Consider the following 72,089-nt stretch of genomic DNA (forward strand, 5'->3'; position numbering starts at 1 on the left):
TTGGATAGGTTTCACGAAGTGCTAGCAATTTGTTATCATACGCACTGCTGCCAATTAAGGGGCTTTCACAATCGGTCATGTGATCGCTTGCGATTGCTTGCGATCCTGTACAAAGTATACTATCAAGAAATAATGGCAATAGCGATCGCACAACCAATTATGAAAGCCCCTTTCCCCAGACAAAAGGGGTAGCCATCGAAAAATTACATGTGCCACTTATTTCCTTTCATTGTCTTTCAAAATGTGAACAATATTTTGTTGGTGATATCATAACCATGTGATATTTATTCCAACTGTAAGAACGTATACATGAATTCTTTATCGTGTCTGCTTGGCTATCTTGCTCCTTAATTCAGTTTCCAGACTCCATACAATAATCACATTTATATCACTAGGGTTTGCAGATTTGACATCGAATGGATCCTCATAAATGGAATCTAACAAAATTGTAGATGAATTACCCGAACTTGTGTCAATTATATTTTCTTGTCAAGACATATACTGTCATACAGGCCTATTTGTGACTCTGCACCTCAAGACAAACAAAAAGTCGCCAGACATGAATTTTTAGTTAAGACCATATTCTGAAAGAGCAGACTTTAAGCTTTAAAATGATGTATAACTCAAATCAGATGGACTCTCCTAACCTATCTAAATATTGGAAAGAAAGCACAAACTCAGGAAAAGTGTGAACTGAGAAAAGAGGCTCTGAATTGCAGTGTCTATTCAAGCGCTTAATCTTTACCAAACCGTGCTGGCTGTGCGATGAATGGGACAAAAAACAGGAAGTAAACCACCAGAGTAACAACAATGAAGGGATTATCAGATTAAACTGAAATTAAGCATGCCTCATTAACACATTCTGTCCTTAATTAATGCCAACTTTCAATGCAGTAGCACTATTCTTTCAAATGTTATTAGAGTTGAAAGTGAAGAGTGTGGACAAGGTTTTTCAGAAATGAAAAAGGGATTATAAAGACACACCTAATCACGCTATTCTACCAAAAATGTTCGAGATAAACTGCTAAAAAGACACACTTTCCTACCCGTTTTATGATACGAAATTTTAGCATAATGTAAAAGAAGACCCGCTCTTTCAGAAAATATGAAAAAGTCAAGTTTGGCTAAGTTGACCCATTTCACTTATTTTCAGTCCTCACGCAAAATCAGTGTGTGCGACTTTATGTTCGTTTTGAGGTGCACGGTCACATTTGTAAATGAAATAGATATATAATTTCTATTCAAGCAGCCTGACAAGTTGAATTCAAGCCATTTACATTTATCTAATTCCCGGAACTCTGGCATATGCTTGTGAAACGGTTGTGCTTCTGTCAATAATAATTTCTTAACATCGTATATCCACTCTTAATCTCTCATTCAGGCTATTCGCAAGTTATATGTTGGTTAACATTTCTTAATCTTAATTGAGTACCTTTTGGGGTCAATTCTGGTAGAGGTGACTCATCTCCACCATCCTTGTCATTGGCTGTTCCCACTGATTTCTCAATTGAGTCTTCAGAAAGTTGCATGGGCTCAGTGGCCTGGTTAATGTCATCCATTCCTTTAAAAAAAATGTTACAGAAAACTCTAGCATTTAGTTCATGTTTCCTCTTAAGTATATTATAATACAAGCAATTGGATAGGTTTGACCAAGTGCTAGTCATTTGTTATCTATTATAATTATGTCACAGGAAGACTTTAGAATACGCAGTAGAATACTATAATGAACCTGTCCCTAAAAGTATTTTAAATAATGCAGATAAATTCTCACGCTCATTTAAATTTATGTGTGTGCTAATTTATATTTATATAAACACACTTTGTTCAGTCAATTCTGCCAAGGGCAGCTCGTCAGCATTACGGTAGTTGGTTATGTTCATTTTTATCATATTTCATTGACCAGAATGACTCAAATCCAGACCTGCACTTTGTTGTGATCAACATCCATGGAAGAATTAAGCTAGGCAATTACAAATTGGTATAGTGCAATGTGTTTTAATTTTTATTTTAAATTTTCCTTTCCATACCTGGCTTAATCAATTCTGCTAGGGGCAAGTCGTCGTCGTCGTCACCACTGTCGTCTTTGTCACTACCATGTTGTCTGGGCTGGGTTATGTGGTTCTTTCCTGAAAGAGTATGCAACAAATCACTCGAAAACAATGGCAATTTTTAGAATGTTTTCTTCCAGCAAATCATAATACAAGCAGTTCGATAGGTTTGACCAAGCTCTAGTCCTTTATCATAATTATGCTCTGGAAGAACTTCAGAATATGCAGTCAAAATAGTATAATGAACTTGTCCCTGATAATGTAGAGTTGTAAAAATGGAATTGAATATCTGTCAAAGATTTTTTTTTTTTTTTTTAAAGAGGGAAATTACAAGCACGTTACTCTCTACCACTTTACCGTAGCTGGGTTTTTTTCTGTATATACCTGGCTTAATCAATACTGCTAGGGGCAAGTCATCGTTGTCGTCACTGCTGTCGTCTTTGTCACCACGATGAAGCACTGATTCATTCTTGGCATCGGTAGTAGAAAGTTCCTTAAGTGGGCCTTCGAAAAGTTGTCTGGGCTGGGCTGTGTGGTTCATTTCTGAAAGAGTATATCAGAAGAGAAGTGTGTAAATAAATATTGGCAGAGTAGCACAACGTTAACCAAGGTACACAGACCATACGTGTTCTAATTGTTCAGGAAATTATTGCACTCGGTCCTTACACATGTTATTGTTCGAACTATACAATTCTGGTTTTAACAATCAACTTTTTTGGATTCTTATTAAATTTCTTGTTCTACCATTTCAAATCTTATCTTTACTTAACACTGGCTGATGACTTTTGTTTTGAACATATTAATTGTAATACTCACTTTACTCTCCTTATCAAGCTGTGACAACATCTCAGTCTCAGCTAGTTGTATTTCAAATTATGACAATCACATCAACACACCGAAGGTGACTGAGATTAGTTCCATTAATATTGAATCCTTTGTTTTCGTTATCCTATCATTTTAAAGAAATACATTGGTTGATATGGGATGCCCCAATACAATCTCGCACAAATCATTACAAACCTTGTTGGGTTGAATTAGCACGAGGAGACTCCTCTTCTTTTTCGATGTAGGAGCTGGTACTTGGGGCTTCATCATCACTGCAGTCATCATCATAAATTTCCTCAGTGTCTATAATTGTCGCCTTCCAGATGTCCTTCCTCCTTTTACCACATTTCATTTCTATTGTATTCCCTGGTAGAGGAAGTCCGATACATTTCACCTCAGTCAGTTTGACGACATTGCGGGATTTATCTCTTTTCCATTCCACATACATCAAGAGGTCAGTTTCAGGTCCAGGGTGAACACCACTGTCACCACTGACGTCTTTGTCACTACCATGTTGTCTGGGCTGGGTTATGTGGTTCTTTCCTGAAAGAGTATGCAACAAATCACTAAAAACACACTGGCAATTTTTAGAATGTTTTGTTTCAGCAAATTATAATACAAGCAGTTCGACAGGTTTGACCAAGCTCTAGTCCTTTATTTTAATCATGCTCAGGAAGACTTTAGAATATGCAGTAATAATGGTATAATGAACTTGTCCCTGATAATGTAGATTAAATGAACTTTCAATTTCACGCTCACTTATCTCTACATAAGTGCTAATTTATGTATATTACACACCCTGTTTAGTAAATTCTACCAAAGGGCAACTCATCAGCATTACGGAAGTTGGCTATGTTTATTTATACATTAAATTTTAATTGACCAGATCGACTCCAATCCTGCAATTCGTTGTAATCAGCATACCTTGAAGAATTAAGCTAGGTAATTTAAAAATGGAATTGCATATCTGTCAATGATTTTTTTTTTTTTTTTTTTAAGAGGGAATTTACAAACACGTTACTCTCTACCACTTTACCGTAGCTGGGGTTTTTTCTGTACATACCTGGCTTAATCAATACTGCTAGGGGCAAGTCATCGTCGTCGTCACTGCTGTCGTCTTTGTCACCACGATGAAGCACTGATTCATTCTTGGCATCGGTAGTACAAGGTTCCTTAAGTGGGCCTTCGAAAAGTTGGCTGGGCTGGGCTGTGTGGTTCATTTCTGAAAGAATATGCAATAAATCACTAAAAACACTGACAATGTTTAGAATGTTTTCTCTCAGCAAGTTATAATACAAGCAGTTTGGTAGGTTTCACCAAGCTCTAGTCCTTTATTATAATTATGCTCAGGAAGACTTGAGAATGTGCGAGTAAAAATAGCGGGATTTATTACTTTTCCATTCAACATACATCAACAAGTCAGTTTCAGGTCCAGGGTGAACTGGATGAGTGAAACATACAAGTATTTGAGTACTTTTAGAGTACGGTAATTGGGTTAATAGTTTCTGCCAAACTTCATTTCAGTTATTTGCTCTAAAATTAATAGATATTAATCTGCATTCATGCCAAGGAATAAACACGTAGATATTCCGTTTAACTTTGAATTACATTTAGCCACTTAGCTGCATACTAAAGTACATCACAAATGTTATAAATATTACAAAATTATTACAAATTAAAAGACGGAGCGAATAGCATTCTTATATATCATGACATGGAAATGTCATATAACATTCCCCTCCCCTAACATTTGAAATTGAATATATCCGGCAACAAACGATGGATCAATTTTAAATGGCATTTTCACCCTTACCATCAGACTTGTTCTCCAGAGGCCCTTCCATGCTGACGTCTATATGATTGTACTGTGAGGCTTCCAGTAACAGTTAAATGGTGTCCTAAAATGATTTAAGAGGATACAGATACAGAAGATTTACATATATTTGATATTTTATATGGAATTCACGAGCCCACTGTAAATCTGAAAATGGTATAAGGGTTGTCCAAAAGGTCAAGTAAAGAGGGTAGTTTTCAGGGCAGCTGGACATGTCATGTACGCAACGTGAATACTGAAAACGGTATGAAATTCAGTCATAATGGCTGTCCAAATAATTGTATATTTTTGTGCTGTTTCGTACTTACAGCTACAGGATTTATACGGCAGTGGGACTGGTGAGCACAGTATTATAGATCTACTCGTGTTTACGACCCCACCAAACGGCGTTTGCGCGCTGTTACCACATTGGTGGGGCTGATATCCACCGTGCATCTTTTATATAACCCTAAACCTAACCTATCTAGGGTCCTATATGTCGCGATTTCCTTAACCCTCGGCCTTGAATCAGTCTCCTACATGTATATCAGGATTTCCCCAACCCTACCTAGGCCGTGAGTCTGCCTCCTTATCGCGATCTTCCTAACCCTAGGCCGTGAATCTGTCTCTTATATCGCGATGATCGATTCAAGTAATGGGGCCGAAAACACGATTTTGCCTCTCTAACGTTAGAAATCTAGAAATATTACCTAGATCTAGATTTTACACAAAATAATGAATGGGGCTGTGCGAGTGACGTGACAAATGTAGGACTTCGAAGCCGATATCGACCCTACCCGAAATCCGATCTCGCTCAAATTTGGAAGACTGACTTAAAGATGTTTGAGAACATTTCCTGCGAGTGTAACTTATTTAGATCTAGATCTAACCACTAGTGTTAGGTCTAGAGTCGAGCCTCTAAATGTTAGGTCTAAACGTTAGAAATTTCGTGAAATTCTACTCGGGAGAACATATTTTATGAGCATGGATACGAAACTAAATTAGCGCCCAAACTAGTACTAACAGTGTTAGATGTAGATACATCTAGATCTAGGGTCTATACATATCTATACATATCTATATTCTATAATATTAAAATTATAGACCAGATCTAACTTTAGTCTCAGACTAGATTATAGTCTAGGTCTATCTAACTACTTACTAGATCTAACTTAGATCTAGATCGAGGTCCAGCAAATCTAAATTGTAAGTAATCCTATGAGAATCATGCTGCTAATTCTACAAAAAAAAACACACATCTAGATCCAACAGCAATTAAAATAGTGTTAACATAAAGTCGTCTAACTTAATTAGATCGGCATTATCGTGAAATAAGTCCCCAGTCCATTCACTGCCGTCTATTTCGTCAGTGCTGTTGCCCGTTATCCTCTCCCATCGACTTTGTATACGGAGCGAGCGCACGAGCGAGGTGAGTGGTGGCTGATTTCACGATTTGGCCCTTAGATCGATCTAGATCTACTAAGGTTTATCCTTACCATTTTTCCGATTCGTCTGAACTCTGACGTTCGTCGTCGATCACGAGTAGATCTACGGAGTATGAGATAGTTGACGTCCTTCAATTCAGCAGTCCAATGCAATTAATGATATCATATTGAAGTCAATTTTAATACCGGTAGACTCTGCGTACTAACCGTACCCATTTGCATACATGTACATGGCATATTGAGCATGCAGCCGATGCGCTATGCGCTAGCTCATCTCAGGCGGCGCGCGCGCGCGCGTCAGTACAGTTAGAACGACGATAACGCCTTTTCACTTGTCAGGACGCGTTGCAAGCGAAATTACGAGAAAGCGTTATGTGGTTGTGCATGAACGATAACCCCTTTATGCTTCTCGTACCATGCTTTAGGCAAGAGAAGCGAAAGAGCGCGTTCACGTTAACCCCTTTTTGCTACCACAAAGACGTGCATACGGCACGTTGTCGCCTTTTTCTTTTGGGATTTTTTACAAAATTAGATCGAATTTGACATATCTGTTGATATGAAAATGTAGCTCATGCCATCTGCTTTCGAATGACAAATTTTTATTTTCTTGGAAAATTTGAGCCCGAAGGTGCGCTAACCCCTTTTTCCATTGAGCCGACGAGTTATAGCCATTTTTTTTAAAGCCGAAACGGCGGCCACCTTGGATTTTTTTACTATTTCGGCTGGGGCACCCCGGATTTCGTTTTTTTTTTTTCCTTTTTTTTTTTCAAAAATGGTGTAAGTAGGCAAATGTCATCAAACCAAGGTGTGATGAGCATTTTCTGAAAATGTCATCCTCTCTAGCCCACCTCTACTAGTATCAATTATAATCGCTTCATTTATCTTGATATCATTCACGTACATTACCGTTTACAAAAATACAGATACTTCTAGTCTGAATACTCATGAATTTCGCGAAGAGGATTACAGCAGCTCGACGAGGGTCAAGCGAATCCTGAATGAGCTCGCCATCCCATTCACTATCTCCGAGCAGCGAATCACCGTCGACATCACCAGCATGTTCGATCAGGGCTCGGCCGAGGGCAATCTGCTGATCGATTTCTTCACCCACGTCGGTCACTTTCGAGAGACAGCAACGAAAGAAATGGAGGATGCCGTGTTGACCAGGTACAGGGAGCTAGCGAGGGAGTACCGTGTAGCCAGGGGAGCGGACCTCAAGCCCGGATCGGATGGTGCTGGTCGTTGCGACCCGGATGATGACAACGAACGCATTCTCATGGAGAGAATTTGGGAAAATGTCATCATCACGAAAGCTTGATGTCCGCACAATGTCTTTTCTTATATAGATTATTCATTATATCAGTGTTGTACCGAATACTAATCGCTCATTCCATGCTCAAAAGTATCATGTAACAAAAATCATCCAAATGTAATCTACTTTTTGTTTTTGTTTTGTTTCTGTTTTTAATGAGATGTAACGAGTTTTACTAGTGTAGCAAGTTTGAAGCTTTGATACTCATACTATGGAGAGATATTTTATTTACGACGTCAACGTTGGCTAACTATAACCTTAAAGACATGCACATTTCGTTCACGGGACTGACGTCCACTATATGGGGCGCGGACAAGCCTAGGAAGGGTTGCGGATGCAAAGTCTGTCATTTTGGCATCCTGTCGGCGTCAGACGCGGGAAAAGCGTGCGAATCGGCTTGTCCTTGGTCTACTGTAAGTTCCAAGAATCTCTGCGGACTGACTGCAGATATTCCTAGGAGTGTGCTAGGAATCAGGAAGAGCGCGAAATACCTCAGAATATGCTAATTGTAGCTGGACAGCGCGGACACAGCTAGGATTACACCAGGAGTGATAAAATCATGAATGAGGACAATGAGGATAACTTGCCGATAACATGAGTTAGATATGCGGACAGTATAAGGAAATAGGGCGAGGGACAACCGTCATGGAGGTCACACCTGCCGAAATTCACTTTGCCTTATTCTGTTATTGCTTCAAATTCAAGCCGTGAGAGACTGCTCAGATAGCACTGGTCCTGGTCGCTTTTGAATGGGTTAGGGTGGTCCAATTCTAACAAGTTAAATCATTTTTACAAACTTATAACTTAGTACTTGGACATAAGTATGAAAATAAAAATAAAGGAGTTTGACTTACTTCCACTTTTGTGGGTTTTGAGCTTGGCGGTCACAGTTGAAACGAACAAAACGATGTACTATGTAATGGCAACTATTAAAGATCCCTCAAATGAAAATTATTTCTGAAAAAAAAAAACCGAAACAAAAAGAAGTTTACTCGGAGCGGAGGGGGCTGCTTTCTCTTCTTCCTCGTTACAGTACTGTTGACAAAGTATCCACTGCCTTCAGCTGTGCCTTCTTCGTTGGGCGCCGGGATATGCTGACATTTACCTGTTCCTCATCAGAAGGAGAGACGTTTGGCTGCGGGGCTAGGATGGGGACCTCACCCTCCCCTTCTTTGTTTTTTATGTTTCATAGGCATAATGCTGAATTTACTTCTCACCTTCAAAATCCTTTTGCTAGTAGGAATCTGCTGGCTCTTATTCTTGACCATAATGTCCACAGCGGCCTTGCATTTTTCGATCCGCATCGGCACTGCGCTGTCCTAAAACATTCCGGGTGTCTTCCGCTTTCATCGCGAAGCTGCCAGCACCGCAGGATTCTTTTAGGCGCGTTTTCGGAAGGGGCGGAAGGGTTACGGACAAGCGGGATGTCCTGACGATGTCCTCACGACAAGTTGCCTAAAGTGTTAGGAAGTTCATTTCTTCGCCCAAATTTTGGTCTCAATCAAAATTTGGTTGCAGAAATTTTTCGTGTTCAGTACAGTGAACAGACTCTTTCAAGAACGTGCGGGGAGGTTGCCGAATGAATGCGGAATTACTAAAAAAAAAAATTTACTTTTCGAGACTTGTCCGCGACCTAGTGGATGCCTGCATGGTCTTTCAAAAACATTGTTATCTATGGTTACGGGTTGTTTCCAATCAATAATGTTTGAACTATTTCGTTATTTTCTTTGTTTTCTCTGCAACTTTTCCCTTTTGTAGGATTTTAAAGAATATGTGGTCAAAAAATGCAGCTAAGGAGACACTGGCCTCTCTTCAAGGCTGCTACAGTATGCACAAATAAGATGAGATCATGGATTTTGAAATATTCATGTGTGCCTATCTCTGTTTTATACAAATTGTTCTTTTGAATAAAGAAAACTCAAAGTGGTATATAATATACAGACCATTGTGCCAACTCCTTGATTCCACTTCAGCTATATACAGCCATTCCCAGAAAATATTGTCCTCAATACATTGATTTGATGCAAATAAGGTAAGCCAATTCTTCATACTTGAATAGCACTTGATTGCGTTGAGAAGCTTTTCAACGGTGTCAATGTTGACGACATGATAACACTGTAGGCCTATTAGTCGCACACACATACACACATACACACATACGCACATACACACACAAAGCATCATGTGTGCACAAACCAACAAACAACGGCGAGAAATGAAAGAGAGACAGCAGAGAGAGAAGAGAACAAATTTGACTTCAACTCAAATACATTCATCATCTTCTTTGGAAACATTTTGCCTTTGATCATTATTGGAACATTATAGCGTTATTTGCATTATTACGTGGAGTGTTTTTCGTATGGTTGTGTGGACTGGCCGTAGTTCAGCAATGGTTCACACGATAGTCACACATAAGTATAGGGACCATAGTTGTGAAAACTGTGAGCAAACTCAGTGAATTGCACAAGAATGGTTTACGGCTCAATTGTCAGGACACTGGAGAAAAATGCTTGGAATGTTGGACCTAACGTTTTTATCAATGCCATTGTTTTGTTTTGTTTTGTTTTTTCACATGAAATATTTTTTTCTCTCTCTCTCAGTGAAAAGCCCTTATTTTTAAAAGTGCCTGTACATTATAACTGCTGAGAGTATTTCTGGTCAGAGAACAGAAGACGACTCCTGTACGCGTAGTATCCTTTCCTGTACTGCCCGAATAAAGTGCTTACTAGACGGACGGCATGACGAACATGTTTATAGCTAATCTAGCTCATTACAGCAAAATGTACAAGATGGTTAAAGGCTGACAATGTACCAGGTACCGGAATTGGGTCGATGAAAACTTTCTGGCGACTGTTCACAAGTTGGGACAAATCCGCCTCTCGGATCACACCCTTTCGTGTGTGTAGGGGTGCGGGTCAGGTGAGCATCTCAAACTCACGATGATTACCATGCACGCATTTGTTTGTACCCCTTCTCTGAGGAGGCATTGAATATTTCTTCACTGCTAGGAGTTCTTCTTCTTCTTCTAATCTGCTTTGACGGTTGTGGAAATTGTTCTGAATGCATGATTATTATGTTGATTACAGCAATGGCGTGATGATATTACTGGAGATTTGTATATGAAACGCAGCACTCTTTAACAATCTGGTGTCTACGCTCAATAACTTTCCACAGCCTTGAGCTATGACCACCGATTGTCCACCACGCAGGTACATTAAACCTAAATGTTCAAATGGGGTGAAGTTCGACAAGCTCAAAGGCCAAAATGTCAAGTATCAAGTACTGCACTCCCAGTGTTGTAGTATACTCCATAACTCTCAACAGGTTTGAGTTGTTATCACCACTCAAACCAACAAGAACATAAAATTATTAGAATGCTGATCAAATTTGAATATAGGTGAAATCTGACGAGGTCAAGGTAAAAAGGTCAAGTAGCATTCTCTGACAGGCACTGTACTCACAGTATTGTGGTGTACTCAATAATATTCCACATTGAGTCATGACCAGGAAAATCATACCACAGGTACATCAACTAAAGATATCGGTCAAGTTCGAATATTGGTGAAGTCCGACAAGGTCAAAGGTCAAATGGTCAATGAACTTACATCGATACACTTACAAATAAAGATTTGCAGGCAATGCTTTCTTGCTATTAAGGACGCTTTAAATACATTCTCTAATTATGGATAGAAGAATGCTACGATTTTTTTTTTTCATTGGAAGGAAGTAGGCGAGTAGGAGAAATATTGGGGAAACTGAACGTAGACGGATATTCAGCGTCCATTTAGACTAATAGTTTTACAAAGTATGCTAATCATAATACTGTTAACAAATTTGTAAGTAAAACAGATCATAAAGTTTACTATACAATACATGTATATATATAGAGGGATGAATCAATTATTGTATAAACATTGAATGCTTGCAGTGGTATACAAAAAGTAAACAAATCGATGGAAAACGGTGATCTACTAAAAAGCGGAGCTTGAATAAAAGCGTAGAAACTAATGCCAAAATCCTGCTACATCCCAAGTTTCTCTATTGCGAAGAACATTAAATTTTACCACAAATATAATACTATGAAGAGCTTGCTTCCAAAAGGCGCTAAATCCATTGAAAACATGGATTTAGCGTCTTTTTTAAGCAAGCTCTTCATAATATGTTGCAGGTGTTTAAAAATATACATAGATATAGGCCTATCATCCAAAATACTCATTTAAAATTTACATCTATATATATATATAATTGTGTATATATATATGTATGTATATATATATATATATATATATATATATATATATATATATATATATATATATATATATGTATATATGATGGTTGCCGATTTTTACTCTCTTAAATTCGCGTCCCACAGTTCTCGGTTGCAATTACATCGTATACCATAGTTAGCGGACCTTGCTTGACCGTGTCAACTTGCGGGTTGGTTGATCGACTTGAACAATAAGTTGCCTTCGGTCTTTTGAATTTACGTCTCTTTGTTACTATGACGACGTGATGAATCGTGGATTTCCAATTATAAAAAATATGACCAGTCACCCGTAGTGAACATCCCCGATGGTCCACTGCATAGCAATAGAGTGTTTGCATGGTTCAACAATGTTGTTATAATTTAGTGTAAATATAGTAGGAGCCTGCATGCCTTCCCGTATTGAGTGCCTCGTGAAATGCTCACTATAGTCTGACTGCATGATGAACGTGTTAACAACTGATCTGGCTCATTACAGCAAGACGTACGATGTGTTTGTGGAGAAGAGTGGCAAGTACGCCAGCGACCGGAAATGGGCCGAAGAAAACTTTTCGGCAGCTGTCGTTCACAAGCTGGGAGAGAACCGCCCCTCGGACCACACCCTTCGGTCTCTAGGGGTTGGGAGCGGGTCAGGTGAGCTTCTCAAACTGTTGATGATCATCACGCACCCGTTCGTGTCACTTATACAGCATAACTTCAATGAGAAGAGTTCCAATTTTCCTTGGCATGGCGCTTGTAGTAGTAGTAGTAGTACAGTGTAGTACATTATAGTATCAACAGTATAGGCCTAGTATCCAGTCCACGTGCATATACAGTAGCATGCAGCAGTGGTACATCTAGTAGTAGCAGTAGTAGAGTAGTAGTAATAGCAGCAGCAGCAACAGAAGTAGCAGTAGTAGCATGATGTAGTAGTAGTAGTAGTAGTAGTAGTAGTAGTAGTAGTAGTAGTAGTAAGTGTTATTTATTTTCCGTATAAAGTAAGAGAATAAATAGATTGTCATTATTTGGTTTTGTCAGCATGATATATATATTTAATGCTATTCTTCCATGGGGTTCAAACAGTAAATTAAAAAAACAAACAAACATTCAAGCAATTAAAAAAACGGCTTTATTCTGAAAGCGTTATTACATTTAAAACAGTTGAACAGAAATTAAACAAGCCTGTAGGTTGAATGTACAGTATGCCAATCAAGGCCATGACGTCATGATAGCAACAATTTCTACATGCATTGGGACATCATGAGTGGATTTGTTTACTTAAAACGTCATTATCTATATTCCTGGATAAGGTTCATCTGATTGGTGGTTTCATGGAAATAAGTTCTTCTTTCACAATAACCTAAAATTATTTTGTACCTTTATAGTGAGACCGTGAGTACTTCCGCCTTCTACTGTTAGCTTCTTCTTCATTAGTTTTGTGTCCGGCATGTGAAATATTCTATTTTGTCTGTATTCATCAAATAATAGTGATTAAAAAATATTTAGGATCATGAATATCTGCAAATATATTCAATACCATCATCTTATCAATATCTACATTATGTACATTACGTAATGTGTCTCTTCAAACACTTTTCTTGCGTGTATTAGGTAACTTTATGATTGTGATTATTGTTTATAATGCAATTATGAACATTATATTTATGTATATTATATCATATGTATATATATATATATATATATATATATATATAATATCACACTAGAGGAATGCATTAAATGCCAATTGCCTTGATTTTAATTCAAAATCCAAATTTTCGGGGGCCTCCCCCTTCGTCAGGGATGATAGTGCGAATCATCCCTGATTTTAATCACTATCATTCCTGACGAAGGGGGAGGCCCCCGAAAATTCGGATTTTGAATTAAAATCGAGGCAATTGGCATTTTATGCATTCCTCTTTTGTGACATTATTATTGCTATTTCTAGTACTGCCAATACGCGGAGCAACTACAATATATATATATATATATATATATATATATATATATATGTGTGTGTGTGTGTGTGTGTGTGTGTGTGTGTGTGTGTGTGTAACACTGTGTTAGGTTATGTTTAACTTGGCCGAATGGAAGATGATCCTTGTTCTGCAAATGGATTACCCTGTTTCATAAACACACTTACAATGCGCCTTCCAATGAAAAAGGAGTAATTACTTGCATTTCCTTTCGTTTTCAGTCACTTCGGTTTGAAGTTACACCAGTTAACCGTAGAATTAGTAGAAGAACAACAAAGAGGAAATGTTTGTTGTCCACTCCCTCAAAATTTCTTGTCATTTTTTGTTTTATTTTGCTGTCACAGACATTTTTACCTTTGGTTTAGGAAATGAATGATGCGTGGTCAAGTTTTCAAAAGAGATAGAGAAATTACTGTTGCTGCAATTATAACCGTGGTGTAGTAATGTTGATGTGAACCAATTTCTTAGAATCAACTCCAGCTAATACAGAAACTTTGTAAGATCGATTTCATCAAAATCAGTAGTTATCCAGTAAAAACAATGAACATCTATCCCCGCTTTTGGTTCTCGTCAGCTTATATGCGATGAAAAGCAGAACTGATGACCGATAGGTCATCGATGGGTCATCTTTTGACATGTCCCCTGGTGGAGAGATCATATGTTTTACCATTCTACTTTTGAATGTTTGTTGAAATGCTACTGTTTTGTTGTGTCAATGCAAAAAAGGGTGTGAGTTTTGTTTGCCTCCAGGATCAATCCCTTTGAGCTTAAGAACTCCTTAAGCAGAGCTGCCGTCCTGCTCTCATAAAAATGATGTGTTTCCTATACATTCAAGTGAATTCAAAGGATTTGTGAGATTATTCCTTTGCTGATTGATATTTTAATTGAATAATCACACTACCATCTAGGTACACTGAACCTGTAGGCCTACATAAATATAAGAGTGCGGGGGTTACAATATATAGACTGATTTTTTTTTTTTTTTTATAGAAAATGGTAGGCCTCTACCCCAATTTGACAAAACCCCAACATAGTTCCAAAAATCATAAAATTGACACAGGCAAATCACAGAACGGCGTGATTTTCTTTGATCTTCTCTGGCAGGTAATTACGACATTCTTATACTGCGCATGCTCTCTCAGCGCTTTCCCCGCTTCAACCACGTGGTCGTGGAACCTACACGGGACTTCCTTGAGCAGTTCCAGTCGGCCGCCGCCAAGGAATCGTCGAGTGGCGCTTGGTCAGCTCTTGGAGCTGCAGACTTCGAGTGGCATAACGAGACGCTACAAGAGTACATGGCTAAGAAGTCCGGTCAGAGCGCCAAAGGGTCGCCGCAACAGTTCGACTTTATCTCTGCCGTGCACAGTCTGTACTACGTGGAGGACCTTCGTTTAGCCTTACAGTTTCTGTACGATAGTCTGGCACCAGGAGGGATTTTTCTAGTAACGTTCAAGGGAGGCATGTTGATTTTCATGTATATTTTGATTAACTTGTCACGTGTGCATAATGGACACAAACGTATAACCAGCTCGTATGCCGTAACGTCATATGAATTTTCGCTATATCTGCCATACTAGTTTACTCAACTCCTGTCATGATAGTGCCAAATAGAAATTTCGAATGAGGAATAAGGGGGCTTGTCCGCAGCTTTACCCCACCTCTGAAGAAGATTGGACGTGCGTATGTCATCAGCACACCGAGAAAACCTTTACAGAATGATAAATACTACAAACCAGAGCATATTGACAGTAGGTTCCTTTGTCTTATGTCTTTATGGACATTCTAGACGATTGGCCCGAATTCACGAAGGTGGTACAATCTCTGTCTATGGTTTAAACCATGGACAAAGACCGTTGATATGTATGGGGCGCCAAGTTTCGCATGGCCTATTTCGTTACGAAATCGGTCATTACGTCGACGAAATGTCCATTTCGTTATACGAAATATCGTGATTTTCGTCGACGTATTAAATGACTGATTTCGTAACGAAATAGGCCATGCGACACTTGGCGCCCTATACAAAACTACGGTCTTTATCCATGGTTTAAACCATGGACAAAAAATTGCACCACCTTCGTGAATTTGGGCCAATGAATTATTCTCCTCTCTGGTCAAACAGAGCTGAAAGTGAGTATAAACAGCACTAAAATAGTGTTCTGGCGGAACTGGGGTATAGGGATGTCATCAGCACACCGCGAAAACTTTTACAGCCATGCTGAGAATTGTACTACAAACCAGGGCATATTGTTAGTAGATTCCTGGACATTCATTCTGAACTTATTTGAATTCTCATCTCTGGTCAAACAAGGCCGGAAGAGGACGCCAAAGGAAGTAAAGTTAGTGTTGGCGGAACTGGGGGAACGAGTGGGAATGTTCGTTCGAGATGAGTTCGGCCTCCTCTTTTCATTTTCCTACTCAAATATTTATTTTTATAAAGACATTCTTTTCAATTCATGTCTTGATGCAGATGCGTTAATCAAAGGTTTGCAAAGAAAAAAGAAAAGAAGAAATTAATGATTACTTTGCACCTTAATTTTTGTGTGAAAGTTTTAGGCCTTTTTAATCGTTTATACATTGTACTGCTGTCTTTTTACCAGATACATCAAAATGTAGTATACACGGATTTCGGAAAGAAGACCACTACAACGCTGCAGACGCAAAGCAAATTCTGAGTGAGCTCGACATCCCGTACACCATCTCCGAGCAGCGAATCATCCTCGACATCACCAGCATCTTCGACCAGGGCTCGGCGGAGGGCAATCTGCTGCTCGATTTTCTCACTCACTTCTGCCATTTTCGAGAGACCGCTTCCAAAGAAATGCAGGATGCCGTGTTGACCAAGTACAGAGAGCGGGTGAGGGAGTACCAGGAAGCGATGACGGACGTAGAACCAAGTTCGTCCAGTGGTGGTTGTTGCAACAAGGAGAATGACGACGAACACGCCCTCATCGAGAGACTTTGGGAAAACCTCATCATCACCAAAGCTTAGAAGATCCCAAAACCCAAAGAGCAATGTGGATTGCGTGGAAGCAGCAACATTAATAGAACACATCAGTGAACGTTTAAGGAAAATTGGCCAATCGATGCAACGGTTATGAATTTTTGAAGTTTTGGTGTTGTAATGACTGAATAAGGAGACTACTAGAGTTTATGACGTCATGTGTAGACAATAATATAAATGAAATATAAGAGAATTTCATTAAAAAACTTACTTTTCATGAAAACTACACATTCCATCAACTTGATACTGACATTTGTTAAGGGTGATAATTATTCCCTCTGCCTTTTAAAAGCGGTTAGTCAAGTGCTCTTTCATTACGCTAGAAAAGTGAAAGCATGTTGAATTTTCTTTATATTTTCTTAATGTTGTTGTGTACACATGATGCCATATAAATTCAAGTAGTCTTCTTATCCAGTGGTTCCAACACCAGAACTTAAAACATTCATAACTTTTACATCGATTGCCCTATTTTCCTCAAACTTTCACTGATGTGTTCAACTAATGTTGCTGCCTTCACTCAATTCACATTTCTCTTTTGGTTCGTGTTCCCATTCCCTTTATTTTCAGGCCAACTCGTACAATATTTGTTTCATTTGTAGTTCAAAAGATACCGCACTAGCAAGTGCGCAGAATTGATACTATCAGGAAAATGCGATTTTTTTTTTCTTGTGCGATGGTATACATCGATGAAAAAGAGTCTTAATGACCATTTTCTTTTCGTTGACGAACCGCATTAATGAATAATGTGTCTGGACAACGATCAGAACGAACTAAAGCTTGAAGATTACATCTTTAATCTGTATTATACGGGTTACCCTTACATATGTATTTTCGTTAGGCATGTTGGTTGCATACAATAAAGTTTGGTTTTTGCCGCTCGAAAGCCATAATACGCCGGGGATATACGCTTAATTTTGTTCGCTTGCCCCTATTGTGATTTCATAACTGAATCTGTTTCCCCTTGATGTGGAACTTTACTATGCATTTCCACAAATACGTCAAACGAAATCCATGAACAAAAATTTGTATAGATATTTGAATACATACAGACACAGAACAATACGCATGCTTCATTGCTTGAACAGCGATAATGAATTTGAGATAATCTCTTAAGCATTATCCAATAGTAAGTAATTTCTAAAACCATTGCATATTTTGAATTTACTGTATTATCATACAATACAATATGATACAATACAATACAATACGAGTACTAATATATCGCTCTCATAACAAACAAACATTGATGTATCACAGCGCTTCACAGAATTATCAAACTTACATTAAAGAGGTAGGGAAAAATACAGCAGACGAGAAAAATTGCATAATATAGAGTGTACATAATTAATCAGTTGTTGACAAGGATAATCGTATGTAATCAAGAAGATTCAACGTTTATTTGAGTTATTGATGCGTTTTTTAGATTTTAATATTGGAGTGAGGCAAGGTGAGAATCTTTCACCATTTCCATTTGCATTGTACATAAATGATTTTCAAGATTATGTAAGTTCCGCATATAATGGTGTTGATTTTTTTGCCTAATGATTTGTTGACCGTATTACATGATAAAGGAATAGATGTATTGTATTTCTAAGACACTTCTCATTGATGTATGCCGATGATACTTTAATCCTACCAACTAGTGAGAACGAATTGCAATCTGCACTCAATGCTGTAAGTGATTACTGCAAATTGTGGGTACTTAGGTTAATGTCAGTAAACAAAAGTGATGATTTTCTTATGAGGAAAAGTTAGAAAATTTAAGCCTTTAGTTGAATGAGAATATTTTAGAGGTTGTAGATGAGTATACTTACCTTGGGGTTGTGTTTAATTATAAAAAAATGATCAAGCGATCAAGTCTAACGGTTAAGTCTTGAAAGTTGTGGCTTCCAATAGATATCCAATTAGATCTGTTTGGTAGGTTTGTTGTATATACCCATCATTCTTATTTATTGAAGTGAAGTTTGGGGATATGAAAATTTGGTACTGATATAGAGAGTCTGCATGCATACTCAATACTGTAAACATTTACTGAGATTAACAAAAATGCTATGAATAGCATGGCTCTGATAGAATTTGGTAGGTTTGAAATAGCCTGTACACTGTTAAGGAAAGAATTCTTAATTATTGGTTGATGTCTATCACTGGGAAAGAGAGCATTGTATATAAAATTATATAAAATTTGCATAAATTAAAAGATATATTCGTCGCCATGGTTGTTGAAAGTTTATGATACACTTAATGAGTTAGGAATGTTTTTTGTTAGGAATAACTTGTATAACGGAAATTCTTCGTGGTTTAAGTCTTCGTAATTGTATCAATTACAGTATCTTCAAAACGAATCTGTGTTTAGATTCATACTTGTTAAAAATTCCTTGCGTGTTCAGGCGAACTGTTGCAAAATTTCGTTGTGCCAACTATAGATTGCCCATTGTGACTGGTAGATATGTGGAAATTGAACCTTATGGTCGAGTTTGGAATTTATGTAATTCTAATAGACTCGATGATGAATTTGAATATTTATTTGAGTGCTACTAGTATACAATGAATAATGCCAGAACTAAATTCATTAAGTCCTATCATAGAATAAGACCGAACACGTTAAAGATGTCCCAATATTATTCAACTCCAGAAATCTTAATGAGTGAATTAATTTAGCCAAATTTTGTGTTGAACTAATGAAGCTCCACGAAAATGGTTATTGCCTAAAGTTATTATTTGTTTGATTTTTTAAAATGTTAATCTGCATAACAATATTTTGCTTTATATTACTGAAATTGTTTTTATCTGCGTTATTGTTGCCCTTCTATTTTAACTCTGTTTTGTTTGTCCTGCTTCTCTCTCTCTCTCTCTCTCTCTCACTCACACTCTCTCTTTCTTGGATCCTGCACCATTCTGTATGTATTTTAAATGACATGCAATTTTCTGTATATATATATATATATATATATATATATATATATATATATATAACATATATCATTCATTATGTAATAACTCATTTTATCTGTTTAGTATGACATTTGTTCAAATTTTCTTCAATACCCATACTTTGGGTGACATAATAGAATTTAGAAAAAAACCCACATTGTCATTGTCATTGTCATTCACCCTACCTGCCAAAATATCGAAAATCCTTCGTAAAATCCATAAAGGTTAAGAGATCACTACCAAAATCTAATTATCTGTTTTAGGTGTTATTCTCAACCTTTCTTGTAAGTTTAATTCAAATCCATCCACAACTCTTTGAGTTATTTTTGCACACGGCCAAACAAACAAACAAACCAATAAACCAACCAACAAACCAACGCGGATGAAAACATAACCCCCTTCCTTGGCGAAGGTAATAAGTGAAGGCGACTCTGACTTTCTTTTGAGTCGAGTTGTGACAAGCCACTTGAGTCCTGGCTAGCAACTCGAGTCATCTTTTGTGATCCTACAGTGAAGACACGAATCATTGTTACGTAATACTTCAGACCATTGTACCCCTGTGCAGCAAAGCAAACCTTTCGATGTCCAGAAGTCAGTGGTCCGTACGAAATAATTTATCGGCTTCAGTCCCTTCTACAGTCCCTTCAACCAACCGAGACTGGCTTGATCCTTACTTTTACTTTAGTTTGTATGAAAGGAAGTTTCGCTTTTGTGCGTGTGTGCGAGTGTGTGTGGGTGCGTGTACTCGCATGGGTCTCTACATGTGCTGAATCCGGCAGATGCGCGCGCGCGCGCGTGTGTGTATGTGTGTACGTTTGTGTGTATGCGTGCAAGTGTCTTCTCATGGGCTAGACTGTGGGCATGCGAGTGCAAGTGTTGATGCGTGATTATATGCCTGCGTAATTTTAAACTTCAAAGAAATTATGATTTTTTTTTTAGTATATATATATATATATATATATATATATATATATATGTATATATATTGAAATGTTTTTGGTAACGAATTATTCCACCTCCCTGATTGAAATATACTCATATAACCTTATACACTTGTGATATATGAATAGATTCTATGTATGTACATACACACAGACACACACATTATATATATATGTATAATACATAATACAGTATATATATATATATATATATATATATATATATATATATATATATATATATGTATATATATATATATATATATATATATATATATATATATTGTTCTGTTTTTCTGTGCAGTAATATGTTGCAATTTTTTGTGCAATATAATTCATGTCTATTGTGATTTCTAATGTGGATGTAATGTACGACAGTTCAATGTATCTAGTTGTTATTGCAATGTATTTTAACCTTCGGACTACGATTTTGCAATTTTTTTACCTAATAAAATATACTACTACTACTACTACTACTAATAATAATAATAATAATAATAACTACTTGTTTGCTGATTAGATTTCTGTGGACGGGGACGCTATATAACATTTAGGTCTTTCTCTCTCTCTCTCTGTCTCTCTCTCTTCCCTTCGGTCCCCAGAGGAATTTATGTCACGATATTTTCATCTTAGTTTAGTATTGTACTATAGTTCTGACATCTATAGTTCTGACATCTCGCTCCGTTCTGTTTCTAAACGAACATACCATATATTTCCACCGAGAACCGTCGTAAAAATCAACAGGTCGTAGGCCCTAGAGACGTTCGGTTTCGCACATGCACAGATCCAAGTTTACGCTCTGCAACCGGTGCTCTTTGTCTCCCACCCGGCAATCGACAGCTCGATCCCTGTGATCGCCGTGCATTCAATGCTGTGTGCTTGGTCAGACTTGCTTGTATAGGCCCAGTAGAGTAAACTATAGTTGCACCGTTTGCAAAATGAATATCATAATATTCAGCTAATCTCTCTCATTACAGCCAAGCATTCAACGTGTTTGTGAAGCGACACCAGCGACCGGAAATGGGCCGAGGAAAACTTTTCCGCTGCTGTCGTTCAAAACAAGTTGGGAGAGATCCGTCCTTCGGACCACACCCTTCTGTCTCTGGGGGTTGGGAGCGGCTCAAGTGAGATTATTTTCTAACATATTTGCACGAGAGACAATTCGTATGCCTTTATCTAAGCTACGACATTTCGGCTTTCCTGTAGATGCCTCGTCTCGGCATTCCAAAATTATGGTCAAAATGACTTTATAACCAATACAGGCAGAGTATAAAGTACTATAAGAAACATGTAAGAGGTAGGTTTCATCAAAGTCGTACATAAATGATTCAATATCAAAAGGCAGCTTATAGAACTGCAGTGATCGATGGGCCTGAATCGCCGCAAACGGGAGAGTGGCTTGTATAAAGGCAATCAAAAGCAAGCTACTCCATAAAGTCCATGAAACTTTATTTGACGAAGTGAAGAAGTCTCTCGACTTTGAAACAGGCGCCCAGGACGACAGAATCTCCAAGTTGGAAAAGGAGGTGAATGAGATAAAAGCCACCATCAACGACTCCGAACAATATTCGAGAAGGTCATTCCTCATTTTCGCTGTAGTGGAAGAAAAGGAGGGTGAATTATCAAAATACCGACGCCGTATCATCAGATCCGTGTGCAAGAAGAAACTCGACATTCAACTGGACATCAACGGCATCGACCGCAGTCACCGACTGGCCGAGCTCCCACAGGACGGGAACCAGGCGATCAGCGCCGGATACCCCCTGAAATTAAAATGCCCCGCACTATCATCGTGAAATTCACAATCGGATTCACGAAAAGATGTACGGTTCTAGGATGAAACTTCGAAATCAAATAAAATCAACAGCCCTTGGCCGGAATCGGCCGACAAGTCTCTGGGCCGACGAATATCAGCAGGACTGAACAGAATGTCCCTGTAAAAAGATGTTGTGAATAGAATTATGTGAATAAATCAATCATTGACCAAAGACATTTTAATGAAAATTCTTTAATCACGAAACATTTCTTGAGTAAATGAAATCTCCTCAGGCAATATGCATATTTAAATTTTGCGTTTGCAGCTAGTATCCAAATTCGATGAAACATGTGAAACGTTAATAATGTGTAGCTTTTTTCATTTCACGTTGTTTGTTGACGACATATCTGTCATTCTGTTCTTCAGAATGAAAATCAATTTCCTGGACCCGTCGGCAGAACAGCAGTGTCGTGTATAGGCACAGCTTATCAGGGAAATTCGTGGCAGTCGTATTCCAGTTGATACTACAGTTTGACTATTGACCGATTCGGGTTCGTTGAGGGCAGCAGACATTTTATGACACTGGGCGCAGCCATGAGCTCAAATTGCGGTGTCTCAGCCGACCCCCCCTGCTCTCCCCCACCCCACGGGCAACATGTTTATCGCGCACTTGTAACAAAGGTTCGCGCACTAAGCAAGCATTCGCGCACTCAGTACGAGATGCCCATTGGCTAAAACAACCATGCATCAGTTTTTCATTAAGCGCGCGTGAGAGGGGTGGGGAGAGAGAAGGGGGGGGGGTCGGCTGAGACACCGCAGTAATGGCGCTGCCCATGCCAAAAATACACATAGCGCGTCACAGAATCGGTCAATAGCTTGCGTATAGACGGATTCTGTGACGCGCTATGTGTATTTTTGGCATGGGCAGCGCCATTACTGCGGTGTCTCAGCCGACCCCCCCCCCCCCTCCTCTCTCCCGACAGCGTTTTTTTTAAAGACGGCACAGATTGGGGCATGGCGCGTGTTAAACCTATGGGAAAAACGTTGGGTTAGGGTTTTTGGTTAGGGTTAGGGTTAGGGTTAGGGTTGGGGTTAGGGTTAGGGTTAGGGTTAGGGTTAGGGTTTGATGGTTAGGGTTAGGATCAGGATTAGGGTTAGGTTTAGGGATAGGGTCCCCGATAGATTTTTAGTTTCCCCAATCTGTGCCGTCTAAAAAAAAACACGCCTCCCGGCCCCACCCCTCTCACGCGCACGGAATGAAAAACTGATGCATGGTTGTTTTAGCCAATGGGCGTCTCGTAAAGAGTGCGCGAATGCTTGCTTAGTGCGCGAACCTTTGTTACAAGTGCGCGATAAACATGTTGCCCGTGAGGTGGGGGAGAGGAGGGGGGTCGGCTTAGACACCTCAAAATGAGCTTATGGCCGCGCCCAGTGCCACAAATTGTCTGCTGCCCTCAACGAACCCGAATCGGTCTATTCTTGTTATGTTGACTTTGAGGAAATAGATACAATTCAATGCAATCAAAGTAAACGTTGTGTGAAATTGTACCTGAGCATGGCTTTTGGTTCCCGTTTTGCATTATATGGGCTGCTGATAAAACTATATAATATCATATCAGTATGCTGTTCTTGAACAAGTTACACAGAAGGTGTAACTTGTTCAAGAACATGCAGATGATGACATCCCAGTAAGAGTTGTACTTGATGCTGCTCGGTACATAGCTCATCCTTTAGCATATATCATAAATTTATCAATATCATCTGGCGTATTTCCTGATGCGCTTAAGATTGCTAAGGTACTACCTGTTTATAAAAAGGGAGCTAAAGATGCGCCTTCAAACTATCGGCCTATCTCGGTCCTTCCAATAATTAGTAAGATAATCGAAAAACTGGTAAACAGTCATCTGATGAAATTTTTTGAGGAAAATAAAATATTATACAAACACCAGTACGGTTTTAGACAAGGACACAGTACAAAACTATCGCTGATCAATCTAAGTGATGAATTAACCAAAGAAACGGACGAGGGCAAGGTTACCGTTGGATTATTTTTAGACTTTGCAAAAGCTTTCGATACGATAAATCATGACATTTTGCTATATAAATTACAACACTATGGTATACGTGGGTTACCGTTAGAGTGGATGCACAGCTATTTATCAAATCGATTTCAGTTTGTATGTTATGGTAATGAAAAGTCTGCACAACTACCGATTACATGTGGTGTACCACAAGGATCTGTATTGGGACCCACTCTGTTCTTAATTTATATCAACGATTTGCCACAATCCACAGATTACTTCAGCCAACTACAAGCTCTAACCTCGAAGTTTCCTAACTTCGAGGTTAAGGGCTCCCGTCTGAACGTAACTAATGTGAACGCAAATTAGCGCGCTAATTCTATCGCTCTGATCAAGAAAATTTCTCGACTCCAACTCGGGAAATTTCTGAAATAGCGGGATAGTAGCGCGCTATTTGATAATGTGAAAACGACTCGAGAAATTGGCGCGATGAATCCCATCATGCCTAGCGTGTGTGACCCGATCGATCGAGGCAAACTGCACACAAATCATGAGGAATTTTTGAGAGGGCACACACATTACTGATGCTGTTTGCACATATTCAGCTGTCGAATTAGCTATTTTAAAATTTTTAACTATTCGGGCTACCCCCTCTTCGGGCTGATGTGAATAAGAAATGAAATAGCGCTCTTATTCGCAATCGCGGAAAATATTTCGAGCTTGGATTTTTAACGGGCTGATGTGAAAACGCCTACTCAGTATTATATCACGTAGTCCCGTGATGGGGGCGTCGCGTTCTTGTACGGAGTGGGGTTTTTTCAGCAAGTAAATCTGATTTGCATGAACATGAATGTGTTGTTGGGAGGTGGTAATCGTCTAGGAGGCACGCCATGCATTTGGATGCATGGTTGATCATGTTTTGTGCTGTTTCCTGAGTGGCGTCGTGTTCGGTCTTGTATTTATAGCTGCGTTTATTTGTTTTGTTTTGTTTTTCTTTCGCAATTGAAGTTATGACTACCAAACTCACACCAGAGGTAGGCTTACATAACCTAACAATGCCAATCAAGTTCTTACAAAGATATAAAAAATGTCACTTGTACAAAAGTCAAACGTCAAATGGTCAATAGACAGACATTCAGCGTCCAGTTAGACTATTGGTTTTGTGTAAAGGAGAAGAAGAAGAAGAAGAAAAAGAAGAAGAAGAGCCGTCAGCCCACTTCCCCTATTGAATTTCGTACCGTACCCCCATCTAAGTTATTTTGTAGCACTCATAAAGGCTAATCACTAAAAGGCATATAATTTTTTTGATCTTCTAAACTTTCAGGAGATTATGACATCCTTTTACTGCGCATGCTCTCTCAGCGCTTTTCACGCTTCAACCACATGGTCGTGGAACCCGGAACGGTCTTCCTAGAGCAGTTCCAGTCGGTCGTTGCCAAGGAATCGTCGAGTGGTGATTGGTCTGTGCCGGGAGCAGCGAACTTCGAGTGGCACAACGAGACGTCGGAAGAATACATGGCGAAAAAGAGTGGCCAGAGCACCGAAGGGTCGCCGCAGCAGTTCGATTTCATATCTGCCGTGCACAGCCTGTACTACGTGGATGATCTTCGTGTAGCCTTGCAATTTCTGTACGATAGCCTGGCACCAGGATCGCACTCACGAAAGGCATGTTGATTTCATTTATAGTTGGTCCAAGATCTCGCAACAAATTAATAACCAGCTCGTATACCGTATATTCCATGTGACTATCATTTATAATAGAAACGATGGCTTTTGGCATCGATCATTTTGTGTCTATCACATAATATATTATGGAAACTTCGTTTGTTTGTGGGCCCAACATATTTTACAAACAGTGTCTGTAGGATACGTTCCCTTGTGACTTGTGACTTATCTGAAAGCTTCTCTCGGCTGAAACTGAACAAAAACAACAACAACAACAACAACAACAACAACAACAACAACAACAACAGAAGCGGATCTAGAGGGGGGGTTGGGGGGTTGCAACCCCCCCCCCAAAAAAAAAAAAAAAAAAAAAAAAAATCCGGGGACCATTTTTTTTTATCTTATTTTTTTTTAAAAACTTGTAATTTTATTTTTTTCTATTTATGGCAATGACCTCTATACCAAAAATAGTGGTGTTTTAGATGCAAGAAAACGCAATTTTCACACACAGATTTTCAAAAATTCTCCCTACTGTGGGAGGGGGACACCCCTCCTCCCACACCCTCCCCCCCCCCCCCCCTCGTTCGCTCCGCTCGGTCGCTACGCTCCCTCGCATACCGCCCCAACCCCCTCCTTTATAAAAAGCTAGATCCGCCCCTGAACAACAACAACAACAACAGGATCATGAAGATCGAGTCTTGAAACAATGAAATTGATAGTATCAAGCGATATTTCTGTTTGAAATCCTAATGATAGCTATCCAATAGGAGAAGTAACCAACAATACAGTAATCAAGGTTTTTGCATTATCATGAATTTGTTGCACACCTCGAACTCCGGTGTGAAAGCTTTGGTTAGTATAAATGTACAATTTGCTTCATTCATGTGTGCCATGTAGACGGCGCTTTGTTAACGTGTTCCCTCCGTTTTTGTGCGTCCATTCCAGTTACATCACGACAGAATATGTACGGACATCGCGACGAAGATTACTACAACTCGTCGGACGCAAAACAAATTCTGAATGAGCTCGACATCCCGTATACGACCTCCGAGCAGCGAATCGTATTCAATGTCACCAGCATCTTCGACCAGGGCTCGGCGGAGGGTAATTTGCTACTCGATTTTCTGACCCACTTCGGTCACTTTCGGGAAACCGCTTCGAAAGAAACACAGGATGCCGTGTTGACCAAGTACAGAGAGCGGGCGAGGGAGTACAAGGATGCGAAGGCGGACGTCGTGCCAAGTTTTCTCAGTTGTGGTCGTTGTGACAATAGAGAGCTTTAGATTTTAGACGCGCGGACGTTCAAAGGGGAAAAAAACATAGTCTGAGCGTGCCCAGTAGCGCACGTCAAGTTACTGCGCACGCTCAGACCATGTTTTTTTCCCTTTGAACGTCCGCGCGTCTAAAATCTAAAGCTCCCTAGTAGTGATAATGACGACGAACGCGCTCTCATCGAGAAAATTTACGAAAACCTCATCATCACAAAAGCTTGATGTGATAATATGATACTCTTTCATTTCATGTCAGTGTTATGCTGGCAGGTTTTTCACTGATAAGTTCACCTTGTTATAAAAATTAAAATATACGATGAAGCTCAGATGTCAAATGATTATGCACTGGGGCATTATCTAACAAAAAAAAATCGATAAAATCAATTCTTGAAAAGGATAATCTTATATAATCATTGTCCTGTTTTGCATACAAATCATAATTTTCAAAGACGTTTTCACATTTATCCAGTTCTGCAAGGCATACGATTCATCCATGCCTTTGGAATTCCCTTTTAAGTTAAGAAAGCTTAAATCCACTAAGAGATTATCTGAATTATTTGGAACACGACAAATACACTCATTGTCTACGGAATTTGTTTGACACAAACCTCAAGGTGTCCGTTTGTTTGATAACGCCTTTGAGAAGTTTTGGCGCCGCCTAAATCCAAGTCATCCCCATTAATATTGCGGGCTTTGGGTACAATGTATTGAATATCATAGTTCCATCTGCGGACTTTTCATTTTCACGGAGCATTCCACACCAGCAAGCCACTTCACAGTTAGCAATGGTCCACAACGACCTGTGAACCACAGACTTTTGAAAACGTAGATTGGTCCTTTACTAATTAGATTAGAGGAGCAGTTGAATACTGCAAAGCAGAAAGTATAGTAATTTACAAAAGCACTGCTTGCATTGTTTTTCTATTACACAAGTCATGTGCATTTCGATATGCATCTAGTTCAACCATGCATAATTACAACTATAGATTTTCACGAAGACCTATCCAGTTTTCCAAATTCCTCAGTTACGAGTCCGTTTCAAGAGAAGGTCTGCAATGACCTTTATCTGCGCATGCTCAGATTGTAATTGTGAAATGGCTTGTTTTTGTGGGATCATAGTGATAGATCTTGCAAGTGTATCATTACGATTGCCCAGAAACGCTAGGGGGGTAATAACGTATATCATTTCGTTCAGTGTTTATTTTCTGTTAGTACGTTATATCTATACCTACTTAACCACAGATTTTATTTTTTGATTTCAAAATTAGTTGTATTGTTGGGACACACACACACACACACACACAAACCTCACACATCCACATGAATATACATACACATACACACTCGCACTCATATCTTGGCAGATACCGGTTATCTGAAAGATTATAAAGACTTCTCGTTTAAGGTACATCTTTTCAACACAAGTATATTGAGAATTTCATATCTTTAACTTTATCAATTTCTTTGATGCATAATTATGTAATTGACTTGGAATATTGACTTTCAGAAAGTTAGATGTTTGAGTTCGTGTTTGTGTGTGTGTGTGTGTGTGTGTGTGTGTGTGTGCTGTTGGATGATACAGGCATTAGGAATGTTAGGTATACAATTTCGTGAAATCTAGCAATTTTCCTTCTAAAGTTATCCTCTCCTCCCAACACACACAAATACACATACATACACACCACACGTATGCATTTTTTGAGAGATTGTCAGTATTCTACTATTAGCCACGACGCATGCACTCACACACACACACACACACACACACACACACACACACACACACACACACATACACACACACAAATTTGATCCAAAGTCAAAAGTTGTTTAACTTCAGAAAAACAACTCTTCTCACAATTATCGTATTTTTCCCTTGAGCAATATACCATTGGTCATGCGTGACATCTAATTTTGTCAACATAATGGGGTGCCAACCTGGAAAGATGAAAAGTTTTTCTTTCCTCACAAACAACACTGTGCTCTCCATTATGAAATGGTAGCCTTCCAAAGTTGGATAACTTTTTTTTTTTCTCACTGTATACCCAGTGAACATATTGTTTGGCAGATGTATGGACAGTATTTGTCTCTTTCTTCCATTATCTCCCTCTCTTCTCTCTCTCTCTCTCTCTCTCTCTCTCTCTCTCTCTCTTCTCTCTCTCCCTCTCTCTCTGTGTATACGGTAACTATGATCCATCTATAAATCGTTGTTAAAACACTATGCTTGACTGGGCATTTTGGTGTACGTGTGTACACAGTTCTGTTGTGTCTACACATTGAGAATGTGTCTGGACATACTTACGACGTTATTGCTCTCATATTATGTACACAAACGCTACATGGTACTGATATCAACATGTCCCTTTGTATAACGTATAAATATAATAATTATTTATACATATGCCATCAGGCACAGGGCATTGATTACGCATTTATAATGTACATTCACACCCTCTTCTTAAGTGTATGCATATATCAGGATGTACAGACACGCAGACACAGCCAGCCAGCCAGACAGACAGACACACAGACACACACACATACACACACACAAACTTATATAAGGAAAGATGGGACCCACCTTTTATTAGGACCACATTGTTTTGATTTGTTTCTGGCTATATCTTAGCCATTTCAAACCGATTGTCATCAAATAAACTTTTAATACTTTTCATTTGATATTTCATACAAGTAGTTTCTAATTATCTCGAGAAAAGATAAAATCTGAATCCCCATCTCAGCCAAAACTAAACAATTTCTTTAAACATCTTATTTCACACCAATCGCTACCTACCACCATGGAGCTACAACAGAGATCGTCTCAGTAGTATATATCTCCATGCTACCACCGAGAACGGTTTCCGTCCTGACCATGACGAAGAGATGTTTGTTTTCCCGCATGAGCGGATCTTACGTTCCGCCTGCCGCCCCCTTTGCTTAGGGCTACCGCACTGACATTGAAAGATTGCTCTTATTACCAACGGTGTGCATTTGAGAGATCGAAGCAGCAGCTGTTATTGTGTGCTAGTGACATGCTTGGTTGTAGACATAGTGAACTACTAGTTGAACCGTTTACAAGATGAACATTATATCAGCTGACCTAGCTCATTACAGCAAAGCGTTCAAAGTGTTCACCGAAAAGAGTGACAAGTACACCAGTGACCGGAAATGGGCCGAGGAAAACTTTCCGGCTGCTGTTGTTCACAAGTTGGGAGAGAACCGTCCCTCGGACCACATCCTTCGGTCTCTAGGGGTTGGGAGCGGTTCAGGTAAGCATAATATCATCCAACATCGTAAGCACTTCAGATGAATCGCCTGACTTTGTCTAAGCATGGACGTACAAGACCTACGGATTATGAAAGACATGAAAGAGGTCTTTCTTTGATCCCATAATCACCGCCGACAATTGATTAAGTGTATCTTAAAGAATACATTGTACATTCAGACGATTGGACAATAACGATTGTGTAAACATGCGTCGTCACTTACAAAAGATCCGTTTCCCTCATCTACGTCTTATTTGGCTGAGGGGCCCCTTCAGAACCAACTGCCCTTTAATAAACACATATGGTATGGATCACCAAATCTCGTACAATGACAAATAATGTGTCACAAAATTGGTAATTACGAAGTGGATACTTCTGGACACCCATATACCGTTGCTTGATGGTAAGTAAATGTGTTTTCTACGTTACTCTCCATGTTCACTCTGAAATAATTCGGAAAAATACGGGGAAAATTGGATTACTAATCACAACTAACCTGCCAAAATGTTTTTCTTTTCTTCTTTTTTTTTCCAAAAAGAAAGATAATATCTCCAATTTTTGTTGCCTTGTAAAAACTAAGAACTTTATTATGACTATTACAGGGAGCTTGGGAGAATTATATCTACTTTATCGACCAAAGACATTTCAATTAGAATTGTATGAACAAAACATTTGGATGGTTGTGAGTTGGTAACATCACGTTGAACATTGTTTCATACCAATTTATTGCATGATGCAGGTTGATATTAGAGGTGAGTCATGATTCTGTAAGACTTATTTTGGAGAAGATTGTAGTAGGATGAAAGTATCTGCCATTCATCTAAATGTTTGGTAAAGTTTCTCAATTTAAATAATTTAACAACAACAAAATATGCACGTACAAAAAATACGAGTTGATAAAGATCCCCTGACATCCGATTACATGTCCATCTCGACTGGAGTGAATGGGTTTGAAAATAACAAATTTTGAACTGTTTTATCAAAACGTCGACCGCAGGATTCCTATTCATGTATTTTTTTTATCCTTTCTGCCCCCACGTAGGGTCTGTCCCTAAAACTACCAAATTGTCTTTCTTATTTGTGTTTTATCAAGAGTGAAGACAGCTGAAGCATCATACTGCCAAATGCTATGCATCGTACCATGACTAATGCACAAACTCACAATAGCAGGACAGGTCACACATCGGAACTTCACCTATAAAATGTGTGGCAAAATGTACACATTACTAGTTATGCATGGTTGTTTTAATGTGTATGTACACAGGTTGACCAGATTAATGGAGAACATTCTATCTGGTATAGATATAGTACATACAGGCTGACCAGATTAGTGGAGAATTTTCTAGGTGGTATACAATGTAGCTACAGTACATTCATGTGACAGGAAATACATTAGCTCACTCAATCTAGAATGATTTCACCCATTCCAGAATGTTCTAGACTGTGCTAACATATTTGGCTGAGTGAGGCACTGTCCCTGTAGCCCAATGTGATTGGTAGTTATTTTTGGTAGGCTGTTATGCACATAGTTAGGCAGTGAGTCAGCTAGGATTTCTGGAACAGTCTTGGACTTGCTAGTATGTTCAAGTGTGTGGCCCCAGGTTGGAGAAAATTACAGAATGTACTAGAAATAGTAGAGCAGTTAAGCCCTCAAAATCATGAGAATTGTGCAAACTTTGACTAAAGCATGAAACTTTCACCAGTGTTAGTACATACAGTAAGATTTATTTTAAGATCAGGAGGTAGGTCTGATTTGACCTCCGATGACCTTCAGAGGTTAACGAATTTTAGATATCAGAATATTGATGTTTTGAGGCATTTGTGAATGATAGGCCTAGATCTTGGTTACGCTGCACTAAATATGCATTTGTACTACAAATCTTCCGTTTCCACAGGGCATTGACAGGTTTCTACCTTTGACCTCTGATGACCTTTAGAGGTCAATGACCTCAAAATACCATAATATTGATCTGTGATGTTATTAGTTTATGATAAATATGGTTAAGATGTGCAAAACAAACATATCTGTTGTACAAGAAACTGTCTTCATATTCCAAAGGGCAAAGACAGGTTTCTACCTCTGACCTCTGGTGATCTTTAGAGGTCAATGATCTCAAAATATCATAATATTGATCCGTGGTGTCATTAGTTAATGATAAACATGGCTAAGATGTACAAAACAAGTACATCTTGTAATCTGGTCTGGTGCATACTGAAAACGGAAAACGTATCTCCAGGCCTAATTAAAAAATCGACCATTGACCCTTGCCAAAAACACTGCCAAGGACCTTGCCCCCCCCCCCCCCCACGCTTTAATAGAAAACACACACACACACAAATTCCGCCACCCCTGTTTAGGTGTTCTCTTTAGGAAAATTGAACATGGAATTGTGAAGTGCATGTCACCATGTCCCCTGGGAAGAAATATTAATAAATCTCTATAATGCACTCGCAGATCTGTCAAACCTGTACCACCCCACCCTGGTATAATTCAATTCAATTCAATTCAAATTTATTTCATATTTCCATTTCCATTTCCATTTTCTCAATGATGAGATTACAAAATTATTGACAATAAAACAAGAATACAAAATATATACAATCATGTCTTTTGATTGAAGAAGAAGAAGAAGAAAAAAAAATATACTTGACACAAATGAACATGGTCATATCGTATGAAGATGTCACAAGTAAGTATAAGAAATATGATGGGGCCTACATAAAAGCTTTAAAGCTTGTAAAACTGTAGGTTCCAGGTTTAATAGGCATATAATTACACGGAGAACGGATATGTTTGTCTTGACCAACTAAAATTATTCCATTACAAAGATCGATAAGTCATAACCTAATGAACCACAAAGATATCGCATAAACCAGACTGTATACGGATCTCGCAGTGTTTGAAAAAAAAAATGCTATATATTAAAAGATATATCGGTACCATTAAATAACTTGAATAACTTGGTGCTGCGGACAAGGACAAAAGACTGGGAGTATTAAAAAAAAAAAGTTGCTAAAAACTTGGTAGTGTGTATCCACTAAGTAATAACTGTTTTAATTTGCGTTTGAAGGTGAATAAAGATAAGGAAGAAGTGATATCTTGAGGGAGGTCATTCCAATATCTGCATGGGTCCAGTAAATAATTGTTTTCTTTTCAAAAATAGTGCGAGTACGGGGAAGGTGATAGGCGTCACTCTGGCGAGTGGGATGACAGTGGATAGAGCGATTCCTTTTGAACATGTGGATAAAAACAGATGGTAATTCATTAGTTGTTAGTGTATACATGAAAATTCGGAGATTGTAATAAAATAGGTCTGGAATTTTCAGAATTCTGTTTTGATGATAAAGACAGTTGGTATGAGCAAAATATCCGGCGTGGTTTATGATTCTTATTGCACGCTTTTGGATACGGAGAAGGGAATCTAGTAATGAGTGAATTGCATTTCCCCACGCCAGAATTCCATAGTTAAAGTGTGGAGATATTAAAGAAGAATATATACTCTGCAAAATATAAACAGGAAAGAAATGTTTAACCTTATTCAAAATTCCAATATTTCTAGACAAAATTGTACTTACAAAATTAATATGAGTTTTCCATGATAATTCTCGGTCCATCCAAAGCCCTAAAAACTTTGTGTTATCAACCTGGTTTAAACATAAATCATTTATTTTGATATCATATGGGACAACATTCAAAGAATTACTGAATACCATATAATGAGTTTTTTTTTCTATGTTCAAGGATAATTTGTTCGCATAAATCCATGGTATAAGGTAGCAAGTGACAAATGCGATATATTTCTTATAAATTAGAAAATATTGCGCTGGCGACTCCAATGACATATCTCAGTAGAATTGATTTCTATGCCATATTTTCCCAGGAAAACATCAATAAATCGGATTTGAGTAATTTGTCGAACCCTTCCCCCCCCCCCCGCTAAAGTAGGACAGTACGTATACGTATATATATATATATATATATATATATATATATGACACTAATCATTTAAGAGGTATGACTTTAATTTACGTTTGAAGACATTTCAAGAGATGTAGTCTGATTTATTAAGGGGCAAATCATTCTACTGTTTGCAGTCTTGTAAACGTACTTGTATCTTCAGCGAAAACTGTTCGAGTACGTGGACGGCGATAAGTAGGCCCCTATAAATCACTCTGTCGAGTAAATTACGTATGAACCAAATGGTTTCTTTTGAACAAGTATCGTGTTGAAAAGTTCTTGGTAATTCTTTTCCAGGCAAAAAGTGTACATGAAAATTCCGATGTTAAAAGGATGTGATGGGAAATGTAAACAGTATGTGCGAGTGATGCTTCTATGTTTCTTGCTAAACTTTTTTGTTAGTGGGGAAAAGAAAAGAAAAGAGAAGTCTCGCTCTACCACGTCTACACCACAACGCCTACGGATAAGTTGGAGGTGGGTTGGAATGTCTTGTATAGAGCACCAAAGTTGTAGTATAGATTAATTGGCACGCTATCTTTTGAAGAGAAACAATGCTTTGCTTCACATTGTTAGTGGGGAAAAGAATAGAAAAGAAAAGTCTCGCTTCATGAGAGATGTTCAGATCCCGCTCTACACCATAACGCCTTCAGATGTCTAGGCTGGAGATGGGTTGGAATGTATATAGAGCAGTATGACAGTAAGTGCAAATTAATTGACACGCTATCTTTTGAAGAGAAACCATACTTTGTTTCACACAAGATGATTGCAGAAAGACAACTGATAATCATCCGCTCGTGTGAAATCAAGCAAAACATTTCAAGAGGCATCTTGGTGAGTAACAGTCTGTTAGACCCCGTTTACAGTGCGGGGCTGGGCCGAGCCGCGGCCGAGCCCAGCCTCAATTGCGAGGCCGAGCCCCGCAATTTTGTCCACCTTAAACTATACTAGTTTTCGACGTTGAGGGGGTTAATATCCTGAATAGCGAAAGCCAGACTGAAATTGGCCGTGCATTTAGCCCAGTTTGCGTTTACACTGAGAAAAAGCGGGGCTCGGCCGCGGCCGAGAGACCACCTCCAGAGCGAGGCCAAATGCGCGGCCAATTTTGGCCTCGCATTTGGCCTTTTGCGCGTTTACACTGAAATGAAGGAGGGCTCGGCCGCGGCCGAGCCTCGCACTGTAAACGGGGTCTTAAACATATCAATATAACGTGAAAAACAAATTGAAGGCCACCTGCAATAGGCCACCTGCAATACAGCCTCGCATTTTCAGACATCACAACAACTTCTCGTGAAATGATCAACACGTTCCATATACTCGTGACGGAGAGGGAAAATAAATAAACAACAACATTGCAAGATTGATGAAGACAACAGACGGGAACTGATTCCACGTTAAATACATAAACATGTATTTTGATTTAACTCCATGCATTTTCCCATATCATTACACACAATCATTGCACACGTATATTTGATATGGTGTTCAGCTCGCTGTGTGCAGACTGAGTACGACCCGATAATTCAGAACCTCTGCCTGAGAAAGGATTGTAGCCTATCCCGCGAGTCACAATGAAGCTTTCTGAATATCATCTCGTGCATCCTGTACTCTATGGCCCGAATTCACGAAGGTGGTACAAATGAAACCATGGTTTAAACCATGGACAAAAACCGCGAAGGACCGCGAAGTATCGCACGGAATATTTCGTTACAAAATTTTTCATTTCGTCGACAAAATGACCGTTTCGTTAACGAAATTTTCATTTTGTGGACGAAATGTTCATGTAGTTGAAAAATATTGTCATTTCGTAACAAAATAATCATTTCATCGACGAAATGACTGATTTCGTAACGACATATTCTACGCGACACTTGGCGCTCCATGATTTTTGTCCATGGTTTAAACCATGGTTTCATTTGTACCACCTTCGTGAATTCGGGCCTATATGTGCAATGCACCCATGAGACAAGTTTGCCTTCACCCAAACTGTTTAGATATTGCCATTGGAAGACTCTGGTGATCAAGTGCAGGGCTGCCAACTCTCACTCATTGAGAGTGAGACTCACTCATTTTGGTCCTTTCTCACTCTAAAACTTTATTTCATTTGCATGCACTTCTATTGATCTCACTCATTTTGACTCCTAAATTATAGCATTGGCCTATGGGAGTCTCACTCTCAGCTAGTTTCCATTGTTGGCAGCCCTGCGAAGTGCACCTTTCAGAAGGCTGGTCTGACCTCAGGATGTCTATCAAATTTAGTCGTGGTGGAGATCTGTGTACCGATCCGTGCAATGTAAGCTCAATCGCGTGCTACACTGAAGAGGCAGATGTTGCCCTGTCTTGAAAGAGATTGAGGGTATAGATCTAGACCAATTTCAGCAGGAGGTTACACTGAATCATCACTTGCTGGCAGATTTTTAACCGGATCATTCAGGTGATATTACCCGCTGCCAGCGTACCCTGATTCACACATTGGATGCAAACCGGATGGCGGCCATATTGGAAACAAGCACTATTTGGGAATGGGGGCACAACTCTTGGTCAGGCCCAAGTATAGAGTATAAAGAAGACAATTAGCGCAAATAGTAGTTCCACTCCAATTTGGAAGTGAGGTACCAGAAGAGGTCATAAAAAAAACTAGACTTGGAATTTGTCAAGACTGACAAATTAGGTGATCCGATTTTTTTTTTTAATCAATGATTCGAGTCCTGATCGCAATAGGCATGACCATATAGGTTTCATCTGTGTTTAGAGACATTGGACGTGTGATATTTGGATTCTCATTTAGAAAAGAGAGTCAGGTCTGCTATCTTTGTTACAAAATTCGGTATACACTATAACGAAGATACAGAATGAAGTATAATTGACCATTGACCCAACTTTGCACAGCCAAGATGGCATCTGAGCAAAAAGTGGTTATTTTGTGAAATGATTCTTGTAACATGGCCTTTGCGTGTGCAAAATATGGGAAAGATAGGACATGTATTCACCAAGATACAGGTTAAAACATTTATGACCTTTGACCCTAATTTACATACCCAAGATGGTGTCTGATCAAGTAGTTGTTATTTTATGAAATAATGTACGTAACATAAACTAAACATGTGCAAAATATGGGGATGATAGGGGCTGTTTTTCTTGAGTTATTGCAAAGAAAGTTGTAGAGAGAAAGAAATATCTCAATACATCGAAGATAAGTTTGATGTCAACCAAGTTTTTTGACGTGATGTCGGCGTCGTATGAAAAAATGAAGAATCACTGATGATAGCCCAAAGTCTCAGCTACAACATATTAAAATCTGGGAGAAATTCACAGAAGAGTAAGTGAGGTAGTGCTCGATAAAGACCGTCATGTCAATTTTCATTTCCAGAAAAATTCCCTCCCATAGAGATAACACGTAAACTGGTTAAATTTGACAAGGTTACATTATATCCATTTTCACGTGGTGAAGACATCATCCGATTAAAACTTTGATTAACAAAACTTAAAGAGTATTACATTGGCTACAACATACTAAAATCTGGAAGAAATTCACCGAAGGGTAATTGAGCTAGTCGTCGATAAAGACAATCATGTCAATTTTCACATCTAGAAAAATTCCCTCCCATAGAGATAACACGTCATAATGAAGATAAAGAAAGAAGTACATATGACCTTTGACCCTACTTTGCACAGGCAAGATGGTGTCTGAGCAAAAAGAGGTTATTTTGTGAAATGATTCTTGTAACATGGTCTTTACGTATGCAAAATATGGGAAAGATAAGACATGTATTCACCAAGATACAGGATGAAACATTTTTGACCTTTGACCCTAATTTACATACCCAAGAAGGTGCCCGATCAAGTAGTTGTTATTTTATGAAATAATGTACGTGACATAAACTAAACATGTGCAAAATATTGGGCTGATAGAGCTTGTTTTTCTTGAGTTATTGCAAAGAAAGTTGCAGAAAGAAAGGAATATGAAAATACATGGAAGATAAGCTTTAATTTCAACCAAGTTTTTGGGCATGATGCCGACTCCGTATGAAAAAACGAAGGGCACATTTACGATAGCTCAAAGTCTCAGCTACAACATACTAAAATATGGGAGAAATTCACCGAAGCATAAGTGAGCTAGTGCTCGATAAAGATAGTCATGTCAGTTTTCATTTCCAGAAAAACTGCACTCCCATAGAGATAACACGTAAACTGGTCAAATTTAACAATGTTACTTTTAATCCCTTTTTACGAGGTGATGCCGTCATCCAATCAAATTGTTGTTATTATATATCTGAAAGACCATTTAATAAGCTACAACATATTGAAATTTGGACGAAAATCAACTAAAGAATAAGTGAGATATGCTTGAATGAACTTGAAATTTGATGACGTCATTTTGAAAATTTACTTTTTTAACTTTATTAAGAAATTTGATATATTTTCATCATTTTTCCAGCATTACCAACCCATGAAATGACATGTACATTTCATCAGCTTTCAGAATATGTAAAGAAAATGGGGGGTCACCGTCCATCCTGACGAGTAAAATCGGATTTAAAATTGGCAGTTTTTTGGCATTGTTGCACTGTATATCGCCATTGACGCGCGCGCGGAATTTCAACTTTGACGGACCCGTATGACGTCATTTTGAGTGGGATTGACTTGAAACTTGGTAGAAATATTCCTTGACATTTCAGACATCCGATCAAAGTGAAAAAACGGGAAATTCTCATTGCATATGAGCTGTGCGTGCGTATATGTGCGCGCGCGTACGCGTCCGTCCGATTTTTTCAATTTTTCAAAAAATGCTCCAAATGGTCTGAAACGTGTGCAAAAAAAATTTGAGCTCGATTTGAGCATACAAATATTTCAACGCGCGCGTACGCGCACGTTTTAATTGAATATATGAATTCTGAAAATATGAGTAGAATGCGCATAATTTGAAATATATGTGACGTAAATTTCATTGAAAAATTCCATTCCATTAATGACATATGAATGAGAATGTGTTTTCATATAATGACGTCATAGTGACGTCACGGTCGACTGATCACAATGATTTTACTTGATGGATCGTCTTTGGGACTCGATACATATATGGTATAATTTTGACATTGATAGGAAGAGGACTTTCTGAGCTAACCGATACACAAATTTTGTCCAGAAATAAAGAAGAAGAATAAAGAATCCGTACAGATACAGAAGGTGATCCGAGAGGATTCTCGGATCACCTAAAAAGTTGCCCCAAGTTGCCTGACTTAATGACCTAAACTTAACTGAATGACAATAGCAAGTTGCAAGGCACAGGATTGTTTCATGTGGAATGCATGTTAGGCCTAGCTCACAGTATGTCGTTTTCCAGATGGTCCATGACGTCACTGTATGCTCCCGGACCATGAGTAATTCATCGGAACCATACAGCCCACGAGCTTGACACTGGCCAGCACAGGCCCACCAGCTCGAAACTAGGTAACATTGCCCATGAGCTTGACACTTAGACAAACCAGGCCCATAAGAGTCCGATACATCCATGGGGGTGGGGGGTTGAGGTCCACAAGACCTACACTAAATAGATTAAGCTCTCTGATGTAATCTCGTGGGCTTTGTTTTCGAGTGTCGAGCTCGAGGACCGCACAGCTTGTGGGCCTATTATTTTGATGTGGAGCTCATGGACCGTGTTCATCTAGACCCCGTTTACACTGCGGGGCCAGGCTCGGCCGCTGCTCGGCCGCGGCCGAGCCCGGCCTCAATTGCGCGGCCGAGCCTAGTAATTTTGTCCGTTTACACTGCTGGGCTCGGCCGCGCTTTTAATTCAAACCTTTCAATATTTTGTCGTAGTGGCGCTCTGCTTGTAAACAAACGCAATTTGGTATAGTCTGGTTTTCAGACCCTTTGCCAACTGGATTCCGGGATTCCGTGGCGACGAAGTCGCCGTTCGGGCAAAGGCCTTTGCCGAAGGAAAAATCTTTTGCAGGACAAAACCACTTTAAACTATACTAGCTTTCGACGTTGAGGGGGGTAATATCCTGAATAGCGAAATAGTACCGGCAGAGGGTCTGGAAGCCAGACTAAAATTGGCCGCGCATTTGGCCCAATTCGCGTTTACACCAGGGAGGTGCTAGAGAAGGAGAGGCAACTAAACTCTCCTTTGAAGTCATGCGCGGCACCGCCGAGAAGTTATGCGTTCAACTACAGGTGTTACCCATGTGCTTTGACAAAAGGGAGCATCAATAATCGGGACTAGCGCTCTCACATCTAGAAATATTTGCTCCTACTGCAATTCGCTCTCTCTTTCAATGTGATGGCAACAATGAATCATTTGTGTACCTTGAATTGGAGCAGCGAATCAAAATGCAGTGTAAAACTCACAATTTTAACAGCGAATAGTTTAAAAACACGCTAGAACACGCTTTAATGGAGTACTTTATTTGAAAGATCAAAATATCCCTTATTAAAAGATAGAAAAATCAACATGCGGAAATGTGCGCATTATAGAAAAAATTAGGTTTTTAAGAGGGCATAATTTTCATTTCCTTTCCATTTGCGAATTACGAAGAAACTAGAAATACATGTTAATAATATTGAATTCTTTCCTAAACTATTCTAAATCAATTCGAGTATTTCATATAAAATTTTGCGGTGAAATAAAGCTTGTAATTCAACGAAAGGTGAAATGCGTTTTTCGTCTCCGAACTTCGTCTTGCAACTAGAGCGGTGCCGAGCATGACTTCAAAGCGTAATGGAATGCTAGACATCCCATTGTAACGCCTTGAACCCAAACATGTGTTTGCATGAATCACGAAGAGTTGCCACTCCATCTCTGTAACACCTTCCTGTTTACACCAAGTAGAGGCCGGGCTCGGCGGCCAAGACCACCTCCAGAGCGAGGCCAAATGCGAGGCCAATTTTGGCCCCGCATTTGGCCTTTTGCGCGTTTACACTGAAGCGGGACTGTAAACGGGGTCCTAGTGTTTAGGTCACGGGATGTAGGACTCATGGGCTGCGTGACTTATGGGCTGTACGACTCTTGGGTTGTTTGACTTGTGACGTACACCTGATGAGGTGGGCTTGTGGTTTTCTGGTTAGCATCTTTCACCCTTTCATCCCGTTCAAGGGACTTTGCCATATGCCTGTTCACAAACTCAACCCAAAATATGGTACTCCTCTCCCCACCTTCCACGTTAAGCGTACAAACTTTGTCCAGTGCAAATTGGATAATGCTGCACATAATTTCATGCAAGCTAGGCTGCATAACTAACCCAAACATGAATATTATATTTGAGGTCACTGCCAGTACTGAAGACACGTAAGCTTCATTTCTGAAATAATGATCGCTCACATTCCTGAGACCTGTAACGATGAACCAGTGCTCTGTGGAATATGCACACATACTTTGATTGTAATGTCAAGGCGTGATTTGTAGATTATTAAACTTTTAGGATTAAACCAATGAAGCCAAACATCAATATTTGTAATCCTACACAAGTTTTGATATTCTAAAAGTCTGACCTCACATTGTCCTTCGAGGTCAAAGTACACAAGGGTAATGAACAATGTTCTGTGGAATGAGAAGACACTTCTATTGTAGCATAAATGCTAATAGCAAAATGCATGATTGCACACCAGGTATACAGTTAAAGGGGATGGCTAGAAACTGATCAGCGGGAATCAGTGGGAATGCTGGAGGATGATTGTTCCAATCCTTGCGGGATTCATTTAAAAGTAAATTATACATCTATTGTTGTGTGAAAATTATTTGCTTCAGAATGGTCTCATATTCAAGTAATGTGAGTTTAATGTTTCCAGGTTAGCATTCCTGTACAGTGACGGGGCCTTAAACTGCACATTACTTGAACAATCATCCCCCAGCATTCCCGCTTATTCCCACTGATCAGTTACTAGTCATCCCCTTTAACCACTGAATATACGTCAAATATCAATATTCTGATATTTTGAGGTAATTGACCTGTCACAGTCCTCAGAGGTCAAAGGCAGACACATGTAGGACTAAGTAATTTCCCTTGATCTGAGGAAAAGGAAAACGATTCAGTTGTAACACAAATGAATTTTTTAGGACATCATCATCAGGTTTTCATCAACAAATTGCACCAAATGATAATTTGAGGTCATTGACCTCTGAAGGTCATCAGAGGTCAAAGGTAGAAACCTGTCAAGGATCGGTGGAACATTGAGGCAATTCCACTGTTAAAAAAAAGATGGTTTCAGTACATCATTGCCGTGTTTATCATTAATCAATGACAAAATATCAATATTCTGATATCTTTTCAGGTCATTGACCTTTGGAGGTCATCAGAGGTGAAAGGTAGAAACCTGCCAGGGTTCTATGGAACATGAAGAAAATTCCACTGTAACGAACATGAATTCTTAGTACATCATTACCATATTTAACATTCTGACGCAAAATATCAATTGTTATCAAATTTTGAGGTCATTGACCTTTGAAGGACATCAGAGGTCAATTCAGACTTACCTCCCGATCTTAAAATGAATCTTATAACATGTACTACCACTGGTGAAAGTTTCATGCTTTAGTCAAATTTTGCACAATTTTTCGGCCTATCTGCTCTACTAAAAGGGGTGAATGGATATAAAAGCCGGAGAAATTCTGCAGTAGGCAGAGTACCCAACACCTCTGCTCTGAGAGTTACGTCACTTCTGGCTCTGAAGCGACTTCTTATATAGTCAGTCCTGTGTTACCTGCTGACCTGTTATGTTTGTGGAGATAAGACCTGGGAGACATTGATTTTTGCCTGCAGAGAATTAATTTGCCTTCATTGGAGATAAACTCCATATTTTAATGTCAACGGACATTGCTACGGCAAAGCTGTGACGGGCTGGATTCCTAGCTAGATATTATTGGCTGAATCATCATTCAACGCATCCACTGGACGTGGTCGTCATAACGTTGGATTCTGCACATTCCGCTGTGAACATTATACCATGGATCTATAACGTGGATGTATACCCTGGATCTATACCGTGGAGTAATTGTTGTAACCTGCGCCTCTGGATTTACGTCGGAGGTATCATTCATCGGTGCATTGCGGATCATTTTTGTACATCGAGCATCGTATTTGGACATTTCCAGGGATATTGCATGTAATGCGTGTAAGGGATTATATTACTGATTTATAATTGTTTTTATTGATCATTATTGTACTGATGTAAAAACCGATTACGAGTCTGTACCCACAATATCACTGTTGATAAACCGCCTGAACATTAGTTGATTGTTTCTTTTGTGCGATCATTCTCAGAGTGATTTTGATCGTAAAAAAATTGGGGGCTTGTGTCCGAGAAGTGAATTTAAAGCCAAAACTTAGAATTTGGAACGTTCCGGAATCCAGAATATTGGTACAGACAAAATACCAGTGAGTTGATTGTTCAATTGTATATTGTGTGTAATACATTGTGACAATGTCAATCAGTACAATTGATGTTCAGGCATTTGTTCAGAGGACAGATTTGTCCCTCAAAGATTTGCAAAGGTTACGCAAATGTGATTTGACTGCCATTGCACAGCATCTAAATGTAGATGTTTCACAAGGTGTAAGAAAGGCAGAGATTCTTGACTTACTAGCTGGTCACATGGAGCTCAAAGAAGAAATCTACACTTCAGATCAAGCTCAAATTTCAGATCAAACACGGCTTGAGCTTGCTAAAATGGAAATGGAGAAAGAGAAGATGAGATTAGAAATGGAAAGAGAGCAAAGGGCTAGAGAAATGGAATTGAGAGAAAAGGAACTGGAAATTAAGAAATTCGAAGTGGAGCAACAAGTGAAATTGCGTGAGATGGAATTGACTCATGCACAGACTGTTGAAAATCGTGAAAGGGCTCCTCCTGAATTTGATTTGGCCAAGAAAATTCGATTGGTGCCAAAGTTTGAAGAAAACAGAGTTGATGCATTCTTTGTGTCATTTGAGAAGGTGGCTAACAGTTTGAAATGGCCACAAGAATTTGGCCCATGCTCCTTCAAAGTGTGTTTGTCGGCAAAGCAGCTGATGTCTACTCATCTCTCTCTGAAGAGTAATCACGTGACTATGATACAGTCAAGAAGGCAGTGTTGAATGCCTATGAGTTGGTGCCAGAGGCATACAGACACAAGTTCAGAAATTCGTACCGCAAACCAGGCCAGACACATGTTGAGTTTGCTCGTGAAAAAGAAATGATGTTTGATAGGTGGTACAGATCCCTGAAAGTGGATCAGGATTTTGATAACCTACGTGAGGTTGTTCTCTTGGAAGAATTCAAAAAGAGTGTTGCTTTCAGTGTGAGGTCGCATTTGGATGATCACAAAGTGACAAGTTTGCATAAAGCAGCCTTGATGGCTGATGAGTATGAGCTGACCCACAGAAATGACAACAGACCACCTTTCAGGAATTTCTCTGGAAACAAAAGAGACCAAAATCAATCGAGCAATCCAAAGAACGCTGGTTCTGAAAAAGGCACGAGTTCTGAAACTTCATCGGCACCAAAGCCTCAATCTGACAAAGGGTCCAGTACAAGTGCAAATGTCATCAAATGTTTTCACTGTAACAAGACAGGGCATGTAAAGTCACAATGTTGGAAGTTGCAAAACAAAACAAAGAAGGACATGGGATTTGTCATGTCAAAAATTGTTCTACCCGAAAACAGTGTCCCGTTCAGTGAAACACAGGCCATTGAAAGTCGATCTCCCAAATTCAAAGATAGGACTAAGCAGGTGGATGAGAGCTATCGTAGCTTTTTGTTTGATGGTGAGGTGACCCCATGTTCTTCTGGTGAGGCAGGTAAACCAGTAGTCATCCTGCGGGATACGGGGGCCTCTCAGTCGTTGATGGTGGATGGTGGTATGACTTTTCCACCAGATAGTGCAGTGAATGCAAAAGTCTTGATTCAGACTGTTGATGGCAGTTATATGTCAGTTCCACTGTACAGAGTGGATTTGAAGTGTGACCTAGTTTCTGGTCCTGTCACTGTTGGAGTTGTTCCTGAGTTGCCCATGGCAGGGATTGATTTCCTGTTGGGGAATGACTTGGCTGGGGACAAGGTGGTTACGTCTCCAGTTGTTTCGGATAAACCAGTGGTGGTTGCTGAAACTGAGCAGTTGCAGGAGGAGTTTCCTGGGATTTTCCCAGATTGTGTTGTGACTAGGTCTCAGGCTCGTAGAGCTGTTCAAGATGATGCAGATTCTGTTGATGTGGAGGAGAGTTCCGGTGTTTGGTTGGCAGAAACCTTTTTCAAGGATTTGAATGATGGGGTTGCTGTATTAGACTCCGAGGCTAACAGTGATGGGCTGTTTACCAAGTCTTCCTTGTTTGAAGCACAGCAGGCAGACTCTGAGTTGAAAGGCTTGTCTCAGACGGCGTGTTCTGAGGCTGAGGCTGAAAAGGTCCCTGAGTGCTATTATGTCAAAGATGGCATTTTGATGAGGAAGTGGAGACCTCCCCATAGGCCAGCTGATGAGGATTGGATGGTGGTCCGTCAAGTTGTTGTCCCTCCCAGTTACCGCGGTGAGATCTTGAGGATTGCCCACGAGTTACCTGTTGGCGGCCATTTAGGCGTCAGAAAGACAAAGGATCGGATCATGAGGCATTTTTATTGGCCAGGGTTGAATGTGGATGTGGCTGAGTTTTTGCAAGACTTGTCACACATGTCAGGTGGCTGGCAAACCACAGCATTCAGTGAAGCCGGCGCCATTGATTCCGATACCTGCGTTTGAAGAACCATTCAGTCAGGTTCTAGTTGACTGTGTTGGACCTTTGCCTAGGACTAGGTTGGGTCATAAGTACCTCTTAACAATCATGGATATGTCTACACGGTTTCCAGAGGCTATCCCATTGAGAAATATCACTGCCAAGACTGTGGTACATGCGCTAGTGCAGTTTTTCACTAGGTATGGGTTGCCCAAGGAAGCGCAGTCTGACCAAGGGTCAAATTTCATGTCAGGCATATTTCAAGAGGTGATGTATCGTTTGGGTGTGAAGCACATGAAGTCGTCAGCTTATCATCCCCAATCCCAAGGTGCGTTGGAGCGCTACCACCAGACCCTAAAGACAATGATTAGGGTATTTTGTGAGGAGTATCACGAGGACTGGGATAAGGGCATCCCTTTCCTGCTGTTCGCAACGAGGGACTCCCCAAATGAGTCGACGGGTTTCAGCCCATTTGAGTTGGTGTACGGTCATGAAGTTAGGGGCCCACTGAAGCTCATCAAAGAGAAATTCATGACTGAGGATGATGAGGTACACCTTCTTGACTATGTGTCAAAGTTTCGTGAAAGGCTTTCAAAGGCTTGTGAGGTAGCTAGGGAACTTTTGAAAGTGTCACAAGACTCAATGAAGAGAAAGGCAGACAAAAATGCCAAAGCCCGAACCTTCAAACCAGGTGACAAAGTTCTTGTACTGCTGCCCATACAAGGTGAACCACTGAAAGCCAAGTTCAGTGGCCCATACTGTGTCAAAAAGAAACTCAATGATGTGAACTATGTGATCAGTACGCCAGACAGACGAAAAGATCAGAGGGTGTGTCATGTAAACATGCTGAAGGAGTACTATGAGAGAAAGGCTAGTCAGCCTGTAGGCGTAGCTCAGGTGGTAGAAGAAGAAGAAGAAGTAGATGAAGAGGGAGAAGCTCAAGATGAGAACGGAAGAGAGCCCTCTAGTGCCAGGTTGTCTAACTCAGAGATGTTAGGGAAAGTAGATGAGGTACTGAACTACCTACCTGAAAATCAGAGGAAAGATGTGACCAGTCTGTTACATGAGTACAAGGAATTGTGTAAAGACAAACCAGGCTGCACCCCTCTGGCTGTACATGATGTTGATGTAGGAGATGCTGACCCTATCAAGCAAACCCTTACAGACTAAACCCGAGCAAACTGCAAAAAGTAAGGGAAGAGGTTCAGTACATGCTAGACAACGACATAATAGAACCGAGTAAAAGCAGTTGCAGCTCCCCAATCGTCATGGTGCCCAAACCGGATGGGTCTCAAAGATTCTGTATAGATTACCGAAAGGTAAACGCCGTGACGAAAACAGATTCTTTCCCCATTCCCAGACTAGAAGACTGCATTGACAGGGTCGGAAATTCTGCATATCATTATGTCAGTAAAATAGACCTTCTAAAGGGATACTGGCAAGTGCCCTTGACCGACAAAGCCAGGGAGATTTCTGCCTTTGCTACACCAGATGGCCTGTTCCAATGCAAAGTAATGTCCTTTGGCATGAAAAATGCTCCGGCCACCTTCCAACTGCTGACAAACCAAATCATTGCCGGACTTGAAAACACTGTGTAGTATACATTGATGACATCCTAGTGTATAGTGACACGTGGGAAGAGCACATTACACACTTGCGGCAACTCTTTGATCGACTCAAGGAGGCCGGATTGGTGATTAATCTGGCAAAGAGTGAATTTGCAAAGGCCAAAGTGGTGTATCTCGGGCATGTAGTCGGTCAGGGACAGGTATTGCCAAGAGAAGCCAAGGTAGAAGCTATACTAGGCTTTCCCATCCCCCAATCCAAGAAGGAGTTGCTCAGATTTCTGGGCATGGCTGGTTTCTACAGGAAATTTGTACCGAATTTCAGCACTGTAGTCACCCCCTAACAAACCTGCTGAAGGGCAAGGGAAAGTACACCTGGACTAATGAGTGTCAAAGAGCCTTCGAGAAACTAAAAGCAGTCCTTGCTAATGAGCCTGTTCTGGCAGCTCCTGACTTCCAAAAGCCATTCAAGGTGGCAATAGATGCTAGCGATGTAGGAGTAGGAGCAGTCTTGCTCCAAGAAGATGAAGAAGACACTGAACGACCGGTTAGCTACTTTTCCAAAAAATTGAACGCATACCAGAAGAAGTACTCCACAATCGAGAAGGAGGCTCTCAGTTTCATCCTTGCCCTCCAGCAGTATGAAGTGTATTTGACAAATAGCAAAGGGGAGATCACGGTCTATACTGACCACAACCCCTTGGTCTTTTTTAGACCGGTTCAAAATGAAGAACAACAGGTTGTTCAGATGGAGCATGATGACGCAGCCATATGCACTCAAAATCAAACATGTGGCAGGCAAAAATAATGTAATTGCTGACGCTTTGTCAAGAGTGTAACATGAAGAGAGTATCAAAGGTGAAAAGTTTTCACCGCATATCACTTACAGTGTATGTGTTTAGCATATCCATTAATGTATGCAAAACGGTTTGACATGGTTGTATAAGCTCCGAGAATGCAAGCAATATCATTGTAAATGGTAACCATGAAAAGAGAACATGGAATTAATGCAGCTATTCAAAAGGCATGTGATAGTATGTGATTATTGTTGTTTGACTTGGATTTTACCTCACATTCGTTGTAAATAACAATGAGAAATTGTGAAGGTAAAAGAAACCCTTGCTACGGCAAGGCTTTCTTTTTCCCATGGGGGATGGTGTCACAAATGTACACATTACTAGTTAGTTATGTACATGTATGATGTACTGTATGCATGGTTGTTTTAATGTGTATGTACACAGGTTGACCAGATTAATGGAGAACATTCTATCTGGTATAGATATAGTACATACAGGCTGACCAGATTAGTGGAGAATTTTCTAGGTGGTATACAATGTAGCTACAGTACATTCATGTGACAGGAAATACATTATAACTCACTCAATCTAGAATGATTTCACCCATTCCAGAATGTTCTAGGAAGTGCTAACATATTTGGCTGAGTGAGGCACTGTCCCTGTAGCCCAATGTGATTGGTAGTTATTTTTGGTAGGCTGTTATGCACATAGTTAGACAGTGAGTCAGCTAGGATTTCTGGAACAGTCTTGGACTTGCTAGTATGTTCAAGTGTGTGGCCCCAGGTTGGAGAAAATTGCAGAATGTACTAGGAAGGGGTGAATGGATATAAAAGCCGGAGAAATTCTGCAGTAGGCAGAGTACCCAACACCTCTGCTCTGAGAGTTACGTCACTTCTGGCTCTAAAGCGACTTGTAGTCCTGTGTTACCTGCTGACCTGTTATGTTTGTGGAGATAAGGCCTGGGAGACATTTTGCCTGCAGAGAATTAATTTGCCTTCATTGGAGATAGACTCCATATCTTAATGTCAACGGACATTGCTACGGCAAAGCTGTGACGGGCTGGATTCCTAGCTAGATATTATTGGCTGAATCATCATTCAACGCATCCACTGGACGTGGTCGTCATAACGTTGGATTCTGCACATTTCGCTGTGAACATTATACCGTGGATCTATAACATGGATATATATACCCTGGATTTATACTGTGAAGTAATTATTGTAACCTGCGCCTCTGGATTTACGTCGGAGGTATCATTCATCGGTGCATTGCGGATCATTCATTTGTGCATCGAGCATCGTATTTGGACATTTCCAGGGATATTGCATGTAATGCGTGTAAGTGATTCTATTACTGATTTACAATTGTTTTTATTGATCATTATTGTACTGATGTAAAAACCGATTACGAGTCTGTACCCACAGTATCACTGTTAATAAACCGCCTGAACATTAGTTGATTGTTTCTCTTGTGCGATCATTCTCAGAGTGATTTTGGTCGTAACAAATGGTATGATAGTTTGATGGTCACCACTATGCGCAAAATATTTCAGGATAGGTGTGATTGGTTGGGTTTTTTTTTCATATAACCTGTGTTGTTATTATGAGCTGGCTCACCTGGTTAAACAATGACAATTCAAGCTGTATGACATAAAGTGTTGTGCATAATGCTTATTTCTTCTGACTTTATACTTGATGACATTACGAAAGGAAAAATGACAGTTATAGGTCAATCATTAAAAAATATTTGATGCATATTTCGATCGAACAGTTCCTACCTTTGTGCTGATATCACACCAGCAGACATTACCATGGACGCAAGACCAGAAATGCGTACCAAGGGACCTTAACTTGAATTTTGTATGCTGAAATAAATCAGAACCGAAACTCATAATGATTATAATAATTAGATGTAACGATCAAGTCATATTCTCACAAGAAGCTGTCGAAGAGACTACAGTTTTGTTGTTTTTTTTATAGATAAACTCTGTCAGCAAATTGAGTTAAAAAAAAAGAGATCGCCATAAGAACGAGGTCTATGCTTGTAAGTGACATAAAGACTAAATGATTGTTTTCATTACTGTCGATTTTACTACGGAAAGAGCATGCTGATACCCCGCTGGCTTAATGTGGTCCATGCAGGGATCCCGAAGGAAACAAGAGAGGCGGGCTCGGGGCAAACAAATGATTTTGACTACAAAGCATTACCAATCATTATCGCTCTCTGTTTTCCGACAACTATAGAATTTAGCACATTACATTTATCGGTCTGCATTCCATGCAGGTGATACCAGTGTACAGGTATATTGGTTTTATGTACCTTCCGCATAAACAATATTCAGAAAAAAAATCTTGGAAACATGCTATGATTGACTCATATTTCTATATTCTACTAAAGTTTTGTGTATGTGTCTGACAATAAAGGGGACTGGTAAGATTTTCACACCATGCAGAAATGTCTTAAACGCTTGATATCACGATCAAAGGTAGGCCTGAGGGACATCCTTTTTTAGGGTAGAACATTATCAGTTCAACTTTTTAGTGAACCTCATTTCATTTCACTATGAGCAGATGAGACGTCCTTTAAGAAGAAGATATTTCCATTTTGTAGATGAATGTTTCGAAAGCTGCCATTACATTGGAATTATTATGACACCACAAAGCGTTAAATGAGTTATATTAGTAGTGTTGCATACGGAGTTTGCCAAAACCTCAGAATCTTAAAGCCTTGTCACAGATTTTGATTTTGATTTTTCTGAAACTTATTTTGCTGCCCTTTTCTCAAGTATTTCGGCATTTTTTTTTTTTTTTTACTGAATCTATATACAATGTATAGCCCTACATTAAGGGAAATTTTCCCTTTAGGGCCGCTAATTTCAAAATTTGGCCGCCGACATAGATATGAGTAAGTGTGATGTAAATCATACAAAAACTTGTCTTGTAAGGTTCCAGTGATTATTTCTCAACAGCCCTTGAAATACTTTAGAGTTTAGTCTTACACAAAATAATGCATATGCAAAATAGGCAAATTTGTATGTGCCCATCCACTATGTAAAATAATTAGTTGGTAGAGTTGTTACTAGGACCCCGTTTACAGTGCGAGGCTCGGCCGCGGCCGAGCCGCGGCCGAGCCGCGGCCGAGCCCAGCTCCGCTTCAGTGTAAACGCGCAAAAGGCCAAATGCGAGGCCAAAATTGGCCTCGCATTTGGCCTCGCTCTGGAGGTGGTCTCGGCCGCGGCCAATTTTAGTCTGCCTTCCAGACCCTCTGCCCGTACTATTTCGCTATTCACGATATTAACCCCCTGACCGTGGAAAACTAGTATAGCTCAAGGTGGTTTTGTCCTGCAAAGGATTTTTCCTTCGGCAAAGGCCTTTGCCCGAACGGCGACTTCGTCGCCACGGAATGCAGTTGGCAAAGGGTCTGAAAATCAGGCTATACCAAGTTACGTTTGTTTACAAGCAGAGCGCCACTACGACAAAATATTGAAAGGTCTTAATTAAAAGCGCGGCCGAGCCCAGCAGTGTAAACGGACAAAATTGCGAGGCTCGGCCGCGCAATTGAGGCCGGGCTCGGCCGCGGCCGAGCCCGGCCCCGCACTGTAAACGGGGTCAAAAACGTTTCCCACTGTTTATCCATAGTTTAAAAACTACGTATCAGATAACACTGACATTGATATGAGAAATACCTGGATAGTGTACAATTTTGTTGGAGGTATTTAAAATACGAAAGCATAAATCAGTTTCATAGAATCAAAGAGTGATCTTAAAGTTAGGTTTGAGATTTTGCCCTGTTTTCAACCTTCTGCACAAAATATCACACTGGGGTCGATTGGTGTGTATGGGAATGTGTATGGTTAACACCCATACAATGGCCAGGGTTTGAATGCTTAATTATTCATTCATGAGGGATTCCTCTATCACAGCTAGTCTTTATTCATCCTGAAATGTAATGTGCGCAAGGAAACATACACACTAAGAAATCAGGGTTCAAAATCGAACCTCTAGGCGTGATGCAATAGCAGCACCCCTTTTCCCTCAAAATTTGAACCCCTGTCTAGGGTTCAATTTTGAACCCCATAAAAATGAACCCTTTTCCCTCAAAATTTGAACCCCTGTCAAGGGTTCAATTTTGAATTCCATAAAAATGAACCCTCTGAGTTCAAAACTGAACCTCAAGGTTTATTTTTTTTTTTTTGCACCCAGGCAGGTTAAAAATTGAACCTCTGAAGGATACATTGTTTAACCTCAAGGTTGTAAAAAGGTTCATTCTTCCACCCAAAAGGGTTAATTCTTGAACTTTTCAGATATCAAAATTGAACCCTTTGCGGTGCAGGTACGCTCCCTGGTTTTTATTTTTCCTCCTTAATGGGTTACATATATTATATATATATATATATATATATATATATATATAATACATGTATTAAATAGACATATATATAATATACAATATTACATACAATATTATATATATTATATATCCTGCTGAAATAATGGAGATGTTCAAGCTTAAAGTACAGCACAGTGTTCACAGTTGTTCAATCAAACACATACTCCTTAGCAATGCCAACACATACTCCTTAACAATGCCACCACCAATTCATTGTACATGCTGCTCATACTTCATGTTTGGCACACACTTTGTACAGAGAAATTAAAACATCTCTGCATCACAGATGATTACATTTCATGTTTGTTTAATAAAGTCTTGGGATGATAAAAAACGAGGAAAATTAAATAAAGAGAAAATCCCCATTTTCGTACATTATCTAAGTACAGTTCATCATTTGGTACATACAAACTTGTCACTTTCATTTGTGAAGATGGATGCATTTCTGCATTCACACAAAAATGCACATGTATTGATTTTATAGGCTAGGTTTTTATCATTCAAAACAAAGATTAAGTCAAATCAAGTTTTTGCATTATAATGTAATACATCTACAATAGAAAAAGTTAAATACAATACATGTACATAACATATACTCATACAGTAATGAAATACAATGTATATTCAAATTGTGTAAATAAGGGAAAACAATATTCCCTGATGAAAAAAGAAATGTATCAAAGGTCCGTCATTATATTATCATTACATCATTTTATTTCCCTATAAGAATTTCTTTATGACAAAAAATAAACATAAAAATCTCCCCAAGCAGAAAAAATGAAACATTTGCAATCCATGTGTGTTGTGCAAAAAGTACACTTTTATCATCTAAAGAAAGCAGAGCTGTTAATTCCAGATGTTGCATGTGCAAGCAGTTACAACACAGTGAATTCAGGTAAAACAAATAAAACAGTCGAATAAAAAGTATACATGTACATTACAAAACCTTCATGGTTAGTTTCTACATGCATAGAAGGAAACAAAATGGCCACAATACTTTCCAGCTACATGTCTATGCAAATGAATGAAAATACTTCATAAATTAAAGATTATCTAGAAACCTTCAAAAAAGATAAAGATCATTAACAAGTAATCAAAGCACAGTACACAAATATTAGTAGGATTTCCGTGAACACATCTTAACATGGCTAATGTTTACATACAATAATTGTAAAGGTTAGTATCCTCACCTGTTACATAACAGATGGAAAAGAAGGATACCAAGTTTGCTGAAACTGCAATAAAATATATAATCAACACCACTAATACACACACATGCAAATTGTGACAAGCAAAAAAGGAAAAAGGACCCCCCCCCCTCCTTCCTCTAACAGCATCCAATTAACTAAAAGTATGGGGATATGTCTATTCCATCGATATAGGGATGGCATTTGTAACTAGAATCACATTGTATATAGTACGAGATATGATAGAAGACAGAGGAACACTCAGAGATAATAGTACGATAGCATAGGCAGGATAGGAGAGGCATAAAACAGGAAGGTACAGGAATTGTCCAGCTTTATACAGAAAGCTTGAATGATACCACTGTACTACAGTGTAATTCTCAGTGCTGGCTCAAGGCTAAAATTCATCTTCCACCCAAAACATCAAAATGCAGCTTATATTCATAAGCGAGAATGACAAGAAAACCAAACTACTCTATTATAGCTGCAAGAATTTCTATAACAACCTCGAGGATGATAGTACTGTACAAAGTGTCAGCATACAAAACAATACATTTTTTTTTTAGTGTTTTAGTCATTTAGGCAGAGGATGATACACAATGCAAAGCAGATAAAAGTATTAACTCATCATCATACAAGTAGCCACAGGGTTGTAAATCTACAGTGATTTCTTTAAAATCATTCCATGAAGTGTTCTTCACAATATTACCTGCCAGTATTCTACATTGATTTTATGAAGACTGTTTCAGACTGTAGTTGATTGCCCTGGACAAAGGTTTCATCATGGATGCATATATGTAGAACTGAGTGAAGTGGTAGCGATTCATTCCACGAAGACAGCTGAAGAAGGTGCCTCAGTCATGCAGAATACCTGGGGGAAAACAACAACAACAACAAAAGTGTTACACTCTCCTCTGTATAGTGATACAAAAATGTACAATATATCATACATTAATTGAGAAGATTAATTTCTGGGAAGAAGGAAAACACCAAATTGAACATTTCTATGGGTTGCACTTTCCTGACAAATCACAAGCACAACACACTCTACACACCCTCTTAAGCTTAAATTTGATTGTAGGGTAACAATCTCAAAACAATGCTATACTACATGTACAATGTAATTCTAGAACTTTAATAGACCATACACTCTACACTGAAAATTTGAAAATGTTCTGCCATCTGGATGAAATATATGCCAATGAAGAACAGGTGAAGTCAAAATTACTTGTTGGGGCCATCAACCCTCTCCATGAAAAAGGCCATACTGATCATGTACAGAGTTTTCACATTCAATGCAAAAATGCAGATTAACCTTGAACTGGGAACAACTGTTGATTGAGAGAAGAGAGATGACCAGTCCAGTCGTATACTGGGACAAATGTCTTGTCCAGGATCATCCTCCTTTTATGTTGATGCAGTGACTGCATCAGCAATTCGGTACAGCGTATTTGGCCCAGTATACACTGGACTCCTGTTATAATGAGGTCCTCAGGGCCTACAGTTTTCTTTCGTTTTATCAAAGTTTTGTTACAACCAAACAAGTAAACAATAAAGCAACAAATGTAGAGCCAATAACATTATGGCCTCAATTTCAATTTTGTTGTAACGTTATTTATTAGAACATGAGTGCACTGTGTGTATGTATAAAGATTGATGCATTAAAGAGTTCCATAAATAATACATCTGAACATACAATGCAAAAAAAAAAAAAAAAATGAGGCACAGCAGTTTCGTGATCAACTCACAATATTGTTCTTTGGCAGATCCATTACAGGTCAGTTGCAGGTTAGGTGGCAGCGACATATGGCAGCAGACCTTTCCAGACTTTGCGAAATGTTGGCAAGGTTTATTTCTTCCTTGGCGTTGTAGTGTTGCGATTCCTGCGTTAAATCTATTAAGTACAAAAGTAAACCAAATACATGGTATGTCATCTTTGATAATCCAACTAAAAAACAACAGTAATGTAGAGCTGTGCAAGAAAGAATTTGATGCTATACATATGGCCACAGGAACCAGGGGGACTCGGGCCCCTACTTTTTCGGCACCATACAAAGGAAAACATTATAAGGTGTCCCCACTTCGGGTCCCAACCCCCCCCCCCCCCCCAACTTTCTTTACCCGAAAGTGTGTAAGGGGCACTAGAAAGAAATACATGTAGATAAAAACCTCGAAGTGTGAGCACCATAAGGATCTGTTTTTGCGCTGAATACTTTTTTGTTTTGTTTTGTTGGTGTTTTTTTTTTTTTGCTTGTAAGCTGAAACCTGGAAGTGGCACCAGAAGTTGCATTCGCGGCCTTTTTTTTTTTTTTTTGCTTGTTAGCTCATGAAACTAGGAAGTCCCCCCCCCCCTTTTGAAAACCTTCCGCCAACAGTGATACAAAGACTCTCATGGCATACTGCAATTAATCTTACAAGATTAACCATTCCATCTTTGCAACTCTTACAGATAATTAATGCTGCATTTGCAACATTCATAAGAAAACAGTTTTTATATCAAAGGGAGCAAATGTGCATTTTCCTGGCCTGCAGAGAAAACTCACCTTTGCCTTGGTGTCACAAGTAGAGAAGAAGCTTTGACATCAGGTTTCATACCGAGAATACTCCCAGGGAGTAGGATGCAATTCAGCGCAGCATAGTCCATAATGAAACAAACAACATCCTTCATTTGTTGTAAGGACAAGGATGCTTCAAACACCTTTGACCTGAAGAAAGAAAGAAAGGGGAAAAAGAAAGAAACTTGCAATGACAACACAGAAATTTGAATTTATATTGAACTGTTCATGTGCAGTAGGCCCTATAACAAATCTGCAGGTAACAGTGCCGTCAATGCAATACAAAGCACAAGGGTCTGAGTAACGTACATTTGTTGTACCACTTGTAACCTCAAATTTACCACCACCCACCAGTTTAATATGTAGATCAATGATGTCTGCACAGCGCATGGCGATGTCAATAGGCTATTATATAGATTGCCCACACTTAATACTAGTCTGCTACATGACTTACAACGCTGCTGGCAACTTGTATTTTCACCTCGAAATCAGTATAATTTAACTGTTGTTCATCATGTCCATAGATATAGAGTGTATACATGTAATGTAGATCTACTTGAAATATCTCTTCTTTGGTTTTTCTTTTTTTGTGTGTGTGTTTTTTTTTTTTTGGATAATCAGTACCGGTATCATCAGCTTCACACCCTTGCCACACTGACACAGCTAAACCTTTTTAGTCTAGCTAGTCGGCCACTACATACCGAACAGGAAACTTTTGTACTCAGTCTGCACTGTGTACTGTAATTGGTACTGACTGCGGCACTGTACAACCAAACCGAAGTAAGAAGGAATTTCTTTCACACTGATGATTACTAGCTGTACCTCCTCTGCCTTAGTACAGTTTGATGCACATTCTCTCATTCAGTGTTTCAATCACCGGTATCCCTCCGTATCATGTCACCGCGGACCGCGACTCTCACACAGCTTATCATGCAGACTGTATCAGGGTACAGGGGCATGCAGATCATGTAATGACTGACAGTGCGCGATCGAGTCTTTATAGTCCCATACACACTGTTGTAAAAGAGCCCGAACGCTTCGAGTTCGGGCAGGTCGCAACAGTTAGCTTACTGACTCTGTAGACTGTACAGTAAGTCAGTCTCGACTGTCTCATAAGCACATGCAATAGAAGACAAAACAGTATCACAAATCACTATACATTAAACTACCATTAGATTAAACAATGCAAACTGATTTGCCTTATTTCTTGTCGATCCCTAAATGGCAGTAGTATAGTAACCGTAAAAAGGCCCGTATTACTCCCCATTACTGCATTAGGTCATGTGATTTTACATACAGTGTATTAATACACGCGTGAACGTGGTAACAAAGAACGGCACGACAAACGATTGAAATCATTACCGAAGAAATGAAAGATCTAGCCGCACAGAAGCGCAACCCAAATAAGTCATGAGTTGTGATCATTTACTCACCTTAATCTTGTATAAATCAGCAAGTCTTGCAACGAGAAAGCCCCGCTTCAATGGAATTGCATGGGAGTTCTAGAACGAATGGAAGTGAACTGTCGCGACGCTTTGCTTTGTGACACGTATGTACACATAGCTAGCTAGCTCGCTGTATGCGGTGGCGATGCGAGCTTACAAAAAAACGGAGCCTCGATCGTCTTCTCTGATGTGATTGGTTAATTTCCGGGATTGGCGTGTTAGTCTTTGCTCACGTACTGTTTATGAAACTGGCACGAACAAAAAATGCTATATCATTTTATCAAACACCAACAAACATCTTTATATTGATTGATTTGCAATCTTAAAGATGAACATCATCCACAATTCAAATCACTACTGATACTGCATTACAAATCCTAACATGTTTGAACGCAACAGTATGATCTAGATTTTTGTAGCAGACTAACTCTTCTATTTGGAGGTTCAAAAATTAATCTTTCTCAAAAGTGAACCCCTTTCGGAGTAAATAGCACCCATAGAAGTTAAATATTCAACCCTAGTCCACGCAAGGGTGCATTGGGTCAAACTCAACCCGAAATTGAACCCTGATTTCTTAGTGTGTATATGCTTACTTTTTTTTTTCTTTACTTCGATCGTGTGCCTCCATATCACCATTTACCATGAATTCAGCTAGAAGTGACCAGGGCAATCCATCATGAATTATCAAAACATTCATGTGCCCTGGAGCAAGAGACCAGAAGCCTAGTCAGAAGAGTTCTGAAAAGGCGGAATTCATGTCCATTGTTCAGGGTCATTGTAAGCACACACTCACATACACGTCGTTGGTTCCTGTGTAAAGTTTAAGTCTTGTGCAGAGAGCTAAAACTTGACCGAAATCTGAAACTAACTTTAAAATTGGTCGTGAATTTAATGAAACGGATATATGCTTTCATACTACTATTCAAATCACCTCAACCTAAATTGTACTCTATTCACCGATTACTTGTATCAAGGACAGTGTTATCTCATACTCGATTGTCGAACAATTAAGGATCAAAAGAGGGATTTTTTAACACATATAGTAGTATACAAATAGTGCATGTGCATGCAAGTTGCAATCGATTCTGTTGCAAGAAAGTTGCAGTTGAATGCTAAAGGCCGTGTCACACCAGCCTTGCGTGCGACTTGCAAAGAACAATTTTGACTACCCGGAGGTCCCCGTAGATGATTCGCACATGACAGTACCTAGCATGTATCTCAAAAGTAGTCGCCCGGAGGTACGCATGCATATTATTTTACCCGCAAAGTGTTTAGGCCCTGTCACACCTTTCCGGGCAAGCTACTCGGGCTTGTTACGTGTAGGGATTTTCTATCATACCGGACATTCCTGAGGGCGGAAAAGGATTTGTGCGAGTCAGCGCATGTGTCTTACTTGCTGGACGCGTTATACTTGCGAGTATACTGTGTGACCTTTGTACCAGTCGCGTGGGGGCTGACAACTCAGTGAAGGAATTCCTCTAATGGAATGGCTGAAATCTCACAGAATTTCATTATCTTGGCTGCATACGGGACTGCGAAGTACCTGCGTGGGAATTGCCTGGGAAGTACTGCCGCTAAGGGTCTCCTACTGGCGTTCTGCATGGACCTCTACGGGCATTCCCGCGACTCACCCGGAAAAAGTTTTGGTCATGCTCAAAACTTGGCTGCGGTTAAATCGGACTTGCGTGAGCACCTCCGGGCAACTACGCGCTAGATACTGTCAGGTGCGGACCAACTGCGGAGAGCTCCGGGGAGTAAATTTGTTTCCCCGCAAGTCAAGCCGCAGAAGTTCCCCCGTACGGTATGACAAGGCATGAATGAAAATTGCAAACATTCTTTGTCGCCCGCTGAAAATCTTCTACGTGCTGGAAACTACCTCCTCGCCACAAGCCCGCGTAGCTTGCCCGGAATGGTGTGACACGGCCTTAATCAGTTGCAACTTTGCGATTGCTGAGCAATCAATCCCAAATATCTATTGCAAAGATTGCAATAGATATTTGAGATTGATTGCAACTCGACTTTCTTGCAACACCTCCTTAGTATGATAATACCCGTTGACAACTATTAGAAGGTCAGTACAATATATTTTCTATAACACATGAAATACGGATTATCATTACATTCCATTGGTTTGTAAATTTCCCCTCGTGTTACACTGAGCGAACCATTCAGAGTCGCTTACTCAGCGGTGATACATTATCACTGAACAACGTGTGTATTGCTTGATCCGTGCTCTTTACATGACACACATTTGGATGTCCATGATACAGATATGTGTCTCTGCAGGAGGAAATTGATTGACTGGCGATAAATGTATTTCACAGATGACTTAATGTTTCAAACAGTAAAGCCCCTTTACTCTTTCACGGATCGAATCACGGATGACCACGGATCGTCGATCCGGGATCATCCGTACCGTTTCCGGTAAATATGGCCATGTTAACTCTGTGAAGTCATCCGGCATTATCATTGCTCATCCGGCATGTCCGCGGAAAAAAAAAGCTTGCTTAATTTTTCATCCCGGACATAACGGATGAAAATCAATGGTGAAAAGAGTATTATTGTTTTCAGCTGACAGAATTCATCAAAATTCTGCCATTATTTCTCTGAATTCGTCCGCAGTGTTATTTTTGCTTACTGCGCTTAATTCATTCAGTGTGGAATATTTGCGCCGCGATATTGTACCGACAGTTTATTATAATGAGTTTTGCCGCTCTCACGGTCATAATAGATTTGATGTCATGAATGGAATTGTTACTGCGTGTTCCTTACAAAAAACTTCACAAAGTATTATAATTTGTTTACTTTTTTCTTTCAAATAGGTGAGTATGACATCATCCTTTTGCGCATGCTGTCTCAACGTTTTACCCGCTTCAAGCACGTGGTCGTAGAACCCGCACGGGACTTCCTGGAGCAGTTCCAGTCGGCCGCCGCCAAGGCATCATCAAGGTACAATTGGTACGGGCCTGGAGCTGCGACCTTCGAGTGGCATAACGAGACGTTACAAGAGTACATGTCCAAGAAGTCCGGTCGGAGCGCCGAAGGGTCGCCACAGCAATTTGACTTCATCTCTGCCGTGCACAGCCTATACTACGTGGGTGACCTTCGTTTAGCCTTGCAGTTTCTGTACGATAGCCTGGCACCAGGAGGGATTCTGCTGATTACTCTAATGAAAAGTATGTTGATTTTTCTGTGGAACAGGAAATGAGATGTTTGAATCCTCGGAGAGACGACTGTCATGTTTTCAGTCTTGGGCGTGCTCTAGATTTGAAACCATCTTGTCTCTTACTCAGATGGCTTCGTACTACATCTCCAAAAGCCATCGCGTCCTTTTTCTGTTCATCCAATGACAATGCAGCCCAACTTCCCCTTTGTTTCATATCTATTTGATCTAATAATCCAATGATGGCTCATTATTCTATGCCAATTTTGTCTAATAACCACTTGCAATGTGATAAAGGAAAATTTAGCCTCCCATCACTTTGTCAAAACATTTAGGAAAGAATCTCTTCATGTTACTAAATATAGTTTAGCGTATTGTTTTCACCTCGAACTTTGTCTGACTCTTTAACTTGTTTTGGGTCGTTGATCTACTTAAGTGTAAATGCTCGCTGAAGCCATAAGCACCTTGCCATGGTGATGACGATTTGCTGTATCTTGAAATTATCATACGTCGTGGTAATAGCGCTTTGCAACATTAGATTACGCCTATCGCTGGAATTAATTCCGCTTGCGCAGCTACTCCATTTTGTGAGGATTAGTCATAATACTGGTGCAGTGTACATGTGTTCACAGGCGATTTTCCCCCAATGTTCCAGATTCATCTACCCTAGTGAATGCGCACGAATCCTGCGAAAAGCAATACGCCAGCTCAACAAGAGTCGAGCGAATCCTTGGCGATCTCGACATCCCGTTCAAGATCTCCGAGCAACGGATTGCCTTCGACGTCACCAGCCTCTTCGAACAGGACTCAGCAGATGATGACTTGATGATCGACTTCATGACCCACGTCGCTCACTTTCGAGAGACCGCCACAGACGAGATGAAAAAGGCCGTGCTGACTTCGTACAGGGAGCAAGCGAGGGAGTACCAGGAATCGAGGGCGGTGAACGGGTCGGCGAGTAGTGGTAGTTGCGCCCGGGAGGATGTTGACGCTGCGGGAAATCACATTTTCGTTGAGAGAATTTGGGACAACATAATCATTACGAAAGTTTGATGTCCATTAATTATTTTGTACATCTGTATGTTTGAAAATCAATGAAATTATTGTTTACCTATATCATCTCTCAATAATACCGGTTGAAATAAAAAGGAATTGTGTATTCACGATCACATTTTATGCACAGTATAGATATTAGAACAGACGAGATGATAATTTAATGGCTGAAGGATTGAAATACTTTGAATTGGCAATCCTGCAAAGTTGTCGTATATATCATACTGGGATGGGGGTGGCAGATCATAGCGGCGTCAAATTTTGCTCTGACAGATGTTCACGCAGATACTGCAGTCATGTATCATTTGGTTATGTTAAACAAGACTAAACACAGTCCGGAAATCGATGACAACCACACACGTTAGAAGTTACCAACGCGGATAAGAGTATGTGGGGGAAAGGGAAATTTGAGTGTTCCTAGGTTTAAGTTTATAACGAAAAAAAAAGTTTAATATTACGCAGACGAAAGATAATCATTCATTCTGTTTCAGGTACTCGTAACAAGTTTGATTTAAAGTGGCAGTCACTCGAACATTTGTTTGTGTAAACGATAACGCGAGAAATATTAAAGAAAAAACGAGATTATTGCTGATGATTTTGAGTTGTAATATGATGACATTCAGACAATATGTCCATGGAGGGCCAAAAAGTTTTGAAAAAATGAGTGTGACTTTTGTTTTCTCCGTTGGTGTGTTGTGTCTTGGTTTTGGTTGTTTTTTTATCTGAAATGAACAAAAGCACGTCTGCATGTAAAGCATGTCTTGCTTAAACTTTTTGTATCCTATCCCATTCTCAACCATCGCATATACCATTTTATCCTCTCATAATATATTCTGTACAATGAAAGCGAAATGTCGCAAATGTCGCTTTTTCCAGCAACTACGGTTGACTTTTAGGCTTAAAAATGAACAGGTATAGGTATATATATCATTCTGAATGCAGATGCATCTCGGTATACGGAAGACAACGGTAGGTAGATAATACTACATGCCTACCATAAAACAAAACAATATTATACAAGCAGTTGACACATTCGACACGCCTGTACACAATTATAAGGTAATAGTACTAAACTTATAAAAAGTGCGTATAGGAGGAAGCAAGCATAGCTGTGCTTTGATTTGCTTAAAATGTGATAAACCATGTCTGCGTAAAGATTGTCACAATTCACTGCGGTTTTGCGGTCTGTTATCATGCACTCTTATAATAATTCATACTCGTACAATGAAACCGAAGTATGCTGAATCTCCTTTTCAAACAGCCACGTTTGATTTGAGAGAAGAGAACACCATTTAACATGATAAAGCACACATTCCCAGGGCCAGAGAAAAGAGAAGGGGACAGAGGGGGAGAGGAGAGAAAATGAGAAAAAAAAGGATGGCTATCAAGGACAACTCTCATTGAATTCTATTCACAAATCGTACACTTAAAAGGTAACGAGAGAAATATAACGGGGACCATCACTTCAATTGGTAATCCGCCCCGGTTGTCTGCGATATGCAGTGACTTGATGTGACATGTGTATACATCCCATCTGTACATAATATGTCCGTTATCAGCTCTTTTGTTTATCATTGTTGCAGAAATTTTAGCAGCAAAAATAAAGCAGAATGTTAAGATAAAAGGTATTTCAGTACCTAATATTGAATCAGAAAATGAGTATAAAGATATACGAATTATTCAGTTTGCTGACGATACTACAATTTTAGTTGATTCTGTTGATTCCTTTACAGAAGTAATGAAAGAAGTAGAATTTTTTGGTGAAAACGCTGGCCCAAAAATTAATTGGTCAAAATCTCAGTTTATGAGACTGAATTTAGATATTCAAACTATTGGAGAATTAAATCTCACAGAAGATGCCATAAAATATCTCGGTATATATGTTGGGAAATGTTATAAAGAAATTGAAAACCTTAACTGGGAAGGCAAAATAGGGAAAATAAAAAATACACTAGATTTATGGAGAATGAGAAATTTGACATTGTATGGAAAGGTGACCATTATCAAACAATTAGTTACATCTCAGTTAGTATACACAGCTACAGCAGTACCTATGCCCTTAAAAATGATTAGGTTAGTAAATAGATTACTGTATTCTTTTTTGTGGAATTCTAAACGGGAAAAGATAAAACGCACCGTATGCTGCAACCCAGAAACAGGAGGAGGACTTAGAATGGTCGATTTGCTTTCAAAATGTTTATCTCTCCGTTTATCATGGATTAAGAAATATTCTTATGGGGAACAAATGTCATGGAAGATTTTGTTTCAATATTCGACCCAGAAAATTGGCGGAATGCCTTTGTGTTGGAAATTTAATTGCAAGAAAAATGATATATTAAGAATATGCAGAAGGAGAAAAATACCTGAGTTTTACATTGACCTTCTCTGTTCATGGTCCGAGTTAAAGTACATAGATATGTTTAACGTTAATGATATCAAGAAAGAAGTTGTTTGGAATAACAGTCATATTAGATATGAAAATGAAATGTTATGTTTTCAGAGTTGGATAAAGGAAAATGTTATCACAGTGAAACAGATTATAGAAGATGGGGAGTGGAAAGACGTTACATCCATAAATGAAACCTTCCGAGATAGGCAGCTGCTCGCCTCATTTGAATTGTCCAAGTTCAAAAAAGCATTCCCCAGGTTTTGGTTGGACAAGTTACGCAATAACATACAGATTCCTATACTGCACACAGAAGAATTTGATGCAATTGAGTTGTCAACAGGTGATAAAATCAGTGTACAGAAAACGTCAGCTAAACATTATTATAGATTATTTTTGCATAAGAAAAAACAAGAACCTTCATGTTTATACTTCTGGCAAGGTTATTTGAACTTACCCTGTAATTTTGATTGGAAAAATGTATTGCAATATAAGTTTCATCAGATTAATGATAACAGAATAAAACAATTTAATTTCAAGCTCTTTCATCGAATACTGCCCAGTAAAGACAATTTGTTTAAATGGGAAATTTTGAATGATAATTTGTGTACTATATGTAATTGTAAAGAAACCACTTGTCATTTTTTCCTGAAATGCAAAAAAAAAAAAAATCAAAATGTATTGGAAAGTGGTTTCGGTTTTAATGCGAAATATTTTTGATCTTGTAATAGATATCAATGAAACAGTCATTATTCGCGGATATGATATAGGCAACAAAAAGATGAAATTAGTAAACCTTTTTTTGAATTATGCCCAATTCATTGTCTACAGGAATTATGTCAGAGAACGTAATGAAAGAAACAAATGTTTGTTCAATGTACACCATTTAGTAGAAGATTTGAAAGCGGAATTAGGATTTTATATTAGTTTGAAGTGCAACCAAACAAGGTTCGATGATATCGGATTAAGAAGAATACGCACTTGTTTTGGTTGGTATCAGTGATGTACCCTTTTAATTATTTTTTTCCCTGTCATAATGATTATGTTGAACGCCTTTTGGATACTTGCAGATAAAGTGATTGTAAATATGCGAAGTTACGTGGAAAAAATAAAGTACCTCGGATGAGGAAAATAGAAAAAAAAAAATCTGTACATAATATCTTCAAATTTCAAGAGCAATAAAAGTTGGGATACCCAAAAGTGTCATGAAAAGGAGGAGATTGTTTGCCAAATGAATATGACAACACCATAACCAAGTATTGACATGAGTCAGCGTTCCAAGACATTTAGACTTTCTTCTCGATATGTACTTCACATTCTTTTTATTTTTTGTTTTGTTTTGTCAGCGCAACTCTTTCGAATAATTTGCATATTCATTAACGTACAATTAGAATGGCCTCAAAGACAAAATGATAACGAGTAGTATCAGAAATTGTTGCAGAGCCCCCTGCTAAAGAGGGCAGCACATGGCATTGACCTCATCTTGAGGAGTCAAATTTGCCAACTTTTCAGTGATTGTCGATTTCCCTCGGACAGCGTGTGTCACTAATATCTACATTTTGTTGAATCCACATTGTTATGCCGGAATGAGCTTGTCACCTTAGAACGCTCTACCGACGCACAGAATACCACCAGGGAAGCCTCTTATGATTCACCACGTAACAAACGTTATTTGTTAATTTAGGGTATATCCACTACCTTGATACCGCAAAGGGATCAATCGGTCCATCAAGCCACGCTGCCCTCATCGTTGCAGTGATGACAGCAATGGTAGCATGGTACCACCTTCTTTAACCAAAAAGAAAAAAAAAAGTGTTATAGACAAAGAATTGGCTAACCAGTTTTATCAGGTTTTCTTGGATAAGATAGCGAATATTCGCTTGTCCTCACCATGCGTCTGTAAGGTTAAAACTGAAGCTGAAGTTGCAACTATACTTCAATGTTTATTAGACTCATTTTATCCGGCCACTGTAACTGAGAGAGTATAATTATGAAGTCTCTAAATAAGCCATGCGTATTCGACCTTTTTTGTAAAGATCTGATTAAAAAGTGTGCATCAATGACGGCCTCTGCCACTACGATCATAATCAATGCCAGTTTTGCAGCAGGTGTTGTGCCAAACGAATTGAAAACAGCGGTGAAATTTACAACCCTTAAAAGACCTCATTTGGATAAGAATATGTTATACAATAATCGACCAATTTAATTCAGACCTACTGTTTGTTAGCAAAGTTACGGAACATGTTTCCTTCTAACGCCTACGAGACTACTTGTACAGGAGAATGATTTTTTTTTTTTTTTTTTTTTTGGATAACCACCAATCAGCGTATCGCCCTGATCATTACTTACTTACTGACCTGATCTTGAAGAAATATATTCTGTATTTGCATTGTACAGTGTAATCAAATCATGATTTCCATTTGATGTACATCTAAGACGTCCCTTAATCCTTTAACCTGGCTTTAGGAGTGTGTGATATTTATCATCTTATATTGCATTTCCATCATAATATCAAATTACATTAGATTATATGAAATCATATCATATGATATTCAATATATCATCATGTTATATGGTATTATGCTGTTATCTAATATTGTCATTTTATTGTGTGTGTATGTGTGTGTAAGTGCGTGCGCACTCGTGTGTGTGTGTGCGTTTGTATGTGCGTGTGTGTGTGTGTGTGTGTGTGTGTGTGTGTGTGTGTGCGTGATTGTTCCTTGTCCGTTTATTGCACTAGGTGGAGTCCTGAATTGTTTTTGTTTTGAAGAAGAAAATGGGATATGATTCAATCTATCATACTGGCATATAAACTGGAGCTTGATAAACCAGCGTAGGAAGCTCGACGAATTTCCGCTCTTCCGCGCGATATACCTTGCTCAAGGAACTTGTGTATAACCGTGCTTCCTAACAGACATAATTCACCTTGAGTAGAAATAGTAATAACAGAAACAGGAGTATACCTTTCTCGGCATGTATCATGATGCAGTAGGTCAAATAAACGGCGCGTTTCCAACTGAACAACCACATTTTGGTAGAAAACTTCAGCCACAGTAATCTGATGTCAGTCTCTCTTTGTGGGCTATCGTGCTGTATTACACGTCTTCTGTAATCATAACGCACTGCCATATATACCAGGTGACATGGCTCGGATAATCGAGACGAGAACTCGCATAGCTACGGGTGCGTTGCTCTTGGTTATAACTATTACCCTTTCATGCTGTTCTGGCCAAGGTGAGTACAATGTACTATTTAAAGGGAAATCATGACCGTATCTGTAGCACCTAGTTTCCTTTAGGACTGTATCTTTTACAGGGGCAACTGAAGGCACTACGTGACATACATGTACACACCTAAGGCTCTAAAAAAAAGTACACCCCCCCCCCCAAAAAAAAAAGACTTTTGAGAGTTCTATTACTTTCAAAGGGGATGGGATAGGGTGGGGTTGAAGGAGTGAAGGAAGCGCGGGGGAGAGGATTGACACTTGAACAAATCATGACCTCCACCCTTGATTTCTCCCCCCCCCCCCTTTTTTTTTTTTCTCCGGGTCGGAACCCCTACACTAAAAACGTTCTGCGGCCCCTATTTAAGAATATATAAGTTATAGAGCTGGGAGGTACACCTTCATGCGTGGTTAGACATATACCATGATGTACGGCTCGACATTAGCAGTGGCTCGGTGGCCTGGGGCCACTAAAAATTGATGTCGGGCCACCAAACAAACAAACAAAAAACTTTTGATGGCCCGATCGGGCAGCTAAAATTAAAAATGAAATTTTATGTTTCCTTTTATTTGGGGCCACTACTTTCCTTTTACCAGCCACCAAAATGTTTAATTCAAAGATTTTAGTTGCCCGAACAGCCCACCAGAGAAACATGTTAGTGTCGAGCCTTGCAATGTATATGATAGTACTCAATTCGTTTTCAACATACTCGTGTGAACGTATGTTAAGAGACCTATAAACGGTAGCACTGAGTGGGGTGTTGTCCAGGTTCTGGTCGTCTTCATCGTTCACAAGCTCTGTGCGTGAAACCGGTTATTACTTGTGTGTACGGTACCTGGACTATTCAGTACTCGATCTGGCGAGATCTACTAAATAAATGTACCCCCAGACATTATCATCTGTTATTCATTACTATGGATTGAGTATCCCAAATGCTCCAATATCAATAGAATACAACAGTGAAGTTTGAGAAAGATCGTACAATTCGTTCAAAAGTTTAAATTGCAGTGCCACCATCGATTGATGACAATACAGACTGTGACAGTTTGTGGGCTCATGATTATGTTTTAAACTTGCTTGAAGGTCAGTAATGTAACCCGGAAATTTCCCAAAAATGAACTCTTGATCCTTAGCTATATACAACGGAAATGAACTACTAGTAGCTGCACAAATCGGAAGTCTGTTACTCTATACATCAATATATATATATTTTTAATCTACCGCCATATCCCCCTTAAAGCTTACCACACAAAATAGAAATTTGATATCATGGAAAATATGCTCACAAGGCAAATAGCTCAATCACAGTTCAGTAAAGAGAATCATGTTAAAACTGCTGCAATTGAACAAATGTGTACATAAGAATGAGTGGCTTGTTTATAAATGTACAATGGCGTATAATTAGATTCAAAGAGAATTGACATAAAATATGTGCACATATTTATATAGGGCCTACATAAATGACATTGGAATCTGCCAGTTGACTTTAATTCAGAGTTAATCCGTAAAGAGACCAAGTTTATATTGTAAGGGATCGCAGAAGTTGCACTGTTCAAGAGTAGGTGTCATTGTTAAAGACACATGAACTAAAGGAGGCGTGAACTACTAATACTAGGCCTATTAGTAATACTACACTTGAAAAATGAGCATGGGTTTTGCTGACATCTTAATTCAAAACAGACCAGAATAAGTCCGTTGTATAGTAAAAGAAATTGATAGGTCATTAGTATTTAATGATCCGGATATAAAATCTTGTTATTGTTGTTGTTTTTGTCTTTTAAGGATATAGGCCCACTACCACAGTACTATGATTTGACTTTAGAGTCCCTATATTATATTTCCTTTGGGAAGGTTTTGGCTTTCATAGCGCGTAGATATCTCATAATGTTATGGTTATATTATTTTTTCTTACCACAGACCAGCCATTCAACACTACTCTGTGTTTGCAGGCTAAAACTTGCGCAGAATGCATCCAAACAGACCTGCAGTGTGTATGGTGTACTGATCATGTGAGTACAATGATGGCAATGTATTTCACCTTCTGCTAAAGTGAAATACCATATACATACATCGATTTAGATGTTCTCTTCTTATGGGGAGACAATAAAATGGAAATATGATTACCTACTACAGTAAGTGGACACAAGACCTTAAGTAGAGAAGTTTGTGTTTCTACCACGTTTTCACCTATACATTCTATTATCCCATTCATTTCCTGCTTTAGCCTACTGCTGACAACGCGCAGTATAGGCTACACAATTTCCGTAAACTGTCTCACTAAAGGTGTATGCAGAGTTGTACATATCTATATCATTTTCATGTTTCAAGTGTTCAATCACGATTTGTGTTCCACAAACACGACAAATGGAGATTTGGGATTGTATTCCACAACTTACAATCTTAAACATTCAAATAGATATCGAACAACTGCAACAAAAATGGGAAAATTCTGTTTGTACAGGAAGAACTGACGATATAAAGTCTGGACTATGTCGTATATCCAATGGAAAATTAGGATAACGTGCCAGGTAATCTACAGAAAAATATGTAATCACATTTAGATAACACGCTGAATGATAGAAGTTTCACTGAAATCGAATACGAGATATAGGAGTGCTGATCGAGGAGTTTGTAACTTGTGCATGTTTTCACAATAGCAGTGATATTGGCTATAACCGTATCTGGGGCGATGGTGTCATTATCTTACTCATTGCGAGTCTCCTAGACCTGTATACACTATCATTCATATTTCTCGACATTATGCGATGAATATTATGATTACAGAATTGTAATAATGTAGCAGTGATTTATAGGGGAGGTGGTTGAGAGGTGGTTGAAAGTGCCCGCATATTATGATTGTATATCAAGGGGAAATCTGTTTGTTGAATTCATTAGAATGGAGAATGAGGCAGGCATTGGAAAATCATCTACATATCTTGACAACCCTTGAGTTTTGTTTTGTTTTGTTTTGTTTTTTACGTGATCCTGCATCACAAAACCATACCAAACGTATCATTGGTTGAGTTTATAGTGGGCCTGGAAATAATCATGCATTTTTAGGTTCATTTGGTTGATTAAATTGCAAGTAATTCTTGACTGCTACAATCTTTTTCTACGTCAATCAAAGGCTACAAGCTTATAGCATTTATCATAGGTTAGTTTTTTGACAGTTTTTTTTTTCCCTGTATCAATTTGTCTGCTCACCGTACATGAAAGTATGTGAGTACATGTATGAGTAAATATGGGAACTCCAAAGACATGATAAAACTGTATGAATATGCCTACAATCAGCAGTCGTTTTTACGCTTCGACCTGGTGATAAAAAGAAAGGCCGTTAGTGTATTTGATTTTTGTTTCATCTGATAATCACATCGTTTTCGACGTAGTCAAAAGTCCTTTTTTCGCACGCAATAAAAGATGGCCCTTGCTGAATTTGAATAGACTATTAAAAGGGGATGGCAACTGATCAGTAGGAATCAGTGGAAATGCTGGGGAATGATTGTTCCAATCCTTGTGGGATTCATTTAAGACTATATATCTAATGTTGTGTGAAAATTATTTGCTTCAGAATGGTCTCATATTCAAGTAATGTACAGTTTAATGTTTCCAGGTTAGCATGCCTGTACAGCGACGGGGTGATCGTTATGCCCCAGTCACATAGACATCCCGGATCACCCCGGACCACCCCGGATCTGATCCGGGGAGAGATCCGTGTTGACGCCGGGAGGCCAACACGGCAACTTTTGGAGGTCAAAAACATCCGGCGTCATCCGGGGATTGCCGTGTTGGCAGAGCAATCCGGGGTGGTCCGTGTGGCTGCCGTGTAGCTGCCGTGTTGATCCGTGTAGATGCCGTGTTTGTCCGTGTAGACGCCGCGCTCTTCCGGCCTTATCCGTGTAGCTGCCGTGTTGATACCGTGTGTACAGTCATTCCAAAATCCCGGATCTCCCCGGATATCCCCGGACGTCCCCGGATCACTGTGTAGATCCTTGAGCATCCGTGTTTATATGTGACTGGGGCATTAACGAACAATCATCCCCAGCATTCCCACTGATTCCTACTGATCAGTTGCCATCCCCTTTGACTTTAAACTCCCTTGCAGAGAAGTAATATTCCAATAAAATTTGATTTGTTATGATGAACTGGGAACATCTCATTATTTAAGGAGACCTCC

The 72,089-nt window shown here is 39.3% G+C and overlaps 3 protein-coding genes across 3 annotated transcripts; 2 read left to right on the forward strand and 1 right to left on the reverse strand.

Annotated features, from left to right (window-relative positions):
* Window positions 1-1,382: 1,382 nt before the first annotated feature.
* Window positions 1,383-4,081, reverse strand: LOC140244083 (uncharacterized). The gene is made up of 5 exons (XM_072323733.1): window positions 3,937-4,081; window positions 3,069-3,416; window positions 2,433-2,591; window positions 2,028-2,126; window positions 1,383-1,561 (listed from the first exon to the last, which is right to left on the reverse strand). Exons 2-5 carry the CDS (start codon window positions 3,319-3,321, stop codon window positions 1,383-1,385), a joined length of 690 nt encoding a protein of 229 aa, XP_072179834.1. The 5' UTR covers window positions 3,322-3,416; window positions 3,937-4,081.
* An 8,072-nt stretch (window positions 4,082-12,153) lies between these two features.
* LOC140244084 (histamine N-methyltransferase-like) lies at window positions 12,154-16,654 on the forward strand. Its single transcript, XM_072323734.1, has 3 exons — window positions 12,154-12,343; window positions 14,770-15,123; window positions 16,263-16,654. The coding sequence occupies exons 1-3, from the start codon at window positions 12,154-12,156 to the stop codon at window positions 16,652-16,654; spliced, it is 936 nt and encodes a 311-aa protein (XP_072179835.1).
* A 9,044-nt stretch (window positions 16,655-25,698) lies between these two features.
* LOC140244085 (histamine N-methyltransferase-like) lies at window positions 25,699-27,263 on the forward strand. The gene is made up of 2 exons (XM_072323735.1): window positions 25,699-25,984; window positions 26,926-27,263. The coding sequence occupies exons 1-2, from the start codon at window positions 25,699-25,701 to the stop codon at window positions 27,261-27,263; spliced, it is 624 nt and encodes a 207-aa protein (XP_072179836.1).
* Window positions 27,264-72,089: the final 44,826 nt, after the last annotated feature.

The sequence above is a fragment of the Diadema setosum genome, chromosome 20 (assembly GCF_964275005.1).
Source record: "Diadema setosum chromosome 20, eeDiaSeto1, whole genome shotgun sequence".
Lineage (NCBI taxonomy): Eukaryota > Metazoa > Echinodermata > Echinoidea > Diadematoida > Diadematidae > Diadema > Diadema setosum.

Coding starts and splice junctions, on each gene's coding strand:
- LOC140244083 (XM_072323733.1), bottom strand. CDS start 3,321: ATGTATGTGGAATGGAAAAGAGATAAATCCCGCAATGTCGTCAAACTG. Junction 2,127..2,432: donor AGCAGTATTGATTAAGCCAG/GTATATACAGAA, acceptor ATACTCTTTCAG/GAAAGAACCACATAACCCAG. Junction 1,562..2,027: donor AGCAGAATTGATTAAGCCAG/GTATGGAAAGGA, acceptor TTTTTTTTAAAG/GAATGGATGACATTAACCAG.
- LOC140244084 (XM_072323734.1), top strand. CDS start 12,154: ATGAACGTGTTAACAACTGATCTGGCTCATTACAGCAAGACGTACGAT. Junction 12,344..14,769: donor AGGGGTTGGGAGCGGGTCAG/GTGAGCTTCTCA, acceptor CTTCTCTGGCAG/GTAATTACGACATTCTTATA. Junction 15,124..16,262: donor TCTAGTAACGTTCAAGGGAG/GCATGTTGATTT, acceptor TCTTTTTACCAG/ATACATCAAAATGTAGTATA.
- LOC140244085 (XM_072323735.1), top strand. CDS start 25,699: ATGGTCGTGGAACCCGGAACGGTCTTCCTAGAGCAGTTCCAGTCGGTC. Junction 25,985..26,925: donor ATCGCACTCACGAAAGGCAT/GTTGATTTCATT, acceptor CGTCCATTCCAG/TTACATCACGACAGAATATG.